Consider the following 72089-nt stretch of genomic DNA (forward strand, 5'->3'; position numbering starts at 1 on the left):
CACTCTATCATTGAAACCTAAACTAGGTTATCTGATGCATGTCACAAATTTGAGCAAACACACTTTAATCACATTGCCATGTCAGCAGTTCAATGGAGCTTCGACACCCTATGCAGCTCAAACTCTTAACTCCAACCAAAAGTAGTCCAATACTTGCACGCGCATATGGCCATAATTTATTTATTTTTATTTGAAGGACAAGAAACAAAAATATCCACTGATAGATACAAACTGTACGGGATGAGACTTTGTATTTAACCAGCAATGGATAACTTTCTAGAAGAAGCCATATCAGACGCACTTCAAAACCAATAAATAATTCTTGCTCTAAAGTACGGGAGACTAAAGCACTGAAACAGAAACCAAACATGGCAACTTGGGAAAGGGGGATACCCAAACAGTTGCTAGAAATTAGCCAGTTATACACAGCACATAACTATAGGATAGAAATTTAAGGTTAGTACATTATTTCACTGTTAACAGGAGAGATACAGTAAAAACCAACGGTAGTCCTACACAAGACGTTTCCAATAAGTTCACTAAAGTTCCCAAAATGGTACACTTCCAAAGTGGGGACCATGATATTTGTGAAATTTCCATGCAAAAGAAGTAAGAGACGAGATTTTTAACCAATTGACTCAAATCACCATGTAAAGATCATGCAGCACTTCCATGCCTGTGAAGAAACAGCGAGGAGAAAGCTAAAATGTGCCAAGATCTCTACTCATTCTCCCTAGAAAAATTATACGTGTAACTAGCTAAGCAAGAAAGGAAGCATTTTCAGGACAAAAAAGAAAGGCAATTCCTTCAACACACCTTTGATATCCCAAGCCTTCATATAACCGAGACAAAAACTCCCAATAGTTCCTTGGCTCAAGATTTGTGATAAAAAATGCCTAAATATGAAATCATGGAGCAAATTTTCAACATCAAGGCCAAATAAAAAATGCACTAAGCAAGATTGCAAAAACATTCAAGACATCATATTACCTTGCCAGCTACAGAAACATTTTGAGAAATAAGAGCTTCTGCAGCACAGATATGAGCATGAGCCACATTCTCAACATAGGTGAAGTCAGACAGATTGTCACCACTGCCTAAAACAAACTGGCAATTGGAGATATGTCCATGAGAAGGAAATAATTTAAAACAAAGAAAATAAAATTTCATTGACTTAGATGCACAACACACATCATTTTAAAGGAAAACTACAAAATGGAGGAGAAAAACAAGTGAAAGATCATTGCATAGAATACAAAATATGAAGAAGCTATGGGCCTATGGCAACTATAGTTGTACTGAATCCTTAACCAAAGACAACTACATCGCATGGGAATGGAAATGGAAAAACTATAAACAGGCAAACAGCAATTTCCAAAATCATAGTCTAGCCCGTTTCCCACCTACCCCACTCCCCTCTTCTAGGTCTACTCCAGCCTTTGTATTCTATGTCATCTGTCAGTCACTCTATATCTCCTCTCTCTCTCCTGCCACGGCCACAAGAATATAACCCTGTGACATAGAGCACTGATCCCACATACCTTCATGAATCATGATTGATTTCTCAATCTAAGATTAATTAAACCATACATCTGCAAAAACAAAGCTGTTTGCCTGTTTTAGCCAGTTGCACAGACAACTTTGTTTTAAATTATTTACCCAAAAAACTTTGTTTTCTCTTTTTATTTTCCAATTTGGAAGATGGAAAGGGATGCATGCATTTTATTTCCTCACCATCCACCCCCACCCCCCAGAAAAAAAGGATACCCATGCATGCTTTGAGGGGCCCTCCCTTTTGTCCAAATGACACCTTTTGCTGGTCCTAGAAATATTTCTGGGATATTTTATATTTCTTTGCATTTTAGCTTGCCAGAATGCACAAAAAGAATAACAACTTCCGCTGAGAAGTTCTGGAAATCTGCAAAATGACATGATATTGCAGATTATACAAAACTAAGTAGCAATCAACTATAGTTCTCAAACTCTTCACTTGATCTTCCCGGACAAGTGTTTAAATAAGGATGATATCAGGGAGAAGAGATCAGACATGAATAATTACCAGACCTTTGCCCAAAAAGAATTTGCTTGATTCACAATACCATGCACAAGATGTGTATCTGATGGTCCAAAGACATTGCTGGGACGCAGAACACATGTCATTAGACCATCGTGATTGTTTGCGTTCAAAACAAGTGCTTCTGCTTGAGCCTTCATCTCTGTTAACATGTCTGTGTACTGTATCAGATACAAAGTCAATTAAAACCCCATATGCTTCAAACAATGTGGACAAAGAATAAGAAAGAAAATTCATCCAAACAATACATACTTTCCATGGATAGGGCATAGATTCATCCCCTTTTCTAATATGATGGGAACCATCAAAAACGACATCCGCAAAACTGTTGTATATAAGTCGTTTAACTTTACACTCTCCGCAAGCATTGATGACATTCTTGGCACCTAATGGACAACATAGAGATAATGTGTATTGTAGTAATTCTACAACAATCATAAACTCAACCTGAATTCAGCATTTCTACTCGAAAAGAAATTACCTTGAACGACGAACTTGTAGCTTTCGTAAAGATTACATTGAGATGCACCAATGGTTTCAGCAACGAAAACAACAGATGAACCATCAACAGCTGCAGTTGAACAATGTAAGAGCTACTCAGTCATCGAATTTCAATCTGCTGAAGGTATATGCAAACTAGAAGAAAACACTGTAAGATAGTGATAGCAAAGAATGACGTATACAGGTAAACAAATAATGAGATCAACTTTTCATTTGAAGACTTGTACTAGCAAAAAGCAATACTGAAAAGCAGTTTCACTAGTGCCGGCTCAGCAGGAGTCCATAATGAGCACAATTAACATGTGTAAGTGATGATATAGCGTAAAGTCAACTAGGGTACTTCATAGGACTGTTTGCTATGGATTTCTGCACATGAAAGAATCCTGATGTGCTAATCAGCTAAAAAGTGTGACCACAAGCCCAATTCATAGCTCAAGAGAGATCATATTGTCAGACAACATTAGGGATGGATGCATGATTAAATTTTGTAAGCTCAGACTTTTGGATGACTACAAAGCCAAATCTTTTCAGCAAATCCCGTAAGAAAAGTCTGTACTCAGATAAGATAAGTAAACAGAAAGAGAGGGAGGGGGGGGGGGGGGGGGGGAGGGATCTCTTGCTGTGGGAAACAGAATATTTAACCCAAAAAAATTAATCATGCAAAGGGTTTAAATGATGCTAGTAACCTTTCTAAATTAATCCAATCATTTTAAACAAAAGCTGGGAAAAATTATGTATTATAAACTTATATTGCAGAGGTTCAGCAATCATCAAGGTTTCCAGCCATCAGAATCCTCTTCCCCTATTATGAATTTAAACACAAACAAAAGCCAAGAATAAAACCTTCATGACCATAGCTTAAAACAAAGAAAAGTAGATCTCAAGCATGACAACTGAAGGAACATTGAAAGATAGATCTATGAGGATAGACACCTGCTATTACAGAATGCTTCCATTTCACAGTTAAGCTATTTCTTCATGGTTAACCCCAGGGCACCACCCTTCCCACCCCCCATAAAATAGAGTAATAAAACAATGTATCCTTCGATTCCTTCCATGATCTTCTCCAGTTCTCTTAAATTTTAAGAGTAGCATCCTTCCATCTTTTACTTTACTTAAGCTAAACCAAAACAGAACACTGACTTTCCTTCTGAAGTGTGAACCATTTTAGTTATCTCAAAACATCAATGTGTTGATTAGTCATTATACATAATACATTATTACATCTACCATCCAATCTAATATTATCCTCCCCCTTTTATAGAAGCCATTTTCTAATTTTACTTTTAAGTATCTTATCATTTAACTTTATTATGTACCGAAGCCTTGGCATCAGGCCCTCAGCAACTCCAAGCTTATCCTACACTTATTTTCCATCTAATTTACTCGAACTTATGGTGGATTTCTCTACTTTAATGCATTTTGAAAAAAAAAACTTGCCAGTTCTACTACACGCTCATTCAGACTCACTAATTAAGTAGTTTTTGAAAGGCTGCATCCAACATCTCAAAGCTATGCCCTACTTCTCAGTGCTTATGCTTGATGCTATTTTACTACATCTACAACACAAGAATGAAAAAAGGGTGGCTTTCTCTCTTTCTACTTTCTAAAACTGGAAATTTCAGCAGCTCCTTTTTCGGAATTACAATTCAAATTTTTATTGAACAGATTCTCTGGAAAAACAAGATTATGGGCAAGGATAGGAAATCCTTACAAGTGACACAAAAGTATCAGTGTTTGTAAAGTGCTGGATAATCCCGTACATAGAAATCTACCCCGTAATATTAAAATATTCATTTACAGCAATAAGCCGGTAGGAAATGCAAGTAAAAAATCTATTTGATCTCCAAATGCTCCTAGAGCAACATAGCACATCAACCAATTCTTTCTTTTTTCCTCCCTGAATCATTAACCACCTAATCTGCATATATTAAGCTAATTCATCATGCACTAAGCCACTAACAGAGTAGCCACTTGAGTGTGATTCAGGGAGGAAAAATCTACACAATGCGCAAAAATCTATTTTCAGCATTTCAGCCTCCAGGCCTGCAATTAACCGCATTACTTTTGATTAAAATGTCAAACCTTTCTGCCAATCTGCATACTTTGGCCCAGAATATCCCAATATGTGAAATCGGGAAGCAGTTGGGATGTGATCACACCATCTCTCTTTTTAAGCAAAAGAAAATAATATGAAATAACATCAAGATGAACAACCTCAATTGTCTCTACATCACAAAAAGGATATCATCACAAAGCTCATTGTGACAAAAAAAATTCTAGCCTAAAATCTGATAAAATGAAGACAAACGAAGGACTCGACTCTTGCCTCTTTGGAGATCTGAAACATAATAATACCACCTTCCCAAATCCTATTATATAAATATAATCTCATCATAGCCTCTTATTTGTACATCATCCACATTTCACTTGTTAACAAAGTCTCATTAAAGCCATTACTATTTCTTCTACTCCAACTATGCGAGGAAGTTGAAAGATAGACCCAATCTCTTCGAAAGAACTCGTCCAAATACCCAAAGGTTTAAGCTCAATGGGCATAAGTTCTCTTAACGCCATGATCCTCAGAGGCAGAATGATGAAACTAGAGTCCGCACGAGTGTATATTCACAGAGAAACATAAACCTAACATGAGAACACCAAACACTCGCTGCAAAATTTCAACACTTTAAAAGATATCACCTCTCGAAATGTGGAGGTCATGATCAGAATTACTGCATAAATTTATAAAACCGACATAATTCGTTTAGCTACATTGCATTGCTCTAATAATGTCTTACCCTATCACACATCTCACGAAGAACAATCTCAACCAAGCCATTCAAATTCACTTTCTATTACACAATTCTCCAGCAACAACACAAATAGATGAAAAAAATCAATCAATTGCAAGACAAACAATATAAAACCGAATGAATTAACAACGTTGAAGTTCAAAGAACCCTAAAAATAAATAAATAATCAAAAGCATTACCTCGAACAAGCTGAGACTGATCACGCACATCAACTTGAAAATGCGAAGCACGACCATCAGAAACAGCGTCAGAAAGGAGAGAATTCTGCTCAATGTGAAGACTCGGCGAAGAATCGGCAATTCGGACGATCCAATTACCGAGTTGCAAAAGTCGGAAGACAAGGAATCGGCCAACGAAGGATTGGCCGCCGATGACAACGCAAGTCGTGCTAGGGTTTTTCGGGGTGTGATCTTCCATGGCTCTCTGTAGCTCCTCACTGAGAAAATGGCGAGGAGAGAGAAGAATGGCGGGGAAAACTGAAACGTGAAGATTCAATTTGATGAGGAGAGAGAGAAAATTAAGTAGTAATTTAGGTGGGGGAAGTGGTGGAGCCACCTGGAGGAGAGAGAACGAGGGAGGATTAAGACAGCGGCACCACCGTTTTTAATTCTAATAACCAGTAACCACTATGCTGCAAAAATATTTGTTAATTCTTCTGACAAAAAAGGACGATTACTTCGAGAAATTCCGAGTTAATCTCAGTGATTAGAAAAAAAATCCAATCAAATGGCATTTTTTGTAAATATTTTGCTTGAAAACTATAGGTGGTATATTGTTAGGTGTTGACTGTATATTTATAATTATTGATTGCATATTACTCGGTGTTGATTGCATACCACTTATCGTTGACTGTATATTTTATGATTATTGATGAATTACTAAAATGCAATATTGTTTATGGTAAGTGATTGACTGTATATTTATAGTTGTGGATTGATTATTAGTAGAAGTTTATTGTATATTACGAGCTGTTGACTGTATATTATATAATTGTTGATGTATTTTGAAAATACAATTATGACCGTACATGTTGCCCATATTTGATGACATGTCACCCACATTTAATGGCATTTTCGTAATAAAATCATCAATTATTTACGAAAATGCCATTTGATTGGAAAAATTTCCCAATCACTGAGATTAACTCGGAACGGCTCCGATTACTTGCCAGATTTATTAGGAGTAGTATTTGTGTTCTTCTTTTTGTATTTAGTGGCTAATAGTTGATGGTTTGGTTCTAATTCATATACGTCAAAGTATATTTTTTTCCTCTTTGGAAATGGCTTGAGCCACTAATTTTCATTAGCAAATAAAAACTTTATCCGTTTTAAAAAAAATTGTAACATTTTTAGTTTTGCCACTATTTATACTAGTTTTATATGCACACGATATGTGCAGGAGTATATTATTAACAAAATTAAAATTATGTATTACAACTAATCACCACAAACAATAGGCAAGAAAAACTATTCACAAAGTTCATCTAAAGTAAAATTAGACATCATCGATCTCAACATGAATCAAATATCTAAATAGTGAAACAATGTACTACTCATGCCCTTACATTAAGAAAAATCAAAATTGTAGTACCAATGTTAAAAAAAAAAAAGTAAACATATAAAATGTTGGAGCGATTTCCCACAATAGTGCTAGAAGATTGATCAATGTGAATCTTGTTTACTTGGCAAAATGACAAAGCGACCTTTCTCAAAAGTAGGAGAAAGAGCAAGCGAACTACTAGGGCTACTACATACGGACGTATGTGGGCCTATGAGTACGAAAGCTAGAGGTGATTTCAGCTATTTCATAACGTTTACGGACGATTTCAGTAGATATGGCTACATTTACTTAATGAAACACAAGAATGAATCGTTTGAAAAATTCCGAGAATTTCAAAATGAAGTAGAGAATCAACATGGCAAGAAAATCAAAGCTCTAAGATCAGATCGAGGAGGTGAATATCTTAGCCGCGAGTTTGATGACCATCTAAAAGAATGTGGTATTCTTTCTGAATTGACTGCTCTAGGGACACCTCAATGGAATGGAGTGTCGGAACGGAGAAACAGGACCTTACTCGATATGGTCAGGTCAATGATGGGTCAAGCCGAACTTCCTTTACAATTTTGGGGATATGCGTTGCAAACAGCAGTACTCACACTGAATCGTGCTCCGTCAAAAGCTGTTGAAAAGACTCCCTACGAATTATGGACTGGGAAACTTCCAAAGTTGTCTTTTCTAAAAGATTTGGGGTTGCGAAGCAAATGTCAAGCGATTAATTTCGGACAAGTTCAAACCAAAATCTGACAAATGTTTCTTCGTTGGGTATCCAAAAGAAACAAAGGGGTATTACTTCTACAACAAGTCAGAGAACAAAGTATTCGTTGCTCGTGACGGTGTCTTTTTGGAAAGAAATCATATTTCCAAATTGACAAGTGGGAGAATAATAAACCTCGATGAGATTGGGGAAGAACAACGAACCAAGAACTCTTTAGAAGAAGTTCAAGATGAAGAACCTCCAAGGCCTTTAGAAGGGCCAGTAGGAGCAGTTCCTCAAGACGTTGTTGCCCCTCGTAGGTCACATAGAACTAAGGTTCAGCCGGACAGATGGACGGGCGTCCTCTTGACTGAAAACTTAGATGTTCTCATATTAGATAGTGATGAACCTATGACTTACAAGCAAGCTATGACGAGCCCAAGCTCCACTAAATGGTTAGAGGCCATGAAATCTGAGATAGACTCCATGTCTGGAAATCAAGTCTGGGATTTGGTAGATTTGCCGGATGGGTTTACACCTATCGGATGCAAATGGGTCTTCAAATTGAAGAAAGACAAAGATGGAATTGTATACATATAGTCATATAATCAAAAATTTAGACCTTTTATATAATCAAAAACCCTGTTTTTATTTCATAAATTCATCGTCCAAACCTTGGGAGTGTCACTGCTACATTTATTCTCCTTAGAAAATAAATGCAAAGCAACAAAACAATTTAAAACCATTAAAGTCAAAATTAACTAAGTGGTCTAAAGGTGGCCACTAAAATATTACAACCAAATCCCGTAAAATAAATAACAAATCCAACTTAGACTGAAATAGAAATTGTCTCTTGACTAGGTGGTTATTCTAAGCGTCTCCTCACTCATAGCCAAGTACCTTTACCAACCTGCAAAAATAAATAGAAAAGAGACAAGAGAGACAAACTCCCAAAATCAGATAAACTGAGTAATTCCAACTCCATCCCGTAAAATAAATAATTTTAGTTTGAAAACGTTTTGAGTATATAAAATAAATAATTAAACAACAAGTATCAATTTAATAATCCATCATTAGTCTTATCACATAAGATCAATATTAATTAAGTGAGGGAAAGAGAACGCTAAGGGTCGCGCGTAACCCTTGAGAATGGCCAAAATAAGACGAGTACAGAATGTCCCTAGTGTGCACACCCCTCACTAATTGACTATGGGTCTCCGCGACCGCGCACCAATAGAATTAGGAGGAAGACTAAGCAGAAAGTTTAATGCAGAATAATAGAAACCTACTAGAAGCCTACCGGGTCTCCACTAAAGTGCACCGATAGAACAACATCTAGAAGGGCAACCTGTTCCTAACCCTTACGGGTTTTCCCCTCTGAGATTACACTTTTCGTAATTAATATTTTAATAAGTTCAACACATAGACAACCAACTCAAGGATCCAAAAACAATACAACTAGCCGTAAGGAACCAGAACCATAATCATAACCACAATTATAAACCAACATTATCCTTCATTACAATAACTTATACCACTGACTCAACCCATATCGGAGAGATTTTGCATACTCCATCAATCCATTACTACTATTTATAAGAATTCATAGTCTATGTCCAAAATCGCAATACTATGTATTACAGTTCAAAGAAATATAAATCGGACACTCACTATTATAAAAGAAATAAGTGTAGTACTTCAAAACAACTTTATAACTTTATATATACTATCATATACCTCCATAAACTCACATTGTATATCTCGTATACACAACATTTAAACTCCCTATCACATAATAACACATAAACACATCCAAAATATTTTTCTTAACGGGACCTAAAGATGATGGACATTGAAAATTACCTTGAACGCTTAAAATCCCAAAACTAGCAGTATCCTTGTGGATTCCTATATAGCGTCCATCTACGAACAAATAAAAGAAAAGGAATTGCATCATTCTACGAAGCATAGATGAGGCTGTGAATGATGAATCTCCATATAATTAATGACATAACTTTTTCAAAACATGTTACGGCTAAAAGGCCAAAACAAATATACCAGTTTATTAGTGAGCCGCCTCCTCTGTTCCTTTCTTTGTTTTTCTTTTACTCTACATTCTTTTCCTTTTATCTTCTTCGGTATGTAATGGGAATGTAGTTTTGTATGTTGCTTTTATGAAACAAAGAAAACAGTTTTGAAGGCTCGATTGTTGTCTTCTAATCCTTTTCACTTACTCTTGGTATTGCTGTAGAATTAATAGAAGCTACTTCTTTTATTTTGGTTTGTTTTATTTTATTATCAAATGATGAAACTAATATTTTATTTCTCTAAAAGATTAGCTTTTGCAGCTTCTTTGATAATAAAATAAAACAAACCAAAATAAAAGAAGTAGCTTCTATTAATTCTACAGCAATACCAAGAGTAAGTGAAAAGGATTAGAAGACAACAATCGAGCCTTCAAAATTGTTTTCTTTGTTTCATAAAAGCAACATACAAAACTACATTCCCATTACATACCGAAGAAGATAAAAGGAAAAGAATGTAGAGTAAAAGAAAAACAAAGAAAGGAACAGAGGAGGCGGCTCACTAATAAACTGGTGGTTCGATTTAGACGAAGGTAATAGTGACGGCGGTGGATGCAGTGGTGCGTGCTACGGAGTCAGAAACAGAACCGATCCATAACGAGAGAGGTTGAAAATGGTGATTACGAGTTGGTGATGATGACGGCAAGGGAGATACCCAGGGATTACTTTGAGAACTCTAATTAGAGTAGGCCATGAATTTGGATTTAATAGGTTATTTATACTTTAGGTCCATATTAGGGTTTCAACAAACTAGAAAACTCAATACTCCTGATTTAGTTTCATATATAAAAAAAACGAGCTACATAAATATAATTTCAAAATCGGTTTTATAATTTACTTAAATAAAATTATTAAAATCTTTATTTTAAATCATTTTGAAATACTAATAATTTTTTTTTTATTATTAGGTATAACCGAAAATTTGGGGTATTACAGCCATAGCACTTACATTGACAAAGTGCTAGCTAGGTTCAATATGATGGAAGCCAAGAGAGGCCATCTACCCATGACACATGGCATATATCTAAGCAAGACTCAGTGTCCCAAGACATCTGATGAGCGTAGAAAGAGGAGTGGAATTCCATACGCTTCGGCTATTGGATCCATCATGTATGTTATGATTTGTACAAGGCCGGATTTTTCGTTCGCACTCAGTGCAACGAGCAGGTACCAGCCAGAACCAGGTAAGGCGCATTGGACTGCTGCCAAGAATATCCTAAAGTACCTGAAAAGTACTAAGGATCGGTTTCTGGTCTATGGTGGTACAGATGAGTTGATCGTTAAGGGCTATACGGATGCAAGCTTTCAAACCGACATAGATGATTTCATATCGCAGTCTGGGTTTGTGTTCTGCCTTAATGGCGGAGCAGTAAGCTGGAAAAGTGCTAAGCAAAGCAATATTGCGGATTCTACAACTGAAGCCGAGTACATTGCTTCCTCAGAAGCAGCAAAGGAAGCTGTTTGGATTCGGAAGTTCATCGAAGAACTTGGGGTTGTCCCCTCCATTAAAGGACCAATGGCGTTGTATTGCGACAATAGCGGAGCCATTGCCCAGGAAAAGGAGTCTATGAGCCACCAGAAGTCCAAGCTCGTACTGCGGAAATTTCACATACTTCGAGAAATCGTTGAACGGAAAGAAATTGAGTTTTGCAAGGTTGAAACTGACGACAACGTCGCGGATCCATTGACTAAATCGTTGCCACAAGTGAAGCACAACGCACAAGTAGCAACCATGGGAATCAAGCATGTTGGAGAATGGCTTTGATTTTCTAAGTTTTGTTTTAGAACATCTGTTAGATCTGTGTTTAAAACAGTTGGTTTAACTATTTCATATTTATGAAATTTCTTATTTCATATTCATTTAATTTGGTTTAGTATTAAATGAAAAGTCCAAGTGATTCAAAACATTCAAATGGGATGTCAAGATGGATTCTTCGACAAGGAAACACCCATAAGTGAACTTGAATATTGAAGTCACAAAGGATCTTTAATCCAGGTCATTGAAAGGTGGACGACCAATGACTAATGAAGATTAGATTGCAAGTAGATTTGTAGTTCGGTTTCTTGAACTAGATTGACTGGATGTCATATATTTTGCATAGATACTTATTGGATCTTGTATCGGATTGACCATGAGAACCCTTTAAGAGATTAAAGTCATGTCATAAGCAGTTCTCATTAATGGTGATTAGAACCATTCCTCATAACATGAGTAATTATGATTGCTCGTTTGAGAATTAGTTCGCTCTAATTCTAGCAAAACGTCGCACCGTAAAAGGAGGCTATAAAAGCAGTTATTGGGCATACTTGTAATACCTCGTATTTTTCTGTATTTATAAATATATTTTATTATATTTATAAAGTATTTTTATGATTATTAGAATTTAAATCGCATTTAAAAATTATTTAAATGTATTTTTAATTAATTAGAATATTTATTATTTTAATTAATTATTCAACGAATTTATTATTTCATTGGGAATTTAATTGGGTTTTAAAAGTAAAACGATTTTAAATTAATCTAGCACAATCCAATTCCAAGTTCAAGTCCAAACAAACTAAGCAAGCCCATCTTATGTTTAATGAAGCCCGAAAGGGAATCCTAAACCCTAGCCCATCTTTGAGTTTCCTAAGCCTATAAATATAAGTTCTCACCCTCAAAATCCCTCACTATTATTCATTAAACCTAAAAGTAAAACCCTAATCCTAAATTCCTCTTTCTTTCATCGAACTTATGTTTGGCCATTTTTCTCCTACTTCAGTTCGTTTTCAGAAAAAGGTTTGAGCTTGGCTCGCCCCTGCCTTTGACGAGTGCTGCCTTGTGCCGCTGCCCACACGCAACACAATTGTGTTGTGTGTGTGTTTTGTTGTTGTTGATCGTTCATACTCCGTATACTTTTAACCTTTTCCAAATTCCCTTTTTAAATTATTAAATTATTATTATTGTTTTGGATTATTTGAATTGTTGGGAACGGTTATGAACACCATATTATGATGTTTTTCGTATTTGAATTAATGAGGTTAATTTTAATTAGAAGAGTTATTATTTTCATATTTTATATAATAATAAAGTGTCAATTTTTATTACCAAAACATAGTTTTTATAATTGTTTATTACTAGGGTTTTAATCCCAACTGTATAGGCAATTGATTTACATAATTTAATGATGATTTAAATTATGGGAACCAATCTTAATTTTCAGATTTATTATAAAGCTTTAAAGTGTTGATTTTTAATGATTTAAGGTCAAAAGTCAATGTTTTTTATACTAGGACTCGAGTCGACTATTTGAGACTATCAATTTAATGAATAACGATTTATTTCTAATTAAAACAAAGGTTTTAGAATCTTAAATAGTTGCTGGAAATTTAGTAAACATGGATAATAATTAAGTTTCTCCATTTTGTTTATAGGAGTTGATTTCTAGCTTTGAGTCGTGATTCGCATAGTGGCCCCGTACTTAGGTGTTCCAGGTACGTACAAGACTAGGGTGACCACCCATCCCTTGAGGACTTTGTGAAGTGTATTGAATGCGAATCATGTGAACTTATACGATGGAAATTCATGTTTGATTGATTGAGAACGAACATGTTATTAATATTATGGAATCAAGTTTGATGTGTGAACAAGCATGTTATTATTATTATTGAATCTATGTGAACGAGCATGTTATGAATTGAATTATGCTTTATAGATTATGTTGAACTATCATGTTATGGACTTTTATAATCCTTGAATTATGTCAAGCATGTTGTTCAAGTTGGTTTGCGTATGAGTAGTGCGCATGCAAGTTATTATTATTATGCTATAGTACGGGATGTCTAGCATATATATTGAGCCTGTCGAATATTGCCGGAGAGCAATATATATTCTACCAAGGGGTAGAATATGTTAGAGAGTCTATGTGAATTGAATTAAGGACAATTCGTGCTAAGGGCACACCCCGCTTGTTAATAGGCAATGTCGGGTTATCTCAAACAGTGTTTTGAGAAGGAACAATGGGAGTAATTTCACTTGAGTCTATGTTTGATCACAAGTCCCAAAGAATTAAAATAATGAAGTGTCATTGTTGAATTGTTTAATTGTTCGATTGTTTGTATGTTGTGTCTTGTGTAGAGTCTTGAGTCGTCTTGAACATAATATACTAATTAACGTATAAAGTGTAACCCAAAAGAGCTTCAAAACTCTTGGAACGTATATACCTTGAGTATGAACAATGGGGGGAGTCTTGCCGGAAAACTTGTACTCCTAGAATGATACAAGACGTTGTTTCATTCTTCTTTTATGCCGTTGTGCATTGGAATTCCTGTCAGTATGGCCCGACTGTCGGTGGTAGCCCGACTTATTTTTGGTGTATGGTTGGCTCCCATCACCCTTTTCTTTCCATTTGAGGATACTTTATTTTACCCGTTCGAAGCTACTTTTTATTAAACTGTGAGTCAAGAGTCGTGTCAAGTGTCGAGTCTTGTCTCCATGTTTATTTGTTTATTATATGGCTTTTGCATGTGGATTATTTAATTTGTCGAGTGAAGCATGTTAGGATAGAATGTTATTCTAGCTTGTTCGTACTCAGCTTTTGCTGACTTCGTGCTTCATGTCTTCTGGTCATGGCCTTCGCCTTAATGACCCTATGATGATCCATCATTGCATTTGCGTTGTTGGGGAGTAGATTTTTAATAAAGCAGGTTTGTAGAGATAACTTGCGGGAGAAGTTATCATGGGATTCGTGTTGAGAGTTTAATCTTCCGTATTTTATAAACTCTACTTTTGTTTAGTCATGACTACTACTATTGCTACTATTTAAAGTTAATGGATTTTTAAATGGTTTAATACTTTGGTTTTGGGCCTCAATGGTTCCAACTTGTTTTAATAACCATTAACTATTTATTTAATATGTTTTGAAAGTTAGTTAATTCCGCTGTGTAATTCTGATAAATAGCCTTAGCCGTTATCACGGTGGCGGTAATATCTTGGTAATTCCTGTGTTTTAAGTCGGAAAATGTTTTATAAAAAGCAAGGAATTATTAGGGTGTTACAATACTATAAATCAAAGTGAGTGTTCATAGATTGCAAAAATGGATTGTCCTCCTATTTTTCATAGGATATGGTGTTGTTGTGTAACAAGGCTTCTCAGAGAGTTAGATACTGTGAAAAATTGAAAATGCATGGCCTTGCTCAGAATGGTTAAGGCTTAACCTTCTGTAAAAGTTTAACAGTTGAACTCAGTAATCCGAGAAACACTTCAGGACCTAATAAGGATGACTTGGATCTTACCTTATGTTCAGCAAGTAACACTAAGCGAAAAAGGAATGTGAATGTACACTTGTCTGAATGACAAGTGGGAGACTGGAGGAAATGTCTACTTCACCCAAGGTGCATTAAGTCTAATACCAAGGTTCAGATTAATTACGAACAATTAATTCAGTGGGATCAAGTGATCGGAACAGCTAGCTGGAGCAATGCTTCCGATCAGTGAGTTCTGATCTATATTAGACTCACAACTTACTCTTGACTGAACCTATAAGGTCACACCAATGGCATGTAGCAGATCACCAAATTAAATTAATCGGAAATTCATTTAATAGCTTTTCGGGAATTAGTTCGGAAAAACATAATATACGATACGACCTCGCATCAGAATCGTATCGCGAATATTCGTAAGCTGGGAGAAACGAATATTCGTATCGTACGACGGTGATATACGATGCAATAAATAATAGCCGTAAGGCGTTAGTCGCGAATACGAGCCGCAACGGAATTGACGGCCGTCGAGCCAAGCGCGCATGCGCGCAAGGCCCAACGAGCCAGCAAGCTTGGGCGCGGCAAGCAAGGCAGCCCGCGGCACGAGTGCGCGCGCACAAGGGGCAGCAGCGCAGCGAGTATAACAAGCCAGGCCCGCGGCCCATTGCTGCTGCTCGGCTGTTGTGGGCTTCGGCCTGCTGCTGGGCTTGCGTGACTATGTGGCTTCGCTGAGTGTGAGTGTGTGGCCGGTTAAGGCCTTGTGCCTTGGCCGGTTACACATAATATAACCTAGGTTATATTCCACACTCTTACGTCAGTTTTTCCAACCCTATACCTAATTCAGAAATTACGTAGTTTCAGTTATGCTCTCTACACAAAATTGTTCTTCCCAAAAAGCAAACACTCTTGAATATTTTCTAAGCTACGATTATCAAGACGGATCTGAACATGTCGGTGAACAAAATAGAGGAACGACAATTGGAGTTCTTTGTTCGTGTTCGTGAATCGTAAACTCGGGAAAACACGCTTCGAATGTAAGTTTGCTTAATCTGTGCTTTATACATGTTTCCTGGCTTTAGGGATTGTTCCGCACATGTTATATGTATTTAACTGTATTCCCCTACAATACTAGGCTCCCAAGAGTTGACATTAATCGTCCCAAACCTACTCTGGATCGTGTAGTGGCTCGAAATATCACGAAACGAGCCTAAAAAGGCCAATTTCTCTTCAAACAACCTGAAACTCAAGGCACACTCCATAACACATATTAGTACTAAAAATGGCTAATAAGAGCTCATTTTACGCACAAAAGTACTAAGGGGCGGGGGGTAAAAAAGCTATAAATAATGCGTATATCAGTGGTCACCCTAGACATGTACGTACCTTGAATACCTAAGTACGGCGGCCACTTTGTGATTCAAGTCTCTAGATTAAAAATCTCCTCCTATCATTAAAATACTGAAATTCAATTATTATTCATGTTCATTAAATTTCCAGCAACTTTATTAACTTTTAAAACACTTGAATTAATTAGAAATTAGTCGTTTATTAATAAAAGAATAGTCTCAATTGAATAACTAAAACCTTTGCATGAAATTCATTTATTTTCATACTAAAACGCATTAAAAATTGACACTTTAGGTCTTTAAAATAATCTGAAAAAGATAATTGATTATCATAATTAAAATCATCATCTAACTATGCTAATCAATTTGTCATTAGGTACGTTAATATTAAAATCCTAACCCGAAATCATCATTAAAACCAATTTAAACCTTTTAAAATCAACACTTTATTCAATAACTAAATATGAAAATTATAGTACTTCAAATCAAAATATCCTTCAATGATCTAAACACATAAATCCTCAAATTTGGTGTTCATAACCAATCCCAACAATATAATCAATCATAATTCAATAATAATAATAAAAATCCGTAATTTAAAAACATAATTTGAAATATAATAAATTAGGAAGAAGAGAATTATACCAAACCGACCTATAGCACGGTACGATCACAAATTAGTGTGACCGGGCGCAAAAGGAACAAAATATACGGAGTATGGTGCGGGTTGGTGCGCGACAACACTTCACGAGGTGTTGTTGCGTGTGGTGCGGGTGTGTGACGAAGGCAGCAGGGGCGCGCACGGCGATGGGCAACAAGAAGCAGTAACGCACAACGACAGGAAGAGGGAGAGAGAGCACGAGTGCTCGGGTGCTGGGCGCGGTATGCGAGGGGAAACAATGACGAGAGGAGAGGAAGTGCGAGTGTGCGAGACACACGAGCAGGGGCATCGATGGCGTCGAGTGAATGAAGGGGCGAGCAAGGGGTGTGCTCGGCTGGGCACGACGCAAGGGAAGAGGAAAAAGAGAGGAAAGAGAGTACGAGTATAAGATGAGAGAGAAAATAATTTGATCGAGGGTTTAATGAAGTGGGGATCTAATTGAAATATAAGGGGTATTTATAGGCTTCTATAATCCTAGTGGGCTAGGACTAGGAAGTTTGAGTATTGGGCTTCCATTACAGAATTGGGTTTGAATTAAAACTTTAGTTGGATTCTTTGATTGGGCTTAATCATAAAAACGAGTTGGACTTTGAATTTAATTCAAACTTTTTTAGAAATACGAAACCCAAATAATTTCCCGACTTTGAATATTAAATTTGTTTCGTAATTAATTAAAATAATAAATATTCTAATTAATAAAAATACATTTAAATAATATTTAAATGAGATTAAATTCTAAAAATCATAAAAATGCTTTGTAAATATGATAAAATATATTTATAATTAATAAAAAATACGAGGTATTACAGGTATATTGTCTTAACTTTCAATACAATTTTCTTCAATTTTACTTGAATAACCTTAACTTTAACAACATATTTATAAACTTTGACAACAATCAATAAAATTAACCTAGCAAAAAACCTAAATCAAAGCATAAAATTGAAAAATTATGCTTTGAAAAGTGTCTCTGCCACATCGAATACAAATCAAAATCAAATCACTTCAACAAACAGCCAGACAACTTTACTAAAACAACCATACAACTGAACTGTGAACAAAGAACAGACTAACAAGCTAGCATATCTATGCTAAGGAACAAAATCGCAGCAAAAACAAACCATCGATAAAACCTAAAAATCGCAATAATCGATAAAAACCTAAATCAAAACACACAAAAACAAAATCGCAACAACACAAACACAAAAAAACAAAATCTCAACATAATTCGCAGAATAAATCCAGTAGAAAACTGACAGGCTTAATCGCACTCCTATCAAAGATAAACCTAACGTTCACCAACTAAAAATATAGCAAGGAAAGCAGGGATCGTATCCACAGGGAAACAATGTTCTTTCTACTATCAAATGACTAATCTAGACTACTGGTAACAAGAATTGGATTGGTTTGTATATTAAACTAAAGCAAATAATCAAATCAAAAAATAACAATATTAAAGGAATCTAGGGCAACGGTTCACCATAAATGCAGGCCGGGATTGGACAACGGACAATGACAATCAATTAACAATCATAATTAGGAAGACATGCATCTCTCGAATCTTATGAATTCCTTAGGATAGAACAACTAGCGGGCTCTCGCTACGTACTAGAAATAATTCCTATCTAATAGCCACAGACCAAAAACATCAGATTTATACCTCTCGGCGCATAATCTAAGATTAATCAAACTCAAATCAAAATAGTCCGGCCGAACAGAATTGACGAGCAATAATAATAAGCTATAGAAATTATAATCAATCAATCAGTAATCAAGTCCACATATAATCCCAATCATGCATTCATGAATCCCCTTAAACCCTAGAAAAGTAACTACTCACACATATTACCAATAAACAAAGCAAACATATTAATTGAGAGCATAATTGAAATTGAATAAAAGAATAAGAAACAAAGTAATACCTAAAACGAAGAACGAAGGATTAACTGAAAGTTTGAATCTTTAATTAATTAAAAGCTGAGTGTTTTGAGAAATAAAAATTGAAGTTTTAAGCTAAGCACAATAATAATACGAAATTCCGGAAGAAGCCCGTACTAAAAAAACACTAAATATATATATATAAGCCTCCCCTTAATCCTACGGAGTAACTAAGCAAAAGAAGACGCAAAGGGACTGAAAACCGGGCACCCCGGTTTCTAGAAACCGGCCGGTTTTCGGCCCAGTCAGGTGTCTCAAAAGTAGCAGGTAGCGAAAACCGGGGCCACAGGTTTCTCCAAACCTGCCGGTTTCGCACTTAAGATAGATTTCCTTCAATTCTCAAAACCTGCCGGTTTCCGAAAACCGGGGCCACAGGTTTTGAGCTCAGTTTGACGCAATTGCCTTGAGTTTGAACTTGAGGCCTAGGCCCAACTCCTTTGGGCCAAGTTTGACGCTCGTGGCCCCTTTGAAGCTAGCTAGATCATCCCGCAATGCTCCAGGATCCGTGTAGTCATCCAAGAGTGATAAGAAACAGGCCTCCAAAGATCAGTTATCATCAAAAACAACACTGCAACTAACAGACACTACACAACACACATTAGCACTAAAATAGGCTCCGAAGAGCTCAAATGAGATGAAAAGTGCATACGGGACGGGGGTAAAAACTATATAAAATATGAGTGTATAATGAAAAACAAGGAATTGATACTAAGAGATGAAAGAGGGAAGGATGAGGATGATTTTGATGTAAGAAACTTGTAATTTGGTGGAGTAATGAAGGTGGTATGAGGATTTGAAGAGTTAGGGTTTTGAGGTTTAATGGAGTTTTGGGGAAAAATTTGAGGAAGAAGATGAATTGAGAAAGTGAGACCTCGTGGGAAACTGCTGCTGCTGCTATTCTGTTTCGGAAATTTTCCCGAAAACCGACCGGTTTCCCAAAACCTGCCGGTTTTCGCGAAATTATAAACTCCCTGACATGCGCGAAACCGGTCGGTTTCCCCAAACCTGCCCCCCAGGTTTTCGCAATTTCTCTGCTTTGGCTTACCCCATGTTTCCGAAAACCGGGCGCCCAGGTTCTCACAAACCTGCCGGTTTTCGGTACTTGCAATTTTTCTTATTCCATGCGAAACCGGCCGGTTTGTGGAAACTTGCCTCCCCGGTTTTCGCGAATTTCTCTTTACTTTCCTTCAACATTTTCCTCGGACGCTGATTCTTGGTTGCATACGGAACCGACCGGTTTTCGCTAAAAATTTCCCCTTACGACCAAGCAACTCAAAAAATTTCTAAGGCATGAATATGATGCTAAGTTCGTAATCGGCAGGTTTCCACGAACCGGCCGGTTTTCCTCGCCTTCTAAAACGCCCATCATCCTTCAAATTTCTCACACTTGGTATAAAAATCAGCACATTACTCAAACGACCAAGTGGTAAAATTCCACTCTCCTCATCTCTCTAAAGCTATAGAATCTAAACTAAAAACACAAGAAAAAATGAAATCAAAAAGTATACTATGGAAAGCAATAAATGGATAATGAAATAATCATCCCCTATTAGATTGATGCAATGTCCCCATTACACAATCTCCGTTTATGCGCAGACAATCGAGAGGAAAGGGATGAGAGCCACGACAGCTCATCGAATGGGGGCACCAAAGATGGTGCCATTTGGTGTCACATCGATTGCCTTGGATGAGCTATATGGTGCGGGGAGTGACAGACCACGACCCCGATCATGAATACGGTGCCCACCATTTACAGAACTTTCGGCCTTTTGGGTCGTAGCATCATCAACCCGTGCCTTCTTTCGAACCCATGTTAAGGGGTTCACACTCCGGTCACCTCCACCTGCAAAACAATTTGAAACACGCGCTTTCTCCGAGGGGTTATTAGAGTTAGTATGAGTCAATTCAGTATTAAAATAATCATCAGAAACATTAACTCCAAAACATGACTCTTCTACCATCGGGCTTCTAGCAACTTGGGTTAAATTGAAAGTGACTTTGTCATCCCCCACATTTAAAGTCAGTTTGCCATTCTTGACATCTATAATTGCCCCCGCAGTGTGTAGGAAGGGTCGACCTAAAATAATAGGAATTTGTCTATCCTCTTCCATGTCTAAAACAACAAAATCAACAGGAATAAAAAATTTACCTACTCTAACAGGCACATCTTCTAAAACACCTAGGGGGTATTTCACAGATCTATCAGCCATTTGCAGAGTTATGTTGGTAACTTTTAAATCACCCATGTTCAACTTAGTACATACAGACAGGGGCATGACACTAACACTGGCACCTAAATCACATAAGGCTTTGTCAATAAAAAGGTTGTCAATATTACACGGGATAGAGAAACTCCCGGGGTCCTTCAACTTGGGTGGAGACTTATTTTGTAGTAAGGCACTGCACTCCTCAGTAAATGCAACAGTCTCCACCTCACTAAATGCTCTCTTCCTAGTCAAGATGTCTTTCATGTATTTAGCATATGCAGGTACTTGAGTAATTAATTCAGTGAAAGGGACTGTTACCTGCAGATTCTTTACCACTTCTAAGAACTTACCAAACTGCTTGTCTAGCTTGTTCTTTAGCTGACGATGAGGGAAGGGAAGTTTGATAGGTGGAACTTGTATCTCAACTTTCTTTTCAACCCCTGGTCAGCTTCCTTATCCTTGACCACCTTCTCACTTTCTCCTGGCACAATACCACTAACAGATACTCCAACCCCTTCCTCTATAGTCATAGGTGGCCCATCATACTCATATCCACTCCGCAAAGTGACAGCATTTACAGACTCTCTGGTCACAGGCTGTGAAGGGAGTTGACCTTTGGGTCTCTCTGCAAGAGCAGTAGCCATTTGCGCCAACTGTTTATCCATGATCTTGTTATGAGCAGTGAGGGCATCGATTTTGGCATCCTTTTCGCTCAGAGACTTCTGCAATTCGAACATCATATTCCGCATCTCAACAAGCATGGGATCAGGTTGTGTGGGTTGAGGTTGTGGAGGAAAACCAGGTGGTCCACTAGGTTGTGGGTTGTAGTTATTCCGCGGTTGGTAAGGTTGTTGTGGTGGTGGAGGGTGTTGAATCCGGTGGGGGTTCTGAACATTGGTACTCCTATATGATAATAGGGGGTTGTTTTTATACCCCTCATTGTATGAGTTGGAGTACGGATTGTTCTGCTTGTAGGCCTGGAATGCATTGCATTGTTCAATAGAGCTCCTACATTCCGGTGCATAATGACCTTGCATCCCACAACTATTACAGACATTAGCCAACTGAGCACTCATTGCGGCAACACTAGCTTGTTGGGTGGCCTGGGAAGATGCGTTTTGCATATTATCCAACTTGTGATGTAGGGCAGTTAGCTGAGCAGTAAGTTGTTCAATAGAGTTCATCTCATGCTTAACACCACGATCGACAAAACCTCTAGGATTCCCATATTGGGCACTATGGATGGCCATCTCCTCAATCACCTCTAAAGCTCTAGGCACCTCCAGTTGCATAAATCTCCCACTGGCAGCAGAATCCAAAAGACACCTAGACTCATTACCCAGACCATTATAGAACTGCTGAACCAGGAACCAGTCCTCCAGACCATGGTGTGGGCACTCTCTTTGTAAGTCCTTGAATATTTCCCAAACCTCGAACAAACTCTCATCTGCTTGTTGAGAGATACCTAATATCTGACCCCTCAGACGGGTTGTCTTCTCAGGTGGGAAATATTTAACATAGAACGCAAGGGCCAAGGAATTCCAGTCGGTGATTTTCATAGCTGCGAGGTTGAGACTGTTAATCCATAGCTTTGCCTTCCCACTCAATGAAAATGGAAAGAGTATCTCCATAGTCTGCTCCGGTGTTAAATTCTTCTGTTTAATGGTGGCACAATACTGAATGAAAGACTGAATATGGAGATTAGGATCTTCACCCTTTTCCCCACCGAATTGGTGTCTCTCGATCATGTTTATCAGTTGGGGTTCAATCTTGAAATTTTCGACCGCAATGGAAGGCATGATTGCCTTAGGAAGCATAGACAGACTTGGTTTAGAGTAGTCTGTAAGCCTTGGCACAAGTGGGGGTGGCGGTGGTGGTGCTTGGTCACCCATCTCTGAATCTGTATGGAATAGATTGCTAATCAGATACTCGGATTCAGAGTCAGAATAGTCTCTCAACTATTTAACGAATCTACGCCGTCTACGAAAGGTCCGTTCAGGTTCAGGATCGAACGAAGTCAGATTGCTGGTATGGACAGTCCTGGGCATAAACAAGCAAAAGCTAGAAAACAGTCGTGAGATCCGGTCTCAAGGAACGGGAGTCCCTTGAGAAGTAACAAACAATAATCTAGAAAAACAATTAATAACAGAAAATAAAACCGTTTCCCCGGCAACGGCGCCAAAATTTGACAGGCTTAATCGCACTCCTATCAAAGATAAACCTAACGTTCACCAACTAAAAATATAGCAAGGGAAGCAGGGATCGTATCCACAGGGAAACAGTGTTCTTTCTACAATTAAATGACTAATCTAGACTACTGGTAACAAGAATTGGATTGGTTTGTATATTAAACTAAAGCAAATAATCAAATCGGAAAATAACAATATTAAAGGAATCTAGGGCAACGGTTCACCATAAATGCAGACCGGGATTGGACAACGGACAATGACAATCAATTAACAATCATAATTAGGAAGACATGCATCTCTCGAATCTTATGAATTCCTTAGGATAGAACAACTACCGGGCTCTCGCTACGTACTAGAAATAATTCCTATCTAATAGCCACAGACCAAAAACATCAGATTTATACCTCTCGGCGCATAATCTAAGATTAATCAAACTCAAATCAAAATAGTCCGGCCGAACAGAATTGACGAGCAATAATAATAAGCTATAGAAATTATAATCAATCAATCAGTAATCAAGTCCACATATAATCCCAATCATGCATTCATGAATCCCCTTAAACCCTAGAAAAGTAACTACTCACACATATTACCAATAAACAAAGCAAACATATTAATTGAGAGCATAATTGAAATTGAATAAAAGAATAAGAAACAAAGTAATACCTAAAACGAAGAACGAAGGATTAACTGAAAGTTTGAATCTTTAATTAATTAAAAGCCGAGTGTTTTGAGAAATAAAAATTGAAGTTTTAAGCTAAGCACAATAATAATACGAAATTCCGGAAGAAGCCCGTACTAAAAAAACACTAAATATATATATATATATAAGCCTCCCCTTAATCCCACGGAGTAACTAAGCAAAAGAAGACGCAAAGGGACCGAAAACCGGGCACCCCGGTTTCCAGAAACCGGCCGGTTTTCGGCCCAGTCAGGTGTCTCAAAAGTAGCAGGTAGCGAAAACCGGGGCCACAGGTTTCTCCAAACCTGCCGGTTTCGCACTTAAGATAGATTTCCTTCAATTCTCAAAACCTGCCGGTTTCCGAAAACCGGGGCCACGGGTTTTGAGCTCAGTTTGACGCAATTGCCTTGAGTTTGAACTTGAGGCCTAGGCCCAACTCCTTTGGGCCAAGTTTGACGCTCGTGGCCCCTTTGAAGCTAGCTAGATCATCCCGCAATGCTCCAGGATCCGTGTAGTCATCCAAGAGTGATAAGAAACAGGCCTCCAAAGATCAATTATCATCAAAAACAACACTGCAACCAGCAGACACTACACAACACACATTAGCACTAAAATAGGCTCCGAAGAGCTCAAATGAGATGAAAAGTGCATACGGGACGGGGGTAAAAACTATATAAAATATGAGTGTATCAAAAACCTAAAATATGAAAACCTAAATATCAAAAAACGAAAAGACGAAAAAAGTATGAAAAAAACTAACCTTGATGAACAATTGAGGTAAACGTAGCCAAATAGTAGAAGAAGTCGCAGAAGAAACGATCGCAAAAGAGAGAGAGGAGAGAGAAAAGAGGGGAACACGGTGAAGAGAGAGAAAGTGCGAGTGATAGAGGAAGCCAAACCCCCTTTCGAAAAAAAAAACAAATGGACTCACACGTGTGAGTTCAATGGACTTGTTTAAAATGGGCTTGGTGTACAATATTGTACATCCATTATAAACAAGATTTTGTGTTTCTTCTATTGCGCTATTGAAATCGATATTCATATCGATTAAATCGACCTCCGTTGTTGAAGCTGCTGGTGGAGAGAGAATCTATTAGAGGAGAGAGAATTCGAATTTCAGGGTTTCGTTCGAAATTTAGGCCGTGCATTTTTTCTGTTTTTTGGGATCACGTGAAATCAATAAATCCCACACTATTAATTTACAAAAATATCCTGATTACACACTCACGCTAATTATAGGGTGGACCAGGTCCATATAAGTAAAGTGTAAGAATTAATATCCAACATACACGAGTTATTGTAACTTTTTTATTACATAATTTTACGTTAATGTTATAATTTACACAACTAAATGCCCGGCATGAAACTGGTCTACGAGTAATTATGTTTTTAGCTATTTATAGGGAAATTGTTCCATAATTCCCGTTAATTTTTCCTCTTGTATTTCCCTTTTCTCCCATTTGTAACTGCTCCATTCTCCAATTGAGCGGGAAAAAAATACCAGAGCCTTTTTTTCCTCCACTCTGTCTCTCTTACCTTCCAGTAGCTCCTTCACAGCACTTCCATCGCCACGCCGCCGTTCAACCTTCCACTTCGCCGCGTCCACTACCGGACTACCACGACACCATAATCTCTCTATTTTCCAAGGTAAAGTACTCTAATTGTTTATAGTTTGTAAACTAAATTAGGTCTTGAAATTTTAAAAATTTATACTCCGTAGTTTAATTGTTCAATTGACAATTTTTGTTACAATTTGGAATTTGGAATTAGGGTTTGGTACGAAACTGGAATTAGGGATTTAGGGGTTGATGTTTTGGTACTTTTGTGCTATAAGTTCTGAAATTCATTAATTGTTAATGACACATACTACGTATATATTAAATCGCTTTTAAAACGTGAAAAACGGTATTTTTTTTAATGTTAATGTAAGTTTGTAACTTCTATGTGCACCCTTGAATTTTAAGTTGTAGTTTAAATTTTGTATTATGATTTTTTTTTATAGTTTAATGATTCCGAATCCATAACAAAAGTTCCTGGAGCCACCACTGTCAGTTATTGTGATAATTTCTAAGTTAAATTTGCCGCAATTTCTTTGAATTTTTGTAAGAATGCAGGGCTTTATTTTACCGCGCCTTACATTTAGTAAATAAGTGGAGATTATTCTCTGGGTGTTGCTCTTCATCTCCTTCCTCCTGCTCTAATTATTATATATCCACTTTGCAGTCGATTTGGCTTTATTTAGAAGGAAGCACGGTAGAAAAGAGCAATAATTTAAGGGCATAATGATTCTGTTAATATTTATAGTATAATTTATTAGCTTGATTGAATAAGAATTTGGACAATTTTTTTTAATAACTAGACTAGAATGCTAGAGTTTTTGGAAAATTTAGGTGGTGGGGGGCGATTTTGTTTATGAGGTCGATGAAGTTTGATGATTAACACGGTCTAAATACCATTGAAATTATGTTGGTGATTCTTCACTTCTCAATTTCTCATGCACTATTGAATGTTAACATGGTAATGTTATTGTTTTAGTATGGATAAATATGAATAGTTGAGTTGTCCTTGATTATTATTGCAATTTTTGCTGTCAAATTGATATTCAGATACACGGTTCCTTTTTTTCATAGAAGTTATATTTACGTTTTCATTTTTGTTTTGTTTTATTAAGTCTAAGAAAGGGTTCTGAAGGAGGATAGAGTTTTCTCACAAACAAGCTCCAAGATATTTTTCATGACTGCTTTTTACCTTGGTCTTTTATGTCTGCTTAAATATATGAACATATTTAATAATAAAATGAAAAAATTTGAGATTGTTTAGCAAATTTTACCAATAATTCAACTAAGAAAAAGATAACTTATGCACCTACTCTTAGATAACACATGTTTAAGTAAATGGTAACTTCTTCGTTTTAGTTTAAGGTTTTATTTAATTTCTGATATGCCCTACTTAATATTTATTTATATGTATAATTTTGGTATCTCTCCTGCAGATAATGGGTATTGCATCCAACTATCACATGATGGAGCCTGTTGGCGAAGGTTCATTTGGGAAGGTCTATAAAGGAAGGAGAAAGTGTACTGGTCAAGTAAACCTCCTTTTTCGCTTAAAATTTCTGTTTAACAGTTATTGTTTCTCATTTAAAAAGTTTGAGTTTATTAATTTCAGGTCGTCGCTATGAAGTTTATTCTGAAGAATGGGAAGACTGAGAAAGATCTTTGCGGTCTTAGGCAAGAGATTGAGGTCATTATCTCTATTTTTAACAATTACCTCGATTTGTTTTTGTGACCGAGGACATATTCAAGTTTAATTGTTAATCGGAAACCAGTTCCCCTGTGGTTAAACAAAAAACTTCCTCAGCGAGTCAACTACCTGTGCTGTGAGAAAGCCTTACCATTACTTGTTAAAATGAACTTAACAAGTGGAGCTTCCCATTACAGTTGAATATTAGTTGTAGCTATGCGTAGCTTACTATGAGTCATCACTAATATTTTTTGCACATCTCAGATCCTCAAAAAGCTGAAACATGAAAATATAATTGAAATGCTTGACTCGTTTGAGACTGCAGAAGAATTTTGTGTAGTCACTGAATTTGCTCAGGTACTTTTTTCTCGCACTTTAGCACTTGCTTTTTAAAGGCAATTTTTAGGTTCATGTTGTTTACATAGATGTTGCTGTTTTCCCTTTCCAAGTCCCAGTAACCTGTATACTTTCTTGTTCTTAGAATTTTGAGATATTCTAACGAAGATATTCTAACGAGGACATCAACCTGTATACTTGATGGTTTTTGTCTGCTGTATGATCACAATATTAACACTGCCCCAATGCCTCTAAGGAGGTTCTTACCCTTGGTGATTGTCTGGGGTTCTACTTTATGCAGTTTACCTTGCTATAACATGAAGGTTGTTTTGTAAATACTCTTTAATACATGACAATGCTATTTTGAACAGGTAATATGATGCACAAGATAATAATTCTTCAATTCACTAATAATTGCACCGTTTCTTTTTTTAAGGCCATCAATGCTCTTATTTGACCATGAATATTTTTGTTATGTATTAGTAAAAATTGTAGAAATGTTAATATTTTGAAAAGAGACATTGAGATGATACTTGACAAGATCTTAGATGCCTATTTTTTTTCTTTTTTTTTTTAATGAGAAATTTGCGGTCAAAGTTTTTGACATCTGACCTTCAAAAGAGAAAGGGTGCAATTATTTGTGAATGGAGGAAGTATTAACAATAGAGCGTATGTTGGTGGTTTTTTCTCAACCATATTTATCTTAATATGAATACAACATCATTAAGTTCCCAATGTCTTGAACAGTGCAGGGGGGGGGGGGTGTTGACAAATACGTACTATTTACCCTAGGCTGTTTATTTCTCTTCCATTTCGCTTAAAATTAGGTTATCATGATTTATTTTAAAATTTATAGAATAGCTGAGATAATCGACTGATTTTGTGTATGATTGCTGTAAATCTTTTGTTTTACAGGGTGAGCTATCTAAGATTCTTGAGGATCATGAGGTTTTACCTGAAGCTCAAGTTCAAGCAATTGCAAAGCAGTTGGTACAATTTCTTTTTACTATTTTATCTTAGATTTATCGGTTGTCTTAAGTTAGCTCTCAAGCTGTGTAATTATGCAAAGCATGTGCGTCTTATTGGCTTTTCCACATGTATAAAATGTCTAATTATTTTCTGTTCAAAAACCCAGGTGAGTGCATTGCATTATTTGCATTCGAACCGAATTGTTCACAGGGACATGAAGCCACAAAATATCCTCATCTGCTCTGGGTCATATGTCAAGGTTAACTTGTTTGTAACCATTTATTTACTCTCATTACTAAAGAACATTTTCTTCCTTGCTGCTTTTAAATGACCTCCTCAAATTCAGCAGGGATTTACTTAACCTGCTTTGGTTTATGCTTTTTTTTTTTACTGTTACCTTTATTGTTGTTCAGCTTTGTGATTTTGGATTTGCACGTGCCATGTCAACAAAGACTGTTGTTCTTCATTCTTTCAAAGGTCAGGCTCATCTGTTTCTATTTCTGTAGTATATCTTACTCTTTTTTTACTATGCTGCCCTCCTCTCCAACTAAAGTTGGGAGTCACTTCTAACTGTTCTAGCTTTTAAAGCTTTTTTATACTAGAATAAAAAGAAATATTTCCATGCATGTGTCAGCTACTTGGGTTGCTGCTTTTCTTTATTTTATTTTCTCAAATTTCCGCCCCCCTTTTTCCTGCATCTGATTTTATTAGGCACTCCATTGTACATGGCTCCTGAGCTTGTCCGCGAGCAACCATACAACCACACAGTTGATTTGTGGTCTCTGGGAGTCATTTTGTATGTTCCTCGATACTATATTGCTATTGTTTTAGTTCAATTTCAATTTTACCTTCATTCTCCAAATAATAATTTATTTTAGCTGTGAAATCAATCTACATAAACTGCATTTGAATATGGATATACTACTTCACCATTTCAATGAACAAGAGTTAACTAATCTATGTATGCAACAGGTATGAACTTTTTGTTGGCCTACCACCATTTTCTGCCGACTCATTTTATTCACTTTTCAGACTTATTGTCAAGGTATCAAGAAACTCATATTAGTATCAGGGTCAATAAAATGGAGTGGAGATATTTAAGCTGATTTTGCCTCCTTTGCAGGACCCAGTTAAGTATCCAGAAAATATGAGCCTGGAATTTAAAACCTTCTTAAAGGGGTTGCTCAATAAGGTTGTAAATCATAATTTTTGTCTTTTTAAAAAACTATTTTAAGGAAATAAATTGCTGATAATGAATTAAAAATTTGGAATCAGATCCCACAGCAGAGACTCACTTGGCCTACTCTTCTTGAGCACCCTTTTATCATAGGATCTCCCCATTTATTGAAGGTTGGTATAGTACAGTTATCTATTGCGTATGATCTTTATTATGTCAATCGTCTTACAGATTCATTGTCGTAACTATTCCCAGGATTTGCCTTCTACTGCAAAAGCTGCTCTGAAAGGCAAAACTCCAGTGATTCCTTTGCATCCTGATACTCAGAATTTTGAAAGTATGGTTTCAAACATGTCTCAACTTGTCAGATTCTGTGTGACTATAGCTTTCTGAAGAACACTGATTGGATCTGACATGGGCATAATTTATCGCTGGTGCTTCAGATGTAAACTATTTTTAAGGCCTTCTTTGTGATAGTCTTGCAAATATCGCTTGACATTCTTATAATCGTATGCATTATTGGTTCCATTAATCTGTATAAATGCGTCAATTTTAAATTTTCATTTCTAATGTATTTTAGGGATCCATTGTTATTGAGGCATTATAGTTACCTTTTCTAAATGTTTTTACTGGATGGAAAGTATATTGGGATTCGACAAATTGAAAGATATAACTTACCTGTTAATCTGTTATATGTCAGGTGGTCAAGCATTGGATAGATTCGAAAACAATTCGTCCACTTTAGAAGGTGCAAAAACTATAGGACAAGAGATGTGTGCCCTTGAACTTATTCTGGAACCAGTTATGATGCTTTCTAAAGGCACTCATAACTGTTGCTGGTAAATGATCCATTCTCTCATCTACTGATTGTTGTTTTTAACTTTTTATTAGTCTACTTGACTCTTGCAAGTTTGCATCATTTTCTTTCTTTCATAATTACTTTTCCTTTCTTTCACCCTTGATGATAACTTATGGATAACCGTTACCTATAATCTTCAAACCTTAAGTAGATTTGATAGTCGATTGGTCTGGACTCTGGAGTAGATTAATATCATAAAATCCTGATAACATTTCTGCATGATTATGAAAAGCTCATTTATTGTTGATGTGATGTTTTGCATTTGATTTTTGGATTCTCTCTCAAGAAGTAACTTTTGTCCTTTGGAACTTCAAAATGTTGGTAAATTTTTAGCTATGTTTCTGTGGCCTGCCACCCCCCGGAGGGTTCGGTGTAATGTATAGTCTGTCTACTTACAAAGTTTGTGATTTGGGGACATGTAATGAATTGTATGTTTATTCTTCTTCTTCTTCTTCTCTCTCTCTCTCTCTCTAAATTTACAGGAAGGGGGCAGTTCGTAATCTAAACCAATCGCTCAGAATACTTTCAAACTTAGTGGCAGCTGAAGCTATTACACATACTTCCCAGGATAAAGTAGTTTTTGAGCTTTTGGGGCTGACTTCTGCTTTTCTTGGCCAGAAAAGTCTTGAAGTTTGTGACTTGATCGCTAAGGTATTATTTTAGCTCCTCTTATTGAAGATATTGTATTTTTTGTAATATATGACATCAGGTTTCAGATGTGCTTCGTTGTTATTTCTATACTAATTTTTTACTTTTTATTTTTGGTGTGTTGTGCTTACGGAGAAAAGGACCGGGGGGGGGGGGGGGGGTTGTTCATTTTTGGCCCTTTCAAGAACTCTGAATTTTGGTGTATGATATTTACTATCTGAGTTGATTTCTTTCCAGACTTTGTCCGTTATTAAAAAATTGATTGGTGGTGGTGGACTCAGCTTTGGTAGCTGATATTTCACTCAATGGGTTGCAGTGGTTGAGGTGTATTCGCAGGTAGTACAATTCCTGTTGGTTTCTACAGTTTTTGGTAGTACAATTCCTGTTGGTTTCTATTTTCAGATAATCCTCAAATCTATCATATATGTGATGAATTCTGTTATTATGTTTTAATAAGCATAGTAGTTTGACAAAGGTCAATCATGAGGTTAGACATATATTTGATTGGACCTCTACATTCTGGCTGGTTTTGCTGTTCCTTAAAATAACGTTTTTGCGCCCCCCCGCCTGTGTTCTTTGTTTTTTTGCTGCCATCGGCATGGCTGTTTTGGCCTCATATTTGCTTGGGTCAACATGTTACGGCTCCAATCTAGGCAGTCGGACATAACTGATTAAGGTGACCACAGTTACTGGCGAAAGAAAAAGAAGGATAGGGAGTAGTGATTATAGATTGGGAAAATCTAAAACTCTTGAACTATTCCATATCACACAAATTTTACCACATCTAGAGTAATAGTAGATATAGGTTTGAGCTTGAAAGCTCTAGATCAACAATTAGGGTATGAATTGGGAAATCAAAATATTAGAGAGGGTTTTTGTTGCTTTGTTTTGGGAAAATCAAAGCTGCCTGAAGACGCAAAAGGCTCATTTCAGGTAGAGAATGAGAGAGAGCTGACATGCGTAAATGGTATATTAGGTCGTGTGGGGTGAAGTGTCTACTTTTGCAATCTCATGAAATGACGGCTGTTCAACTTATCAGTTAGCTTCACCTTTTGACTGATGAGTCCTAAATTTTTTAAATGTTTGACAGGTTGTTAGTAGCTTAAATGATTCAAGTGGACGAGTTCTGTATGAGTCCAACTCTCTCATTGCGGTCCTGTTAAATCAAGTTATGTTGGCTATTAAGAAATTTCCTCTTTCTAGACCGCTGAAAGTTACAGATATCCTGAAGCAAATCCTTGTGCATGCCATGACAAGCAATTTAGTCGATAAGTTGTGCCTTAGCTTAGCAGCCATTGGAACAAGGCACTTAGGTTCTGCTAATTTCTTCTGTGCTGCCTCTGAAGGGTGCAAAGCACTTTGGTGTTTGGTAGATTCTCTAGAGAATCTCTCTTTCAAGGAAAAACATTAGAAGTTCCCACTCACCTTTTTGCGCAGCCATTCGTTGGTTCAAGCTGACATCAGGGATTGTGACGGGCTGCCAGATATTGCGGGTGGTTCCGATAAGGTTGTTGAGACTATAACAAGAGCATTCCTGAATTCTGAACCAGTTCAAGATGCTATGTGGTATTGCCTTTGCCAGTGTAAAGACGAAGTACTCTTAGCTACTATCCAGGTATGATATGCCCCAACTTTGTTACTTCCATCCGTATATATGTAAGAGGAGACTTTGTTGCTGATGCCTGATAGCTAGATATTTCATCATCATCACAACGGTTCTTAGAAGAGGTTTTTGACTTCGATTATGATTAGAAATCTGAATATAAGTATGAGTATCCTATCCAGTTCTCATGTATCCTTCTGAAATTTAACATAAAGTCTTTTTTATTTCAGCTACTACACAGGTGCTGTATGCACAGTGGAATTTTATCTAATGTACTTTGTGGCTTTCCAAGATCTTTGCCTGCTGCAACTGCTATAAGTGGAGAGGGTAAGACATTTGTCTCTGAGATCTTCTCTATAATATCTCAATGTGGGTCATCTCTGAACAAAGACTTACCCACTAGCGAAGCTATTGGCTCGAAGTTCGAATACACTAATATTAGCGGGCTTGCTTTGCATTCGTGTCTGCTGCTTGCAACAATAGCACAGTCTTTCAAATCAGCTGTGGGGAACTCAGCAGCTCTTATTCTAACTACTTCCTCAGAAATACAGCAATCAAGGCTATCATCACTTGCTTGCCTTTTTTCTTTTAATGATGGAGCAGTCACCTCATTACAACCTCATTGTGCATCAGCCATGCTAGCATTTGCATCTATTATATTGATTGAAAGTGGAGCTTCAGTTAATTCTTCAGTAATAAATGCTGCAATGCCTTTTTTCCCTTGTATGTCTTTTCTTTGTGACCTTTTCAAAATGAATAATAAAGATAAGCTGGAGAACACCTGCAACGCTACAAATTATATGCTTTCACATGGGCATGGGCTGAAGGATGGCTGTGTTGGGTTGCTCAAATCTAAATTGAGATGGGAAAGACAAATCGCTTCTAAACAGTTCTGTGCTAGTGGACTTCCAAAACTTTTATGGATTTGCTGGGAAAAGATCTAGTTGAAACCGATTGTTTGCAGAATGTAGTTGGATTGTCTCCCATTGGAGTTGTATGGGCTGTTTCATGTATAAGTCAGTGTGGTTCTGTAACTTTCCAACAGATAATGCTGGAAAGAGTGCATGTCAATTGTATCAACGACTTAATATCTGGTGCTCATCTGAAGCTTCTTAAATCTTGGTGTGGGCCTGGCGGGGGGTTGAATGGAGTGAGGGAAATAATTGATGCAGCAATTGATTTTTTGGCCTTTCCTTTTGTTGCCACTGAAAATTCGCTCGGCTATCCTTCTGTCACTGCATCCATGTATAGTGGGATTCCTCTAAATGTCAGCTCACCTGCTGCAAACTTATACATGGAGGAAGGTGACAATAAAAAAGAAATTAAGGAGAATATGGGAAAGTATGTGGAGATTTTGATTGAGGTTAGATGGTCATTTACCACATCCTATTATATACAAGTATTTTCCCACTTTTTTTATATTTAGACATTTCATTTGATATTCCATAAGACATGAAACATGAGATTCATGAGTCATGCCAGTTGAGAATGAGGGAGAATGTATGATCAATTGATCATGCGTTTGATTGTTCTTGTGTGCTTACTATTATTCACCTAGATGACCTACATTTCTTTAGCAAGCATTTTTTTTTTGTTCCTGTGGAATAGTGATGCATAGTTTGATGACAATTTCTTTTGCATGTTATAAATGATCGAAAAGAGAATAGTTGAACATATCAGTTCAATGCAAGTCCACAAAGTGGTTGTTTATCCTTTGTTTCCTTTCTATGCTGTTCCTACATAATTTTCCCATTATATTTTTCTTCTCTTTCTACTTGCAGTCAGGGGTGCCTTGCCAAATATTACAGTGTGCTGATATCTTGGGGTTGGAGGACACTAGAAAGCCAGTCTTATTGCTTTCAAAAATGATCAGCTATAAAGCATTAGCCAAACATCTTGTGGAAAACGAGATGCTAGAAGCTGCAAGAATGAGAAGATTGCTTGATGGTTCATGTCCTAGAGAGGTTATCCTGGACATGCTCATGATAGTGTCTAACCTTGCTCGTTTACATGTGGTCAGTTCACTTACCATAATTGAAAATTGTTTGCATTTGTATGTTTGCTGAAGAATAGATTCACTTTTGACCCTTGAATATGCTGTCACTTTGCATCTCCCATTCAGCTTTCCAGAAGATTCATGTGACTTTGCATGCAACACATTAGATTCAGCTACTTTATAAATAGTGAAAGGATCTGTACAAGACACCCTCCAAAAAGTAATGCATGTACATGGTCATGCTAGCGAGTAATGTTATATATGCTTGTAACTTACGCTGTTTAGAGTTTTGCAATGGGTTTCATGGATGAGCTCTCCAAATTTCACTTCCAAGGAAAGAATACGGAGAGTTACTTCTATTCCAACAACAAGTTCGTAGATTTAGGTTGAATGGTTATTTAGCTTGACAAGTGGACACGTCTCTCCAACTTTGTGTGCGTGTCACATAGTTAAGAGGAGGTTGGAGAGCTCCTGCACATGCTGTTTGTAGCACTAAGATAAGTTCTTTCCGACCATGTTTCTTCAACTAATGAAAGCTTATGCTAAAGGAATGTATAGCACAATAGCACTTTTTGATAAAGAAACTGATTAATAATTATTCTTCCCGTGCTTCACCCCCACTGTGGGTCTTCGAAACTCATTAATGCCAGAATTTCACCAGATCTTGAGTTTTGTGGATAAAGTGACAGTGAATGATGTTCTTGTTATTGGGGCGCGGGGAAAGATAGTGAGATTGTCTGTTCAACTATGTTATTTTAGGTGAATAGTTTAACAACCGCAGGGCACCATTGTGACTTTACAAACTTCTAACTTCTGTTGAGAGAGGAATGGTTTTTCTGAAACGCACTTTGGTGCTGAGATTAAGGGTCAGTCATTCAATGGATTGTCATTTTAATGGATTACAGTGCGATTTTACTGAGTTAATTTCAAAGTGCACCTGGGTGGGCAGGTCATCGTGGTCTCCATGAACCCTATCGCCTCAGTGTCATGACTTGAGATGTATATTAGGATAGTTAGCATGTCGGTGCATCATTTGAAAAAAAAATTGTTCATGAAGAGGAAAAATTATATTAACTGGTGGAACATCTAATTAAGTTGACAATGCAATCTTTTTTTCCATTTTCCTTATATGTGATTGTCCTAGTCTTTGAAGGATTTGTTGTTACTTGCACAATTTAAGACATTGTCATTAATTTAAGCACCAAGGCATCTGTTTCGAGCCTTCTTTAGTTTCTTAGAGTTGGATCTTAACTAGTGGAGTAGTTTAGAAGGCATGATAGATGAATTCCTGGTCTGATTATTGTCTCTTGTATGTTTTTTAGAATTTGTACAAATACATTGAGAGGGCAGATATACTGCAACGCTTAAAGGAGTTGCTCTGTTCTGATGATTGCGCTATACGTGCTAAAGTTTGCAATGCTGTAGGCAACATGTGCCTCCATAGCTCTTACTTTTATCATTTATTGGTAAGATTTCACTACTTCCCTCTTTGGGCATTATAAGGTTTACAAAGAAACTCAAATTTTGTAGATGTGTTTCTTTGTATTCTTCTATTTTGTCATTTGCATTTCAAGTTCATGTATTTTTTTCCCATAATTTTTTACAGTTAATATATGAATTGTTTACTGATATGTTTTTTCTTATTACTTGATATCTAGGGAAAGTATGGTATTATCAGTCTCCTCATTGACCGATGCACCGACTCAGACCTGCAAACCAGGAACTTCGCCTGTTTTGCTGTAAGATTTATGACGTCAACATCTTATGATGCATTACGGATTGAGTTTCTTTTGTGTTTGGAGAAAGTATATTGAATTGAATAAATATCTGGAAATTTTGTTTCTTGATTTCCACCTTTGAGAAAATACTTTCAGCCCCCGGTTTACTCTCTCCTAGACACCTATACCGACCACTGGGAAAACTTGGTTTTCCCAACTGAAGGCGGCTTTATTTTTTTAGCTGCATCAAACTTACTAATATTATCAAGCCAGCATAGTCAGTAATCTAAAATATGCATGTTTCTCATATCTTGTCTCTCACAGGTAGGAAATGCAGCCTTCCATGATGATTTATTGTACGAAGAACTTAGAAGGTCAATACCCCAGCTAACGAATTTGCTGATTTCAACTGAAAAAGATGACATAAAAGTGAATGCTGCAGGCACATTGTACAGCCTTGTTCGTCATTCAAACAAGCTCGGCGATGAGATAATGTCTAATGGTGCTATTCAGGTTAGCTCTCATTTTGACCGTGGTTATGCTTGTTTAGTTGGTCCACAAAATGATTCTATTAAATTAACAAATAATCTAGCTAGTTGGAAATCCCCAAATATTTGCTTTTCTCAGTTTTAACAAGCTATATGTTTGACTCGATCCTTAATCATGGTTTCTATGTTATATGATGAAGCAGGCGTTACTTAAGGTGGTCTCTGATGAGTGCTCTAAGTTAGCCTTGAATTCTCTGAAAATGGATGCGATTGATGCGTCTCCTCTAAAGAATGCACTTTGTGCTTTGGCAAAGATGTGTACATGCTACCCGCCTTGCAGGAATGTCATTTTTTCGTCGGAGTCATTCCAAGTGATAGCACAACTTCGGCAATCACCTGCACCCAAAATTGCCAAATTTGCTCGTGACATATGCCAGGCAACTGGTAGAGAGCTTGAAGCTTATACTTAGTTAAGACTAGATGCTTGCATCATTGGTGGCCTACAAACAAGTCAAATGCATGTAAATGTGATTATGTTGTGATCGAGGTAGACTCTACTCAGATATACGTAATGTATCTTTACGTATAGTAGCTATTTTTAAACAACTTCCTGTTTTTGTTTACTGTTATTTTATGATTCAAAATACTCAGAAATGACCTCAAATATATAAATGATATTATAAACAAGAACAAAATAATATAAATAAGTCTTTAAGTTCTTGTTTATAATATCATTTGGTGATTGATAACCTTTCTTAATTAAGGATCAAATTTAATTAGATGCCTACACTTTACAAAATGTAGGGTCTACTCTCTCCGTTTCAAAATATTTGTTACACTTTGACTTTTGACACTATTTAGAAATTTTAATTTGGCTAGTATCATGTGGGAGCATACATAATGCACTTGTTTGTTAGATCGAATATGACTCGAATTAGCTTGTTACCTAAGTACAAAACATATGCTAAATCTGTTTCTCGTTGAAATCGATAAAATATTAATCTCCGGTCCTTTGAATGTGAACGTAGCTAATACAATGTTAGTAGAGATGGTCAACGTGGCGGTTAGGTGGGTCGTGGGTGGGTTTGGTTGATCGTGGGTCGGGGATAGTTGACACACGACCCGCCTCAGTTAATTTAGGGTGGTTCGAGCCGTGGGTTGTGCCAGAAAAAATGAACAAAGTACATGATCGTGGGTTACGTGGGTCGTGGTGGGTTGTATGGGTCGAGTGGGTTTGATGGGTTACGACAGGTTTTGGGGCTTGGTATGACTCCGATGGGTTTGGTGGGTTTATATGGGTTTTAGAAGCTTATTTGGGTCAGGTGGGGTTTGACGATTATTTAAGCGTTAAAAAGTAATTTTATATAAACTTAAATTAATTATTTTTTATGTTATAATGTACATCTAAACAATAAAATTACTCTGTAATATTTATTAGCGTTTTAAACATACAAAATAGTTTAAATTAGGAAGGCTGGTATATTGGGTCACAAGGTTAGATGGGTTAATTGGGTTCGTGTGTTGGGTGGGTCAGGTGTGCCATGGTGGGTTGTGTCGGGTCAGACGGGGTGGGTCGAAATGAGTTGTGTTAAAAGAACTCGACCCACGACACATCAAGAAAATTATCCGGATTGGGCGGGTTGTGCCACGGGTCATAAGTGGGTCCAACCCACGTTGCGACGTACGTGACCCATTACGGGTTGTGTCAGGGTGGGTTGGGTCAGACCTGATCCCCTGACCATCTCTAATTGTTAGTGAACCATATTCATGTAAATGTGTGTTTATTTGTTGTTTTATGTTTTCGTTACAACATGTACACATCTTATAGTACAAATTTATAAAGAGTAACTATTGCGTTCAACTGTTTAGCAAATATTTGAATGACAATAGTGTTCTAATTAACATTTTTTTTTCCTATCAAATTAATTCATTGATAAAAAGTCATACGACATATACACAAAGATTTGAATCTAACAAATTCATAACAATCGAATCAAATAAAAACTTCCTTTCAGAATGGGAAATCAGTCGGCGGTTGCGGAGAAGGCAAAACTACCGGAGATAGCGGCGACGGTATCGGTGGCGAAAGCGATGGAGATGGCGGTGGCGGCAACATTACCGGATTAGACCCAAGACTCTGAGGAGGATACGGGGTCGGAGACGAGTTTGGATTCGAATCAGGAGGAGGGTACGAATTGAATTCGTGTTGGGGTTAGTGCTAATCAATGGGCTAGACATATTTTTGTTTTTGAAGCAAAGCAAAATGGCAGGAGTGAGAAAACTGGAGTGAAGAAGATGATGAAGTAGGAAATTGGGATGAAGATGCAATGGGTCTATGAATAGGAGAGGAGAGAAGAGAGATTTTTTTTTTTTTAACTGTAGAATATTGGATGAGTAAGTGCATAAAGGTAAAATAACATTAGCGAAATACTAACGATCGTTAAGTCCAATGGTATTTGGTGCAAATAAGTTTAAACAGGGGTATATTATGTTTTTTGAAACTTACAGGGGTATTTGGTGCGTTTCGTAAAAACTCGGGGTATTTCATGAAAAAAACGATTTTATTTTGTATATAGTTTTACTTATCGATTCACCCGACTATACATAAGAATCACTTGTATTATTCAACATACACGAATTATTATAATGTTTTTCTTACATTTTGCCGTTTGAATCCATAATCTAACACTAATTAGCATACACCATAGTAGGTAGTAGCTTCAAAACTTGAATAAGACAGTGGATGTTCCTCACTTACCTATCACATTCATGTCACCTTCCACTATCATCAAACATCATCACAAGATCAAGACTTTTCTACACCAAACTCTAAATTACGCAAACAATGAAATGTCCTTCTCCAAAAAGAAGATAAAAATGATAAACTATTAAATATGAATCAGAAATATAATGAAAAAAATTGAGAGTTGTATATAACTTGTACTCCCTCTGTCCCTTAATACTCGACCTGTTTTGACTTTTTGCACTATTTACATAATTCACTTTGATCCTATTTTATTTCTAGTATATGAAAACAAATATTAGTATATAATATATTGTTGGCATCCTCTTAATATATATTTTCAAAATATAATATTTTTTTAAGTTTTTATAATATGTAGTTAAAGAAATTGATGGTCAAAGTTGTGCATTGGCAAGCATGTCCGATCAAAATAGGTCGAGTATTAAGGGACGGAGGGAGTAATTAAACTAAAAATATCGGGAAGATATTATTTTGATAAGACTGGTTAATTATTTACCTTTTTTAATTCTTGACTATGAGTTTTTTTTATTGTAACTATTTCATTTAGAAAGATTTTTATTTTTTTATTTTATAATTTCAAAAGAGAAGGAAAAAGGAAAGAAACCGTAATCCAAAGCCCTACAACGTGCCGCATACTTATCCTGCTTCCGCTGAGCTGCAATCGCCACAACCCGACCCGGAACGAAGCCTGACAACCCAGATGGCGTCATAGGGGAAGACCCAGTCAAGTCAACACACACATCCAGACCGCCATCCCATGAGTAAAGCAATATATCTGCAGGACGAAGAGCTCTATCACTCTCACTAGTCAGCCCAACATCAACCTCCTTGCGAGCAGAAATCCCCGACCGATAGCAAATATCCAAAAGGGTATCACGAACAACATTATGTCGATGTTTGATACCCACAATCCCAGCACAAGACACGACATGATCCCCAAAAATGTCCCCGTCGAAAACCCGAGAGCAAGTAGAACACGGTGTCGAATCAGAGAACAACGGAATACCCAACCGATAGCAAAGAACCGAATATTATTATTATTATTATTATTATTATTATTATTATTATTATTATTATTATTATTATTATTATTACTACTGTTACTATTGTTGTATTATTTTTATTATTTTGATTTATTTTTTATTAGTATTTATTATTTAATTTATTCTTTATTTATTATTATTATTTTATTGTTTTACTATTTATTATTTATTGTTTATTATTTATATTTATTATTTATTACTTTTTGTTATTATTTATTATTTATTATTTATTAAACATTAATTATTAATTATTAAATATTATTAATTATTTATTATTTGTTATTAATTGTTAATTATTAATTATTTACTATTTGTTATTTAATATTCATTCAGTTTCATTCAGTTAAATTCAGAAGAACAGGGCCATAAGACTCTACACAACACTTTGTGTTCGTATTGGAGTATTCAGTACATTTATAATACGTAGGGAACCCAAACCTATTTACCCAGAACTCGCCCCGAATCCGATTTAATCCTAAGGGTGAACCGGACGGTAACACCAAAAAAAAAAAAATTAATACGTAGGGAATATTTATTTTTAACTAATTTTATTAGATGAATGAAACATTATCAAACCACCTTTTACAAGAATTTTTATACAGTGAAAAAAAAAACAAAAAAATCAGGATTGACGTGCCAAAAGTGAACATACCCATAATTTTCTTCCCAACTTTCTTCCAATCCCGCGTTTCTCTCTCCTCCGTTGCCCCCTTTCTCTCTCCTTTGGTCAGGGCTAGTCATTAAGTGCGTGGGAGCAGATGTTTTCAAAAGTTCCACATGCTATGGCTTCCCTTCCTTGTTCTAGGGTTCGTCTTCTCTCCCTCTGATTTTTTTAAAAATATTTTTCTATTGATTTATTACATTTTTGTTTTGTAATAAATTGAAAATTCTCTGTTTAATTGTCATTAAAAGGGTTCTTTTTTTAATTATTCCAAGTCATGGGATCTGTTGAATTTAAGATATTTTATTGACCCTTTTTGTCATCAAAATTTTTTTGAAGGATTTTTGTCATCAATACTTAACATTGGGTCAAATTGCTTTAGGAGTATAAAATTGCATGCTGATCACTTTTTTTGGTTTTGTTTTACTGGGTTTACATGAAATTATGACATTTTAGTTTGAAATGGATTCTGAAGAAGTTGCAATTTGATTAAAATGGGTGTGTTTGTAATTCTGTAGAATGATGAATTCCTGAAGTTTGTTTAGCTGATGTTTGATCTTCCTTTGGGGTTTAAGAATGAACTACGAATAGCTGTTTATGGAGAATGAACAATGCTTTTATTTTTATTTTTTATAATGATAATGTGATATGCATATTGAAATCCATTGTTGGGGAAGTCGTGTCTTTTTGGGTTTTAGCGGTATCTCGCTCTTTTTGTAAAATTTAGTATGTTTATCATAAAGATTATGTAATTTTGGGTTGATTAACTAATGTGGGTGGCAATATTTTTGTTGGGAATTCAGTAAAGTGAGGTCATTTGCTGAATTACTATGATTTTTTGTTCTTCTCATTGGGTCAAATCTTCTGTTGGTTGTTTTTATGTCCGTCATGTCTAAGTATCTACTGAAATCTGAAATGTATGATTATGGTTTCATGGAAGGGCTCTTTGGTATTGTCGTGTCTAAGTAGCTAGTGAAATGTATGATTATGGTTTTGATGGAAGTGATGTTTGGTATTGTTGACGGTGAACGAAAGTTAATGTGGTTATACCTTTGTGGCGAATTTTCAGGTCAGAGGTGGGGTTAGTTTATGGCCTGGAGCAAGGCAACTTTGCCTGAGGAAAGGTCTTTTGTATGGACTAATGCGCTGCCTGTCTATTCCGTTTAAGACATTGCATGGAGCTGGTCAGTCCCTTGGAGTCACACGGCTTCTGTGCAATGTTTCTTGTATATCTACTGCACTGCAAATTGAACTGGTGAGATGATCTTGTAATGATAGTTAATGTTCAGTGTAAAACTGCGTAGACAAATTATGATTTTTGATAGTTATGGTCCTCAGTTTGGGTGGTTACATGTTTTTGAATTTTGAGGCTTCATTTTACACCAGTCTTTTGTATAGAGGGTTTGGACTTTTGGTAATGGCCTTCAAACATTTCTTGAGAATGGGGTGATAAGAACAATACAAATTCTACACGTATGACCAGACCCTTGTCTCCAAGAAGGGGCACCCCGTCAAGCTTAGAAATTTTGCGGGACGCCATTCCTTTTTTCTAGCATCTTAAGTTTTAATCTGAATCAAGAATCTTATTCTCCTTCGGAAGGCCGTTCTACTTACACTGATTACGAAAGGAGATTCGCTTGTCAGAAGGCTTTCTACCATAGAGGCCTCTTGTGGGTGGTAGCTAATGCAATTGGAGGATGCCATTTTGCTACCGAGATGGTTCATGGCGTTATAAACTGCCGCAAGATAGGGCTATCTTAAGCCATAATTCGAGGAAGTGTAGAGAAAGGGTTTCACCTCCTCCCTTCCCCCGAAGAAGTGTACAATGATTTTTAGTTGAGAAAGGCTCTGGTGATAAAACGGCTGAAGTTTGGTGAATTTGAGGTTGTATTGTGATAATTTCTTTTTCTAGTGTTGGACAATGCTATCCTGGTCCCCGGAAATTGATTATGGGCAGAGGTCATAGTTAAGGAATCTGTAGCTCCTTTCAAATTACCCTCAAAGTGGTACTTATTACTATTATTTTTATTAGTAATATAAGAAAGCTAACAATGCGTGCTAGGGAGGGGGTTAACAGTGCCTTTTGTTTCTTTTTGGAGATCTCATCCCTGAGCTTAGAAATAATAGTTTGGAACTATAAGAGATATTCGTTGATTGGGTGATGGTGAGTACAATGATCATTTTCTAAGCTGGGCTGCTGCGTATTGGTTTGAAACCAAAGAGAATGTTGGTTAAGATTTTGGTAGCTTGGTGTCAAACAGCATTTCACCGGTGGGCAAATGGTTCTGATGATTCCTTTTGGAACCTAAAAGAAATGACGGATCACTGTTATCAAATAGGCTGAAATGGTTCATCTTTGGCAATGCCGTTTAGACTAATAATGTCGTGAGATGTTTGGTCAATTCCTATAACGAGCGAAACCTTCCTATCAGTTTGGCTCAAAGATTCACCTATCACTAGTTTTAGGGCCCGGGCGATGCCCAGAGTTAATACATTAATAACATCCACATTTAGTTAGATTTGTTTTGCAATGATAACATGAAACATGTCATATCCTAGTGGTAAAAGCTTTATTGTTTAAACTCAAGGTCGGGGGTTCAAACCTTATACAAACCATGTTTAACTTCTTTTTAATGTATATAAAGATTACATAGAGTGAAAAACTCATAAACAGAGCGACACGTGTCACGCAAACTTTCTTTCAAACGCTTTTTAATATATAGTATAGATTAGTCACTACAACGATTTAATGATTCCTTATATGGTTATAATATGGTCATTGGTCAGCATACTCATTTATTTCAATATTTCTGATCCGTTTAAGCCGGGGTATTTATTTATTTTTGGCTGGGGGGAGATGCATGTAGCCTCATTGTTCAGCTCGCACCTATCATCTCAGATATTTCTGGAAGGATTTTTAAAAAAAAAAACCTGTTCACAATGTTAGTGTTCTCCTGTGGGTAATGAGTGTTTAATGCCATTTCACGTTCTTTTTAATCTTTTTTTTATTTTTATTTTTATTTTTTATGGTGAACTCCTTGCAATCCTTTCATTCTAGCAGCTTTGTTCGCAAATGGTATTGGTTTTTCTGCCATTTTGTTGACATGTATGTCCTGTATGAAAGGGGTTGCATATAATTTGTTCAATGTAGTTCCATTTTGCCAGCTTAGTTATCATGTAGAGTCCCCTGTTATATTCAACATTTGTAGTATTTTTTAACCATCTCAATCGACTCAACTTTTATGTGGTTTATGGCTAATACTCTGTATAAACATTATCCTCAGGTTCCATGTCTTAGGGACAACTATGCTTATCTCATACATGATGAGAATACTGGGACTGTTGGGGTTGTTGATCCTTCTGAAGCTGTACCTGTTATTGATGCTCTGAGAAAGAAGAATAGAAACCTGAATTACATACTGAATACTCATCATCACTATGATCACACTGGTGGGAACATTGAGCTGAAAGAAAGGTACGGTGCAAAGGTATGAAATATGACATATGTTTCTATTCATGACGCAGATGAATTGTGATTCATAAATTTAATCAATGATTTGACCAACTAAAAGTGGATCTTTAGTTTCTCAACAACTTTTTTCTTTTCTATAAAGGCCCTAACTAGAGTGGTATAAGGGGATCTTATGCCTCTTAAAATAGTGATTTTTGTTTTTATGGCCTGTATCCGTCCTTTTAGTTTCATCATCTTTTTTCACTGCCTTTTTCTGCATGGAGATTGAAGTAGAGTGAAGAGGTGTGCATATCCGGCATCAAAGCTACGTCTCCTGCAATGTTTGATTTTTAACCTTATAAAGTACTGTAATTTAATTTTAAAATTCAACTAATTATCTAAATCTATCACGGAGTATTTAACTTTTTTAAGTGGTCTTATTTAAAAAGAAGGCCTCTTGTTACTAAACCGTAGTAATATTTTTTGAATTTTATTGTTTATTTATCATTAATCATACGTGGTTAGCAGCTGCTGGTAGCCATTGTGGAATTGAATTTCATGTTATCATTCTCATTCATAAGCACACATATCTGTAGCTAACTGTACTAGTTACTGTAAAGAAAAGCATATGGTGCTAACTTTTCAACAAGTGTTCATTCTTGAGTGGTCTTACCATTAACATAATTTGGACTTTACTATTTGCAAGCATCTGACTGCTTTCAAAAGCATTTGTGTTCTTGTCGTCTTTTTGTTTTAATTTTGGAGCTGTTATTATTGATCTCGATTTTCAGCTACTTGTAGGTGTTGTAGTGTAAAATGTTATCTAGGTAGGAACCAATCAGCTCCAATATTCAATTCCTGTATTTTTGATGCATCAGTCTTCTGTTTTACTTTTAGGTGATCGGCTCAGGGAGAGACAAAGAGAGAATTCCTGGGATTGATATTGCCTTAAATGACGGTGATAGGTGGATGTTTGCAGGCCATGAAGTTCATGTAATTGAAACACCTGGCCATACAAAAGGCATTTTCTTACCTACATCAGTCTTGTTGCTGAAAATTTTCATTTTGGTCATGTGATTAGTCTGCTTACACTTATAGTTCAGTGCATGTGCTTAATACCCTCATCTTATGGTGAATGTATGGAAGTTAACCTGTTGTACACTTGTAGCATTGTTGCTGTTTTAGCAGTTTACCATGGAGGATAATTTTAGTTGCAGTGGTGAGTTTGAGTGAGCTTTTGACAGAGCTTGTTAGTCTTTTACCTTAACTGGATCATGGAGATTTACGGGCTCTTGAAGAAAGTGCATAAGGGATGTTGTTGAGGATCCTGCATCTCAATATTAGAGTCTGTGGTGAATCAAAGTGATGGGGGACTTTGAAGTCCAGTGATGCTTTTCACGTGCATTATGGGATGCGATTTTCACACTCCCTCTTCTTACTTTCTTCAATTGTCCATATCTTTGTAAGGAAGAGAGCTGTAATCAAAACAAGTTGTGCAGTAATCATCAATTCAGCTGTTAATCATATACTAGATAGAGGGGAAAAAAACAAGTTGATGTAGGACCATTACAACAAAAAGACTAAAGGGAATGTAGGAACCATTCAATTCAGAACACCTTGTCCTATTTTGATCAGTTTTAGTGTAAGTTGTATGGTTGAACCGCATGGGGAATTAGGGTTGCATGATGCTGCGGTAGTAGCTTGGTTTCTCTACTAAATGTACAAAAAGATAATTTAGATGCATAATATATATGTATCATTTTCTTGAGAAATGTTGTTGACTTGTATTTTTGGGCAAGTAATTATACTTAACTGTTTTCCTGTGTACAACCCAAATAATAAGTAATGAACTTTTATTCTGGCAGGACACATTAACTTCCATTTTTCTGAATCTGGAGCGATTTTCACTGGAGACACCTTGTTCAGTTTATCTTGTGGGAGGCTTTTTGAAGGAACGCCTGAAGAGGTTATTTTAATGACTTTTCTTTAGGAAATTCCTTGCTATTGATGTGGAAATGGAGGGGGTTGGAACTTGAAGAGGTTCTCTTCTTGCACGGACATTCAATTGTGTCCTATCTTTCCCTTGAAGATTATACACTTACTCTCATAGCTTGTTTAAACTGCAAAATACTTCTCTCTGCTTTATTTAGTTAGTGATTTTATTGTTTGTAACTTGAGAGTCGAGTTTTGAGGGTTAGCTCATCTTCTTTTTCTTTTTACTTGGGGGGATGGGGGTGGGTGGGGGAGTGGGGGAGTCTCATCTTAATCTTGGCACATTCCTTCTCACGTCATTTTTACGTTTTAGTGTCATTTTTTTCTCTCTTTTCCAGATGTTAGCTTCTTTAAAAAAGATAATGACATTACCAGATGAGACGAGCATATTTTGCGGGCATGAATATACCTTGGTAAGTTTCATCACTTTTGTTTTTATATGTTAATTTTTATGTGGTTGGGCTAACAAATGAGACTATCATTTCACAGAGTAACGCGAAATTCGCGTTGTCTATAGAGCCAAATAATGAAGCCCTTCAATCTTACGTTTCACGTGTGACGCAATTGCGCAACAAAGGGTTGCCAACGGTAATGTCTTGAATTCTGGATCTTGTTTGTAAGATTTGACTTCAAGGGATCTTGCCATTTCCTGTTTGATCTACTTATTGATTATCCTATATTGTACAAACCTGAACTTCACTTATCTGTTAGAAGGTTCCTTCAAAATTTGTTTCAAGGGTTTAATCATAGTGCTATTTCTTGTCTTTAAAAATGTATACTACTTCTTTCCACCTGATTTTTACTGTATCCATTGAACTTACTTTTACCTGTTAATTTTTTTTTAAATAACCTACTTTTGCTTACTTAAGTTTAATGGATATAAAGATGTCAACTAATTCACTAGTTTTTTTTGCTATGTGGAGTTGCTGATTTTGGGTCAATTGGAAACAACCTCTCTGCGGGAATGGGGTGATGATGATGATAATGATATATGGAGTTGCTGATTTTTACTGATTTAAATTACCTTTACCAGTTTTTTTTTTTTTTTTTTTTTTTTTTTTTTTTTTTTTTTTTTTGACATCACTTATCCAGCAATATTACTTAACAATGAGTCATTCAAGGTTTGAAAGTGCTAATCAACTTGTATACCCACAACTCACAACATCGCGAATGTGTTTTGGACAGATACCCACAACTCTGAAATTAGAGAAGTCCTGCAATCCTTTCCTTCGGACTTCAAGTACTGAGATCAGGCAATCATTAAACATTCCAGCCACAGCAGGTGACTCCGAAGCTTTGCGTGTCATCCGCCAAGCAAAGGATAATTTCTAGCTTATCATTTGTTCATAGATAAAACAGCGTTTAGATGTCAATTCCATTTTGGGGAATTTGTTGTTGTAACGTACGTGCTGAACAGAGTTTTTACAGTTCGTACTTCTGCTATATGAAAATGGAAATCCATTGATTTGATTTGTATTAGGCTATACAAGGATGGAAATCCATTGGGAATGTTGGGATTGTAAATGTTGATGCTGTTTTGTCTGTAACCATTGGTTTTTCTGAAGAAACAGGCTTGATCATCCTCCCTCCCAAGATTTTGCTGATTTTCAACAGCTTTCAAGTTTGATTAGGTGATGTGTACTGTATCTTGTGAGCAATTTTCTTGAATAATGTTGGAAGATCCATAAATTTGCAAAATATGCCATGTTTTTAGTTATTTCCCACTCTATCGTCCAACCGCCAACTGAAATAGCAGTTCAACTAGGAGACCGCTATTTCAATTGGGTAACCACCATTTGGATGAACGTAACAGTTATTATTTGCAGCAAGTTTTGAAATGGAAGGCATGCAAAACCGTCAACTCAATTGGCGGTTCAAAGTTTAACCGGAAAAAAAAAAAATCTCTATACTCTGCTGAAGTGGACGGTAGGGTGAAAAATAACTAAAAATATGGCGTATTTTAGAAATTTACGAATCTTTAAGCATTATCCGAGGAAATCGCTCGTATCTTGTAGCCTTTTTGGAATGATCCGAATGCAAAAGAGTCTATGATTGCAATGAGATCTGAGTTCAGGTCATGAACTTCTCTAAACATCAAACCAGTTACGTCAGCTGATACGTGATTTTGCTGATGTACTAATTTTAAAACAGCTCATCTATGTACAATCAAAACAACAAGCAAAGCTTAAAGCTCGGAGAAAAATAAACTACAATTAGTTCTGTTCAAGCCAATACCCCAATTGCGGAGCACAATTTGCTCAAATAAGTTGGTCATTGCTCAAAATGTCTAAAGCAGACTCTCATGGCAGCAATAATGATGGAAGGTCACAAATTCAAGACTAAAATGTTTCAAAAGAAGACCATTTCACCAGAGAACCAAGCAAGACTTGAGCATTGTAAACAGCCTCTGTTGTTTTAGGTCTCCGGCGTTGAAAATTATAGGACTGATTTTTCATAGTTCATCCTGCAAATAATAGATGAAATTTAGCATTAGCTTCTCATTCAAATACCTAAAAAGAGGCTATGAATATTACTATATCACATATGAAGTATATTCAAAGTATATAGCTAGTCATTCAGAGTTGATAACAGGCCCAACACTTTTTGTCAAGACAGAAAAGCAAGTTTCACTTACATGGTAATCATCCAAGTAATCACGGGGATCACGCTGCACCAAAAACAAAACAAAAAACTACAGGTTATAAATCAGGTACTTGAGCCTCTCTTGTTGGGAAGGCAATCTTGTACTAAATCTTGAATTGTGGACTATAAGAATTAGATAAATGGTTTTCTAGGTGTGAAGTAGCAGACAAGGAAAAGAGTTCAGAAAAGTGATAACGGAAACAGTTTCTTTGTGATTTAAGAGAGTTAATTTCCTTCTTTTCACTCGAAAACTCCTTCACTTATTCAACCTCATATGGACTTACGCTTAGTTGTAAATTGAACTTGGTAGGCCTAAACAGAAGTCATTTTCACTTATCTTGACTAGCTCAATTCTTAGCTTTATCTGATTTTATCTCTCAAAAACTAACTTAGTTTTTGAAGGTGAGAATAGCCTATTTTCTAGCCAACTTACGTCATTGTTGAATTACATCTAAAACCGAATAAGAGCATATCCATAGCGTTCATGGCAGAACGCCATAAATGAAGTATGACATAGTAACCACTAACCAGCACCTAATGAGCAAGTGAACAAGAAAGGCTTTAAGACAGTATTTCTAATATATATACCCTTTTATGTCGCCTTCTGTCTCCCCTGTGTAGGTCTCTGTCTCTTCTTCTCCTTTCACCTTCTTCCCTTGCTCTTCGAGCTTCCTGTAAACATGACATAATAACCAGCTCAGAAATTACAAGCACAAGCGACCTCCTTGAGTTCTTGCCCAATAAAAAGAAACCATATCCGATATCTTACCTCTTCTTCTCGAGCTTTTTTCTCCTTTTCAGCTTCCTCGAATGCCTCCTTTTCAGCCTGTCATTGTTTCACATTGCAGAAGGTAAGAAACAGATATCAGCGTAGATGTAGAATCCATATTTCCCTGCTGTCTTAATTGTTATCATCTACATTATTTATGGCAGTTTTGTTGCATCAGGTATTGTTGGGTCCTTCAGATATTATACCACTTGATATTTTATCACTGACAACTAGTTGAATTTTCGTATGACTTGATACTACATCAATTATTATCATATATATTGGTGTAATTTGATGGGGTTAATGACTGCTACGACAATGGTAATATCGGGTAATGTAATAGTCTAATTCTTAGGAGAACTATGCACTGGAATATCAGACCTGAAGATTCTAGGAATATGGTTAACACAATAACACGGGAGGGGTTATACGATAAAGTAGAGTTGAAATTGTAAAAATCTGCATCAATTATGTACGTTAATGTTACCCATGAATGCGACGATGCAAGCTATTGTACTACCATGGTAGATTGGTACTTTCAGTACTACCTTATTACAAAGTTCCCAGTTATTCTTGTTTTTGTTGTTGTTGTCATTCAGCTTTATTTCTGACGCCTATTGCATTAAGACAAAGACTTTAACCTATGGAATCAAGGCTAAGTCAAAAGTTCCAAATTTAATAAGAAGCCTTTTCAGCTTAAGTGCCTAAAAACAAATAAGTTGGTTATTGGTCATTTAGGCTTTTAAGAGCTACCAGCCAACAACTGATGTTATCAAACATTTTATATATAGCAAATATTTCCTGTTCACTATACCAGCCAATACAAAAAGCTAACACTAACAGTAGTTAAACTAACCAAGTGAACCAGCGTAAAATCATCTATTGGCTCATTGCCTAACAAACCAATGTAGGGGTGAATCAAGCCACAAGGTAAGCATTATTTGACGTCTAAAACTATATGATTGATATTTCCTGATTCACAGGCAATAAGCTAATAACAGTCTTATAATGCCGCCTAGAAAGCACCAAAACAAGCTACAACTCACCTCCCTGTTATTGACAAAATAGTCCTCAACAATTTGTTTTGCATATTGTGGATCATCAGAAATTAAAATGTTGTCAAATACTGAACCGGCCTTCACCTGCGATTATACTAGATGTCAAAAGCCAAGACATCACAAAAAACTCCATTTCTGTAGACGAGAAAGGAAAGAGAAAAACATTTGCACTCACCCATTTAAGGGTAGTTATGCACAAGAATCGAAGATTTGTTCCCTATCACATTAACATCTAAAGTGACAAGTGAAATAGCATTGGTATTCGAACATGGTGAGTAATATGCATCATTGATTTTCTGAAGTAATTTGTGAAACAAAAACGGATATACGAAGTAATAAGTACTGCTGTACTGTTTTAGAGTGGATGGAGTAACTAACTTCTCTCAGAGACTGAGAGCTTCGGAGGTTAAAGTTGCAAATAACTTTCTTCAGCTTGCAACCACAGTTCATAGATATCTCTCTACCATTTAGCAATCTAAGAGAGTTTGCTAAGACACAGTATTACGAGAACTGAAATCAGCTTAGGTCCACTCTCTCATAGAAGTAGCATCAATAAAAATAAGATCCAAACCTAACCTGCCAAACTTCAAGGCCAACATATTTTACGGGCCTTATCACATAAATATCTGGGTCGTCTTCAAACTCTGCCAGACATACAAAAGTAATTCAATTATCAGTGAACATATCTGGGAGGTTTTGAATAGCATTCTGCTCCTTTAACGATCTACGAATCACAGAAAAAAAATCTCAAAGAATATAACCAAGGATCACATGAAAATTTTGAGAAAAAAGGAAACATACCAGGATTGTCAATCCATGGAATCTTCCATTTTCCTTTGTAGTTGGGGTTCTTGATTTTCTACAGCCAATAAAAAAATTAAATGTAAGATAAGACGACCAATTAAAACCTTCTTAGTTAATCAAAATTTGAGACGCATTTCAATATTTCAATAGTATGATGTATACATGAGATCACCTTAGCCTTCCATGGTCCTTTGTAAGCAGGATTTGGGATCTTCGGGGCTCGCCAAATTCCATCATCATCTTCATCCCAGTCATCAGGCTGCAAAGTAGTACGAAGTCATATAAGTGATAATCTTGATGTTTGATTTTTCCAATGCATAGATAGAACCTTAAAGAAACTCCCCAAGCTCTGAAAGTGCAGAGTAAAACCTTTTTCTAAATTAAAAAATTGGATAAAAGCATCTGTCATTTGTGGATAACTAGGTGCAGAATACCACAATAAATCCTTACAGTGAATACAAAATACAAGGCATGCTAAAGCTGCAAACCTTTTTGGCCTTAGGATCGGGAATCTCGGCTGGAATTGTGTCATAACCCTGCAAGTGCAACATCAACAGAACACCCCTGATTGAATATAGAAAAAAGTCTTAAAAAAGATAACAAATTTATAAATGTAGACAGAATTGTACCTCAGGTTTGACATTGTTAGGATCATCTATGTATTCTTTATCGTCCCAGTCTGCAGGCTGAGCAACAAGAAGAGAGAGGTACGTTAAAGGTCATCCATGTTAGTTTATGAAGGTTCCTGGATAAAATCCAAGATAAGAGAAACACATCACATATAAACACAAGTCCATTTTGGTAGCAAAAAAAGTTTTAAATACCGCTGTGAAACTTTGGTCATTGAGAAAGGGAGGTGACCCCACGGATGTATGAAAGCTTCTAGAAAGATAATATTAAGCCATAAATAGGAAACGTCTCGGACATGCTTCTTAAAACAAGTATTTCAAGTTAATGTACTTTCACCACTCACAAGTCACAAGTGCATACCTTTTTGGCTTTAACATCTTTGATTTTTCTTGGAGGAAGAATATCCCAGTCTGTATACAAGCTTCCTGAATCTCTTTCACGATTATCAACCAGTACACTGTATGTTGCATCTGGCCGAAGGATGAAGGTGTAAAAATGTGTTAGTTTGTCAGTTTCACACTGCAGATCCTTCCTGACGGGATAATTCTGCCCCTGGTAGGAGACTATAAGATGAAGCTTTTTGGTCTGTGTGCCACATAGATCTGGTCCAAACATCAAACTACAACAAGGAAAATGAAACTAAGAAAAACTTATCACATGATCATAACTTAAAGAGACTGCAAATTATACACCAAGAAAGACAGGGAGTCCCAAGTTTTTGTACAAACTGGCTGAAAATCATAGTAGATTTCAAAATTTCACTTAACTGGAACAGTAATTATCTCACAGTAAAGCGTGGAAATATTTGAAAAGGCGATACAAGCCAATGCATCTAAGGTTATCCACACCATCCATATGAAAGAGGAAGCCACCACTTTCCTTCCTCTTTCTTCACTAATGTATCTGCCTACCTATTTCTTTTTTTCTATTGATATTAAGATCCTTAACATCTGGAATACTTTGTACTCATTAACAAGGGGAATATAGTGAAGATTGTTGTATAAAGAACTTCTACAAGATTCTTAATGTTGGTAAGCGTGATGTATGGACATGGAAACCTGAATACTTTTAACTGTGTAAACTTGAAAAGTAATGAACATGTTGGATTGAGGGGACTTTAACAAGAGAAAGAATGAACCTGTCATAAAAAATTGGAGAATAAGAGAGGTCATTCGCTAATAACTAATTACTAAATCCATTTCAAGGTGTTGGCTTTCTGTTTCATTTGTACTTATTATGAATGGTCAACTTTCATCAAATATCACACATTTCATTGGATAAGCTACAATCTTGAACTGTTTCTTTTATAAGCAACATGTCGTGTGCCTTGATATCCCGTGTTTTTCTAAATGGTAATTCCCTGCGACTCACAGGCCTATTCTCATATCTAGTTCAAAATTGCCACTTCCTTTTGTCATCTCTGCAGAAGCCTTTATCTGCTGTACCATAATCATGATTCCGTTTTTGCTATATGATTCCGTACAGGCATGGGCACAGGATCGAAGAAATAAATCGTGACCTCCACATTGGTTTTCTTCACTCCAGTTTAGATTTTTAATGATTTTTCTTTACTCCCTCTTATTATAGATTTTTATTTTAGCAGAAGTCTTGAAAAATGTTATAACATAAAAAAACTAAGTTATTTAAACAAGTAGTTTGATTGACAGCCTGATAAGTCTCAAAAGGTAAAATTAGCCAGCTCAAAAATAGCTACAAAAAGAAAATGACAAACCTGTATGGCGTATCTCCGCCAAATTTCTTTTGATTCACATAACCAGAAAGAAGCTTTATGTAGCCTCCCCCACACTCAATATCCTGTTCAAATTTCACTGAGTACTGAAAAACAAGAGTTTTATTCTTGTTGCTGAATTCAGGAATTTTTGCTGATATAGCAAAATGCTTTGCATCATTATGAGTCTGGATACCTGCAAGATAACAGCACCTTTGCAATGAATACACAACAACTAAAGTATGCATGAGCAGGAGTATCAAATTAAGTTTGTGGATTCCAAATTGCCAACAATCTGAATACCTAGTGTTACGAGCCTGGAGGCAAGTCTCCAGCTGAACAGCTTAAATGTTGTGTTCTTCCAGCATAAATGATTGTGGGGAAATCGTCCAGTTTAAAATTGCATAATTCTGAGCCTTCCCATACCCTAGGTACTTCTAGATCCGTATTGGGGGGTCATTGTTGTCATTTTAGGAGTATACATCATTCATCAATTTAGGAGTATCAATTGGTAAAACATTATACGTCTTGTAGATACATTAAGTTGCTTAGATTCAATCTAGCCAAAGATCATCACAAGATTGACAACTGAACTATTGCAGTGCTTTCAACAAAATGTTGCCACAAAATCACTGGTGTGAATTTGAATTATCCTCTTACAAGAAAAGGGTATAGAAACTTATAATCTAGTCTCTCTTTATTCTGTACAGAGCATAATAAGCCCTCGAGTTATTCTTGCACGCACGCATTTCATAGTCCTCCCAGCTTTTCCATATAGACATTTACTCACCACTCATTCATACAGTGATACCAGTCAATCATTTGCCAAAAAACTAAGGAACTGTACTAGAGGCAAACTGATCATAATTCAAAAGCAGATTACATAAAACCGAGTTTATCACTACACCATCACCATAAAACAGATAACATGAAGTATCTCTCTACTGAAAGAATACTCAAGAGGCAAATTGATCAATACATCCATAAATTTGCAAAAGCAACAAGAGTTACCTTTATCATCAGGATCTCCAGCCCATTTACCAGCAGTATGCTTAAATGTACCAGCCTTTCCTTCACTCCTTTTCCAATCTGATATTACCCAGCGATCCCTCCATCCGTCTTCTCTTTTTCAAAAATTCACAACACCCATGTATTAAATTGAGTAAACACTCATTTTTCAAAATCAAATTGCACACCTAGAGCTAGATGCATCTAAGGGTATTTTATGCTCATTAGCCCATTCTTTTGATCATTTGGAGGGTTTCAATGAGCAGAAATTTGTCCAGTAAACAAAAATTACCCTTGGTTGCACCTAGCCTAGCCGGGTATTTCAACAATAATTTCAAGTAACACAAGCTCAATCTATGTTTAAGTTGTCAGTCACACCCCTACAAAAATTGACACTTGAACAATTGAAAAGAGCACCCAAAACCCACAATCTCCTAAAGAACAGCACAAGTCCCTAGTCCACGCAACAAAAACTAATTTCGGAATTCATGACAAAATCACGCAATCAAAGGAGTGGTAAAAATGTTCAATTTAATTACTTAAAGTTTCGGCTTTTACTGCTTCTGTGAACTAATCGATTTGATCAGTAACATATTTGATATCTAAAACAAGAAATCGCAAAGATTAACACATAAGAAGTGCTGTATATAAAAGTGAAAGAAATTTTAATGGTGGAAAATGAATAAATGAAAAATAAAGTTACCATCAAATCTTTCTTCAAAGAAGATATCAGCTTGAGCAGAGGGTAGCAGCAAGGAAGAATGCAAGCTTAGCAGAAGCAAGATCAAAAGCTGATGCTGAAGCTTTGCCATTTCTGGATTGAAGAGAGAGAGAGCAGTGACCACTGACCACTGACCACTGACCACTGACCACTGACTCAGTGAGTTGGGAAATTGCCTAGGTTCGTTTTGGGAAGTGATAAATGCAAGGAAGAATATCATTTCTTCCAAGGAAATCAACTATGAAAAAATGTGGATTTCCTTGGCAGAAGCAAAATTTTCCTTGGATTTATCATTTCCCGTTCGTTTTAGTTTGTCCAACTTTGTGACATGATTGGTTAAATACTAAAATTTAGTAAAAATGAAGTCATTTCGAATTATCTAGAAACTACTCTCTTTCCCACTTCGGGAGTTTCAAAGTTACAAATGGGGTGATTTGTAGGAAATTTCATTTTATGGGAACTTAGTTAACTTTTTAGGAAGTAGCTTGATGATGTTTGGTTAAATTTGGGCATTTGTAATTTATGGGAAATGGCATGGGAAATGTAACTTATCAAGGGGAGGGTAGTTAAGTTACTTCTCATGTTCCATGTGAATTACAACTTACCAAGGAAGTTTTAATTCCTCCATTAAACTCATTTTATGCCAACCAAACAACTTGATATATATGCAATTCCTAAGAACTCACACTTACTCCTCTATTTACTTGCAACCAAACATCACCATGGAATCTTGAACCAACTTATATATTTACACTAATATAAACCTCTTAGCGTGGATCAGGGCAATGGAATAATTTGGTTGGGCAACATGTGTAACTGTCACGTGACAGTTATTTCATAATTTTAAACAGTAACTACATGTGTATTACAGTAACTATATGTTTTAAAGAGTTACTCCCTCTGTCCCTTAATACTCGCACGGTTTTGACAAGAAACGATTGTCAATGCACAACTTTGACCACCAATACCTTTAACTACATATTATAAAAACTTATGAAAATATTAATATTTGAAAATATATATTAAGACGAAGCCAACAATATATTATATACTAACATTTGTTTTCATATACTAGAAATAAAATAGGTCAAAGTGAATTATGTGAATAGTGCAAAAAGTCAAACGGCTCTAGTATTAAGGGACAAAGGGAGTATTATATGTTTTATAGAGCTTCTATGCGATTTGTGCCTAGCCCACTTTATACAAGTTTTAAATTTCTTTATTTTTCAAAATTCCAGATCCGCGTTATGTTCATTTCTCTCTCTTCATTTTCTCTCTATGCTTTTCAGATTTTTGCACAAATTTATAGGATTTGTTCAATTTTGTTCGATTTTCTTCGTGATTACTTATAGTTCTCATAATTAGATCTATTAGATGAGGAAAAAAATAGAGGAAGTAGCAGATGAAGAAGGAGGTTCTTCGTTACCGAAACTGAATCGAAGAATAGCAGATGTGGTTTTCTATTAGCTTTGATTATAGGTATTCATCAATTTATTATTTATTATTTATTATTTATTATTTATTATTTATTATTTATTATTTATTATTTATTATTTATTATTTATTATTTATTATTTATTTTATTATTTAGTATTTATATTTATTATTTATTATTTATTATTTATTATTTATTATTTATTATTTATTATTTATTATTTATTATTTATTATTTATTATTATTATTTATTATTATTTATTATTTATTATTTATTATTTATTATTTATTATTTATTATTATTATTTATTATTTATTATTTATTATTTATTATTTATTATTTATTATTTATTATTTATTATTTATTATTTATTATTTATTATTATTATTTTATATTATTATTTATTATTATTATTTATTATTTATTATTTATTATTATTATTATTTATTATTTATTATTTATTATTTATTATTTATTATTTATTATTTATTATTATTTATTATTTAGTATTTATTATTTATTATTTATTATTTATTATTTATTATTTATTATTTATTATTTATTATTATTATTTATTATTATTATTTATTATTTATTATTTATTATTATTTATTATTTATTATTTATTATTTATTATTTCTTATTTATTATTTATTATTTATTATTTATTATTTATTATTTATTATTTATTATTTATTATTTATTATTTATTATTTATTATTTATTATTTATTATTTATTATTTATTATTTATTATTTATTATTTATTATTTATTATTTATTATTTATTATTTATTATTTATTATTTATTATTATTATTTATTATTTATTATTTATTATTTATTATTTATTATTTATTATTTATTATTTATTATTTATTATTTATTATTTATTATTTATTATTTATTATTTATTATTTATATTATTATTATTATTTATTATTTATTATTTATTATTTATTATTTATTATTTATTATTTATTATTTATTATTTATTATTTATTATTTATTATTTATTATTTATTATTTATTATTTATTATTTATATTATTATTTATTATTTATTATTTATTATTTATTATTTATTATTTATTATTTATTATTTATTATTTATTATTTATTATTTATTATTTATTATTTATTATTTATTATTTATTATTTATTATTTATTATTTATTATTTATTATTTATTATTTATTATTATTATTTATTATTTATTATTTATTATTTATTATTTATTATTTATTATTTATTATTTATTATTTATTATTTATTATTTATATTTATTATTTATTATTTTATTATTTATTATTTATTATTTATTATTTATTATTTATTATTATTATTATATTATTATTATTTATTATTTATTATTTATTATTTATTATTATTATTTATTATTTATTATTTAGTATATTATTTATTATTTTATTATTTATTATTTATTATTTATTATTTATTATTTATTATTTATTATTTATTATTTATTATTTATTATTTATTATTTATTATTTATTATTTATTATTTATTATTTTATTATTTATTATTATTATTTATTATTTATTATTTATTATTATTTTATTATTTATTATTTATTATTTATTATTATTTATTATTTATTATATGTATTATATTATTATTTATTATTTATTATTATTATTTATTATTTATTATTATTATTTATGTATTATTTATCTATATTATTTATTATTTATTATTTATTATTATTATTTATTATTTATTTATATTATTATTTATTATTTATTATTTATTATTTATATTTATTATTTATTATTTATTATTTTAGTATTTATTATTAATTATTATTATTATTTATATTTATTATTTATTATTTATTATTTATTATGTATTATTTATTATTTATTATTATTATTTATTATTTATTATTTATTATTATTATTTATTATTATATTTATTATTTATTATTTATTATTTATTATTTATTATTTATATTTATTTATTTATTAATTTATTATGATTATTATTTATATTTTATTATTATTTATTATTTATTACTACCTCGTTTCTAAATGATCTTTATGGTTACTATTTGCACGGTAATTAAGGAATTTTGGTGAACATGTGATGGTGGGGTAACAATTGGAAAATGAGTGGCTATAAATTGTCCAACAATGTGAGTGGGTGAAAACTAATATTAAAGTATTGTGAGTGGGTAAGTTATGGTGGGCCAATAAGAGTAAAATTGAATAAAGTAGGAGTGTGTAAAGAACTTTCAGGAACGGACTAAACGGAAAGCGTAAAGCACTTTTAGAAACGGAGGTAGTATTATTATTTATTATTTATATTTATATTTATTATTTATTATTTATTATTTATTATTTATTATTATTATTATTATTATTTATTATTTATTATTTATTATTTATTATTTATTATTTATTATTTATTATTTATTATTTATTATTTATTATTTATTATTTATTATTTATATTTATTATTTATTATTATTATTATTTATTATTTATTATTTATTATTTATTATTTATTATTTATTATTTATATTATTATTTATTATTTATTATTATTATTTATTATTTATTATTATTATTTATATTTATTATTTATTATTATATTATTATTATTTATTATTATATTTATTATTTATTATTTATTATTTATTATTTATTATTTATTATTTATTATTTATTATTTATTATTTATTATTTATATTTATTATTTATATTTATTATTTATTATTTATTATTTATATTTATTATTTATTATTTATTATTATTATTTATTATTTATTATTTATTATTATTATTTATTATTTATTATTATATTATTTATTATTTATTATTTATTATTTATTATTTATTATTTATTATTTATTATTTATTATTATTATTTATTATTTATTATTTATTATTTATTATTTATTATTTATTATTTATTATTTATTATTTATTATTTATTATTTATTATTTATTATTTATTATTTATTATTTATTATTTATTCTTTGTTATTTGTTATTATTTATTTATAATTTATAATTTATAATTTGTTATTTGTTATTATTTATTTATTATTAAGTTACTTAGGAGAGAGAGGGGAGAAAAATGGGAAACCAAACACCATTCTTAAACAAAGGGTTTTCATTCCATTTTCCTTGATTCCCATACTCATTATCTTTCCTTTTCCCCTACTCCAACCCACTTCGACTCATCCCATCGGACCCGACACAACCCACCACGGCACACCCAACCCAACACACGAACCCAACCCACCTAATCCACCAGATCGCCATCCTAATCTATATACTCTACTAAGACACAGGGCGCTCAGTCTGGAGCTGACACGTGTCCTGTGTAAAAAAATTAATAATTTTTTAAAAAACTAAATTATTATTATTTACATTATTATATTAGTCTGGTGGTTCAAATATAGAATAAGAATAACTTCCCCTAATATTTACTTCGTTCAAAATATACCTATTAATATATATTAGTAGATTATTCTTTGAGTTTAGCAAGCACGAGTATTATTAGGAGATATACAATTCCTAATATATACTTTTCTTTCGTTTAGTTTATATAGATAGAAAAATACAGGGCATAATTATGTTTGTCTTTCCTATGCCATATATTATAAACCGTGTACTAGCTAGGAAAAGATTTTGTTAATACTTTTCTTTCGTTTAGTTTATATAGATAGAAAAATACTATACATAATTATGTTTGTCTTACCTATGCCATATATTATAATCCGTGTACTAGCAAAGGATTTTGTGTTTCCTATTCCATATACGTAATCTACAATTCCTAAAGATTTTGCGTGCATTACCTTTGCATCGTATTACATTTCCTAAAATAAGAATATGAAAAGATTTTACATATACTAGGGTTTGCAGCGTATTACGTACTCTCATAAATATATAAGACTTTCTATTAGTTATGGAGTAGCATCAAACACATATTCAAACACTCAAGCAAATGGCATATATCAAGCAAAGCGCCACTTAGGATTACTAATGGTTTCGGCCACTTAGGATATATCAAGCAAAGCGCCACTTAGGATTACTAATGGTTTCGGCCAATGAAAAATAAGATTTCTAATTTATTTTTGAATTAAAAAAATCAAGTGCCACGTAGATAATTAATTAGGTGCCATGTAGATATTTTAATTAATAAATTACTACTCCCTCCGTTTCTTTTTGTTGTATCCGTTTCCAGTTTAAGCGTTTCATATTGTTGTATCCATTTAGAATCTTTTCTATTTTTGGACATACATTTTATCCTAAAATACCCTTACATTTCTATCTAATTACCAAAAAACCTAAAGATTCTACCCATATTCCCACCTAATTTTCCCCACCCATAATATTTACTCCCTCCGTCCCGGAATACTTGACCTGTTTTCCTTATCGGGCCGTCCCTTAATACTTGACATGTTTCTAAAAATGAAAATATTCTAACAATATTATATTATTTCTCACTCCACCCCTATTAACCCACCTACCCCCTACTCCATACAAAAAATAATTAAAAATTCAACCCCTACTCTCCCCCAACCCCACCTCTTAACCCACCTCCAACTAACTACATTAAAATAATACCCCACTATCAACTACTACCTATTAAATTAAATAAGTCAATTCAAATCCCTTAAACTCTGTGCCGGTCAAACCGGGTCGAGTATTCCGGGACGGAGGGAGTATTATTATAGTGTACACTTCTCTATGATTGTGCATTTGTGCACATGCACGAATATTATTTATCCATGCTCATTCTATTTCCATTCAATCATGCTCCATATTCAAGAATTCTAAATGTTAGATTAGGAGAAACTCCTTGAATTGGAGTGTATTCCATTGATTAAATATATAGGAATTACAATATGAATTTTAACAGAATTAGGAATACTAATATAATTAGAAGTCTAATATACACCAAATATCCTAAGAGATTGAACCCTACAATATTTCTATTATTTAGTGTCCAGAAAACTGGTGGAAACTATTCACAATGTTTTATTGCAGCTCAATTGCTTAATGTTAACTTTAACTTTAAGTTGTGATGTACAGTTTACAAAATTTTACTTTAAGTGCGACGTTAAATTTATTTTATAGAAAAATATATAAACGATTTGAAAACTACAACAATTATGTGTTAGCCATATTTTTTATGAGTTATTTTAATTTTTATTATTAACGTTTTAAGAAATATGTAGTTGTTCCGCGCTATTTATTAATTAAATGGAAGCACGTCAATAAAATATGAAAACCATCACCAAATAAATTAACTAATATCTAAAATCTTATGACTTTACGAGTATAGAGTATTCTCCACAAAGTACAATCAATTATATATTTATTATTTTGACCACATATGTAATAAGTTAGTGGAAAAGTATACCCATTAATAGTAATAGAACTTTGCGCAAAGTTTCCTCCAGTGATATGAGTTACCACCCCTTGATCGCTTATACTACCCCAAACATCTGACTGCATTTTTCAACTGAAATGAAATATTACTACCGAAATTGCGTTGTACATCCAGAATAGCCCTAAGAATACATGATCCTACGCGGATACTTGGTGTCACGGTCCGAGTGTTTTGACACCGGATCGTCGCGCTCTTGCCTATGGGGCGGCAAGGGCGCAAGCCTTGTGCGGAAAGTGAATCTCAAGGCTCGGGGCACGAGCGTGTTTGCTTCAGAATGGGCACTCTTGCCTATTGGTGACAAGAGCGAGGGTCGGGGTCGATCGGAGCGCTTGTGTGCGCACAGCAAGCACAAGCTGGACCGACGACGAGAGTGTATATGTTTTGCGAGGGACTTTGATGGTCTTGGAAAGCTTAAAAGCATGCGACAGCACAATATCAATAAAGGCTAGCAACAACACATGAATTAAGCAAAGACAACTTCTGATGAGAGGAATTGGTTCATACCCCTCATAGAGGTTTATTTTGAATTAGCTAAAACTTGCCAGTGAACACTGGAATTACAGTAACATAATAATTCTCCCTAAAGCCTAGAAAACTATTAGAAAGGTCCTACAAAGCAATAGAAAGGAGAAATACAAGTAAAAGGAAGGTTAGATTCTAACACTTGGCATGTTCCCCCTCTTCCAGGTCCATCACAAGGGAAGCGAAACCCAAGATTTGCTTTATCCGGTATCAAACGAGAGCTACGAGCAAATAGAACACCTTTTAGAAGTATTAGTACCGTCACATGAATTGTAAAAGCATGAATGTGGTGGACTAAAAAATCTGCGGTCCCTAATATTTCTATTGTTTAGTGTCCAGAAAGTTGGTGAAAACTATTCACAAAGTTTTGTTGTAGCTCAATTGCTTAATGTTAACTGTAACTTTAAGTGTGACGCACAGTTTATAAAATTTTACTTTAAGTGCGACGCTAAATTTATTTTATTGAAAAATATATAAACGATTTGAAAACTACAACAATTAGGTGTTAGTCATATTTTTTATGAGTTATTTTAATTTTAATTATTAACGTTTTAAGAAATATGTAATTGTTCCGCTATTTATTAATTAAATGGAAACATGTCAATAAAATATGAAAATTATCACCAAATAAGTTAACTAATATCTAAAATCTTATGACTTTACGAGTATAAAGTATTCTCAATTCCATGATATTCTTATCTTCAATATATCCATAAAATATTATAAATCACAATTAAAATAATAAAATCGTCGAATCGGGTTTAATGAACATTCATCTGTTCATCCTATTTAGACAGGAGTATATAAGTAGTGGTTCGATTGGTGATGGACATTTATAGAGATAAAATTGTATTCTCCATGGTAATGTGGTGGGTTTGGTTTTGGTTTTGAGTTATAGCCAACATAATTTCTTTCTTTCATATATACTCCACAAAGTACAATCAATCATATATTTATTATTTTGACCACATATATAATAAGTTAGTGGAAAAAAATGGAGGTGATTATCTCTTCACCTTATTTGAAATAAAGTATATATCTCTTCACCTTATTTGAAATAAATTTTTCGAATTTATCTGAACTTATCTAAACTTACTGGACTTTGACATTATTAAATCTAATAAGGCCCAATTGAAATTTATTGATTTGATCAGACCTAATTTCAAGAGAATAAACTTGAGATGGGGCGAGTAACAACATGGGTATGGGTAACACAATTAAAAATGAGATAGTAATTGAACTTAACATCGGATCTGAAATGGATCGGGTTGAACAAATAGTTGGGTTACATCGGGTTCAAGTTTATATCGGTTCAGATTTTTATCGGTTTGGGTAAATTAATAACGAGATGAAATGGGTAGAGGGTTATACTTCGGGTGAGGTGAATTCGGTTTCCAAATTATAAAATCACAATTTTTAATACTTTTATAAATTCTAATATCGAGGCCTTAATTAGGGGACAAAGGCAATAACTAAATCTTAAAAGTGTTAAGAATTTAAGATCTGCGGCGGGATTAAACGGGTTATGGGTTGTAAACGGTTCAAATTAAACGGGTTACACGTTGTAAACGGTTCGGATTAAGCGGATTATGGGTTAAAATAGTTCGGGTTGTAAACGAGATTTCCTCGGGTTCAAACAGTTTGGATTGAAACGGATTGGGTCATTAACGGGTTTAGGATCCATTGGATTCGGGTTGAAACGGATCGGGTTGTTGCAGAACGGTTTGTTATCGGGTTTTGGATCTTAATCGGGTTAATATTTTCCGATCGATTCGGGTTGAATATATTCGGATCGGGTTTTGGGTTCCAGCTCGCGGGTTATTATCGTTTCGGGTTCCAAACCATCGGGCCAACACAACGGGTTCAACGATTCATGTTGAGAATTGACATCTCTGATAGTATAGGATGATAACTAAGTTTTATACCTAACATGAAATTATGGGTGATACGTGAAAAGGAATAAACAAACTATACGTATTTTTCTATGTTTCTTTTGTAAATTAATCTACTTTACACTTAAAGTTAAAATATGTAAACCGTGCATCGCACAGGTCCTATACTAGTTTAAACTATTTTGCATGTTTAAAATGCTAATAAATTCTAATTTTATTGTTTAAATATATTAACCACATTTATGTGAGTATGTGAATGACATAAAAATTAATTAATTTATGTTCATATAAAATTTGTAACTTTTTAACGTTTAAATAATCTTTCAAACCCACTTGAGCCACATCAACTCTGAAAACCCACATAACTCATCGGAGTGACGGAGTCACACCAGGCCCCAAAACCTGTCATAACCCACCAAATCCATCGCACCCGGCCCATACAACCCACGACCCACGTAACACACGACACATCACGTATTGTGTCCATTTTTTCTGACACAACCCACGACTCGGCCCACCCTAAGTTTATATGAGGCGGAATGTGTGTCAATTATCGCTGACCCACAACCCACCAAGTCCACCCATGATCCACTCAACCCGCCGTGTTGGCCATCTCTGCTGGTGGACCAAAAGAAGAGTTGATCTTATTCTCACTCCTCAGCCTTGGACCACTTTGAACATTTTCAAGGTTAATTATTGGCCGGTGGACTGCTCAGATTTCTATCCTTATTGTACACATTGTTTCAATTTACTCCTCGTATTGTGGAGATAATTTAGGAATATAGTTGACTTAATCTGTACTCCCTCCGTCCCGGAATACTCGACCCGGTTTGACCGGCACAGAGTTTAAGGGACTTGAATTGACTTATTTAATTTAATAGGTAGTAGTTGATAGTGGGGTATTATTTTAACGGATATTTCATGAAATACCCCCGAGGTTTAAGTTAATTCACCAGGTACCCTCGTTGTTTCAGTAATCTACCAGGTACCCCTCAGGTTTCATTTTCTCGCATGACTTAACCCTGCCGTTAAGTGGCCGTTAGAAACTTTTTTTCACCAGGTACCCTCGTAATTTATTTCACCAGGTACCCCTGAGGTTTTTTAGATTTTCACCAGGTGCCCATGTGCTTTATGGTAATTTCACCAGATACCCCTGCTCACCAACGGCTAGTTTTTTTAAAAAAAACTAGCCGTTGGTAAGCCTTCTCTATTTAAAGGGGGAGCCGCTGCAACTCTTCACTACAAATTTCAGTTCTTCCCCTTAACCAACTCATATTTTCCCTAATTCCCAACTCACCTTCAAATGAGCTCATATTCTCAATCCCAATCTTCTTCTACAACGTATGAATCCTCATGCGTTGTAGTTCCAAACAAAACATGCAACATATGTGGGAAAAAATTTGCAATAAGAAGTTCTGAAACAATGAAAAATCCTCAAAGACTATATTACAAGTGTGACTTATGTGACAACTTCAAGTGGTGCAAGGGAAGCATTGAGCAACCACTGCCAATCAGAAACAACAGAGGTAGCACAAAGGAAGGAGAAATTGAAGAAAACAGAAGCTTGGATGAAGAAATTCACCAAATGAAGAAGAAACTCAAGCAGCAAAAGAAATTAATGCATGGAACTATCAAAATTGGCATTGTAATGTTTTTTATTCTAGTATTTGTAATGAGAAAGTGAATGATGACATTTCATCAATAATATGATATTTCATTTCCGAATTAAGTAGCTTTACAAAAGTGTGCCCCCGACACGCAAAAACTTTAAGTGTAGCTCTACAAAAACTTGCTCCCATTGGCAAAAGATATACATGATAAGTTTAGCAAAAAGTTATGCATAAATCACAAAATCAAGTACGCTTCCTTTTTCCCTTACTTGATGCATTACGTTGTTGCTGTGAACTGGAAGCACCTTGATCTCCCCCTTGCTCTGAACCAGCTGCACCAGAACCAGCTGCACCAGCAGAACCAAAAGCACCACCACCACCAGCAGCAGCAGCAGCCTTCTTTTGCTTTGCAGTGGCCCCACCTCTGCATGTCCTTGCATTGTGTCCCACCTCCTTGCACTTACCACACCTCACAGTGCTATTTCTCTTTCCCCTTTTTGGATCATGTTTACCTCTTTTTCTCAGGTTAGGGGGTCTACCTGATGCTCTCTTCATGGGTGGTGGGAGGATAATAGGAAGGTCAAAAGAAGGCCATTGGGTTGGGTCAGGCATGGGGTGTATGTGCTCTGAGTAAGTTAACTTGTATGCTTGCCCTTTGAAGTAGTGAGACACAAAATCAGTAGCCTCAAGTCTTTGGTGGTAAATAACCCTAAGGCCATGTCTGCAAGGTATGCCAGATATTTGTCATACTCCACAACCACAAGTCCTTGCATCAAACTTAATAGGGTATTTGACAGCCCCCTCTTTCACTTCATATTCCCCTCCCCCAGCAACTGTTACAGAACAAAACCTGGTGAAACTAGCCGTTGGTGAGCAGGGGTATCTGGTGAAATTACCATAAAGCACAAGGGCACCTGGTGAAAATCTAAAAAACCTCAGGGGTACCTGGTGAAATAAATTACGAGGGTACCTGGTGAAAAAAAGTTTCTAACGGCTACTTAACGGCAGGGTTAAGTCATGCGAGAAAATGAAACCTGAGGGGTACCTGGTAGATTACTGAAACAACGAGGGTACCTGGTGAATTAACTTAAACCTCGGGGGTATTTCATGAAATATCCGTTATTTTAATGTAGTTAGTGGGAAATGTGTTAAGAGGTGGGGTTGGGAGAGAGTAGGGGTTGAATTTTTAATTAATTTTTGTATGGAGTAGGGGGTAGGTGGGTTAATAGGGGTGGAGTGAGAAATAATATAATATTGTTAGAATATTTCCATTTTTAGAAACAGGTCAAGTATTAAGGGACGGCCCGATAAGGAAAACAGGTCAAGTATTCCGGGACGGAGGGAGTATCAGATTATGTTTTCACTTTTCAGACACTTTTTTTTGGTCAGATTTAAGGATCTCTTAAATATTGTAACAATACTGACTTTTCATTGAACGTTGAATGTTAGAAGCTGATACATATACCCCTGGGTATCAAATAGGAGGTTGGCGTAGCGGGAGTCTATGAGGTATTTCATAATACCTCACAGGGTTATTTTCGTAAATTTACATCCAACATTAAACAAATTAGGAATATGACAAAATGAGTAGGACAATAGGAAAAGGACAAAATTAATAAATAAAAGAGAAGAGAATGACAGAAAAAGAGGAGAGAGAAAGTGACATGAACTACCATTTCTCTTTTACAATGTACCATTCTTTAAAAAACAAGTACCATTATCTTTTAAAATGTATCATTCTTTAAAAAACAAGTACCATTTTTTAACAAAACACCATTTGTTTTTTACAAAATGCCATTCTTACTTAAAAAATACCATTTCATTTCATTTTTTGTACCATTACATCATTTGTTCGATCCATAATCGGTTCAAAAAAATATGACAGTAAGCAGTTTTGTCTTTTCTCTATTTTGTCTCTTTGTTGGTGTTATGTTTTTGGTGATACATCACAGCATGGGATTTTTACTTCCTCATCAAATAGTAACATATGCTGGACTCTCATTGGTTGTTTTCACATAAGCAACCCCACATAGGATTAAAATTTACATCTAAAATACAAACTCCACATGAAATTTAAAATTCTAAACCAATCACAGCCAAAGATAAAGGGGTATATGTAGCCTTTTCGTTTCCAAGACCTGTGATGAAATCCCGTATTTTTGTATACATCACTGTCTTTTGTGGTTTTACGGACGTACGGAGTAGCAGAACCAATACGAGATGCTCGTACTTTTACAGAATTTAAATGATAAAATCAACATATATTCAATCACTTCAATTTTTGCACACTCTGTCTACAATCTAAGGTGATCAAACCAACAATGTACACAACTGCTAAATTATATGCAAGCTCACTGATATAGCAGAACTAATACAGGAGGCTTGAAATTCGGAGAAGCAAGCTTTCTAAGTTTCTCCTTGAAACTATTTCCAGTGTACAATTTCGGGCTACAAATTCCACAAAATAAAGCCCGCAAAAGCCGTGAACCCGACCTAAACTACCCGTTTTCAACCCATAAATGACCACAAACCTCTCGTATACCTTAAATTTTCCAAAGGGGGGATTACTATACAGAAAAAAGAAGGAAAAATTTCTGCACATAACAGATGGCTAATTAAAGGGGGGAATATAAATCTGTATTTCTGCATCTTTGCTGAACTTGGGAACTTTGTTCCATCTGAATCAGACAAAATGGTTATCTTCTTCCTTTAGTTTCTGTAGTTCGAACAGGCGGAAGTGATTGTGAGCCACTCCCAAGTGCAGCAGCAGCTGATTCGACATGTGTAAGAAGATACTCGTATATCTTCTTTCTCAGCCTGTCAACTGTTTCCCCTGACACACGAGCCACTTCTTCTTCCTCTTCTTCCTGCTCCTCGTCTTTGGCCGAGCCTCCACCTATCTCATCTAACCAATCATTGACACTCTTTAGTTGAGTCAGCATACCAGCTATTTGACCGTTATCTGACAATGCAGTCGAATCTACATCAGCATCCAAAAACCGCTCTACAAATCCCAGGAACCAATTCTGTGACTCAAACTGAAGCTTCTCAGCCAAGTCCATATACTCATCAAGCCCATTTCCTCTGTCCCACTCCGGAGGAGGGGGCAGGGGACGTGCCTTTTGGCTACTTAACAACATATCACTAGCTCGGCGTGGGGTCCCACTCCCAGGGGAAGAAGCCTTAGAGCTAACTGATAACCGGGGTTTAGATATGGTTTTCGGAGATGCATTCTTACTCGCATTTTCAAGCACTATAAAGGGTGGACTTCCAGAGTTAAGTTTATGATTATGTGACTGGGAGGAAGTTGGAAGTGAAGTTAATGTTGGTCGATCACTATATACCGAGAATGGTGATAGATCTGTGGCTAAGGCAGCATTCACCCAAGAAGCTGCCTGTTTTCTCCTCTCTGATACCATCTTTTGTGTTTCTTCAGACAAGGCTTCTTGACTATCCGGGGATGAGCCAACAGAAGTCATTTTAGACAGGGAATTGACAGTGACAAGGGCACTCTTCAAACTTGAGTGTAGAGCCAAGAACTGCTCTACTGCCGGTTGCGGATCATCTTCCTTGGCTGATGAGCTTACCTCGGAATACTTACTGCAGGGGGGAAGAAACAAGGAATTACATTAGCAGGCGAAATAATCAGAGTATACCAGAAAGTGTACAGTTGAAACCAGTAAAATGATGTCTCCATTAGTAGCTTAGAACCATGACATCTTGCCATTTACAACCATAACTAAGATGTAACGTCAAATTTTTCACTATCATGTTTTGCACTTGGTGAAAAATTTAAGATGACCACAATCAAAGTGAAAATTAACTGCCTCCAGCAGCTTGGGATGTGTGAACAACTTATCCCAAAAGCAGCACTTTTCTGATCTAATTGGGACATCCATCAGCCGGGGCTAATGTACTCAATCTACAACTAACTCTTGTAGGACTGATGTCCTGTATCAAAGGCAGTACTACTGACAATGTAAATAAAATCCATCAATTGCTTATTTGCTACCCCGTAAATAAATACATTCCCTTACTGTCCATTAAACATTCATTTTTGGCCCAAAACAAGAAAATTTTACATTACAGAGTTTGACAAGTCATTACACACGTACCAGTTTCTCGACACCAATACTCGGTCACGAGTAAACGGAGTAATGTAGCTTTACTATTGTCTATCAGATGCTAGTGGCCTCCTAACTCCTATCAGTCTATGTTAGCAAACAACTTATCACCAAAAGAAAAATACAACAATCAACAGACATCTCTCACATTTACAATGATGAAAAACCAGAATGCAAATTTCATTATTCAAGTCCTTATCTCAGCAGAATCTCTTCAAAGTTTCCTTTCTCATTAAGATCATTCGATTCATTCCCATAAGAAGCTTTAGAGAACTTTAATGACACATTTGTATTATTGTTCTTACAATGAGGATCCTTGAACAAGCATACTTGACTACTACGTGTGAGCTAAAATAAAAGGCAATAGAGATCTTGATTAGTGAAATCCTAATAACTTCTTGGATTCTTAGAAAATGGATCGCAGTTTAATCCTGCTGTGATGCAATACATGAGTATACACCTTATCTCCTTCATCTCACCCAAATGAGGGCAGACAACAATTAAAAGGCTAAAAGATAAATAAGTTATATGCTAATTACCCTCGACCATACCTTGTCATGAACTTGAGACACTAGATTTACAAACCATTCAAAGAGTTTCAGCAGAAACCATAAGCAATTTTGAAAGTACTCCTACATCTATGTACAAAAGAAAGGAATCCTCTCAAAAATTGATTGTCTATAGATGTGTATTTTCATGCTTTCAACATAGAGTCAAAATCATGACAAGTACATTCTTAATGACTACTCTAGCAGGAATTCTGCCAGAAAGTTAGATAG

At 35.1% G+C, this 72089-nt stretch overlaps 4 protein-coding genes, 1 non-coding gene and 1 pseudogene across 8 annotated transcripts in view; 3 read left to right on the plus strand and 3 right to left on the minus strand.

Moving 5' to 3' along the window:
* LOC110802274 (3beta-hydroxysteroid-dehydrogenase/decarboxylase) overlaps window positions 1-5995 on the minus strand; it is an 11492-nt gene extending 5497 nt beyond the window's left edge. Inside the window, exons 1-6 of the mRNA XM_022007724.2 lie at window positions 5568-5995; window positions 2556-2645; window positions 2327-2460; window positions 2065-2235; window positions 991-1107; window positions 817-896 (exon numbers count right to left, since the gene is read on the minus strand). Of these exons, the coding sequence (XP_021863416.2) occupies window positions 817-896; window positions 991-1107; window positions 2065-2235; window positions 2327-2460; window positions 2556-2645; window positions 5568-5805 (830 nt within the window). The 5' untranslated portion in view covers window positions 5806-5995. The remainder of the gene's footprint in view (window positions 1-816; window positions 897-990; window positions 1108-2064; window positions 2236-2326; window positions 2461-2555; window positions 2646-5567) is intronic.
* Window positions 5996-22500: 16505 nt separating this feature from the next.
* Window positions 22501-22607, plus strand: LOC130471054 (small nucleolar RNA R71). Its single transcript, XR_008931743.1, has one exon. It is a non-coding gene; the product is annotated as a small nucleolar RNA R71 (small nucleolar RNA).
* Window positions 22608-25367: 2760 nt separating this feature from the next.
* LOC110802292 (serine/threonine-protein kinase TIO-like) lies at window positions 25368-37634 on the plus strand (annotated as a pseudogene).
* Window positions 37635-41482: 3848 nt separating this feature from the next.
* On the plus strand, window positions 41483-48519 carry LOC110802271 (probable hydroxyacylglutathione hydrolase 2, chloroplastic). Its single transcript, XM_022007719.2, has 8 exons — window positions 41483-41641; window positions 42566-42751; window positions 44781-44984; window positions 45845-45968; window positions 46813-46913; window positions 47278-47352; window positions 47429-47527; window positions 48125-48519. Exons 1-8 carry the CDS (start codon window positions 41594-41596, stop codon window positions 48269-48271), a joined length of 984 nt encoding a protein of 327 aa, XP_021863411.1. The 5' UTR covers window positions 41483-41593; the 3' UTR covers window positions 48272-48519.
* A 528-nt stretch (window positions 48520-49047) lies between these two features.
* Window positions 49048-56536, minus strand: LOC110802268 (calreticulin-3). The gene is made up of 14 exons (XM_022007717.2): window positions 56284-56536; window positions 55584-55691; window positions 54576-54768; window positions 53204-53462; window positions 52843-52899; window positions 52702-52749; window positions 52386-52472; window positions 52211-52268; window positions 51986-52053; window positions 51398-51493; window positions 50352-50408; window positions 50171-50254; window positions 49575-49607; window positions 49048-49403 (listed from the first exon to the last, which is right to left on the minus strand). Exons 1-14 carry the CDS (start codon window positions 56519-56521, stop codon window positions 49392-49394), a joined length of 1398 nt encoding a protein of 465 aa, XP_021863409.2. The 5' UTR covers window positions 56522-56536; the 3' UTR covers window positions 49048-49391.
* Window positions 56537-69426: 12890 nt separating this feature from the next.
* LOC110802267 (uncharacterized) overlaps window positions 69427-72089 on the minus strand; it is a 6261-nt gene continuing 3598 nt past the window's right edge. For all 4 annotated transcript variants that reach the window (XM_056839232.1, XM_022007716.2, XM_056839230.1 and 1 more), the window contains one exon: window positions 69427-70786. In XM_056839232.1, the coding sequence (XP_056695210.1) occupies window positions 69883-70786 (904 nt within the window). In that variant the 3' untranslated portion in view covers window positions 69427-69882. The remainder of the gene's footprint in view (window positions 70787-72089) is intronic.

This window comes from Spinacia oleracea, chromosome 3, assembly GCF_020520425.1.
Source record: "Spinacia oleracea cultivar Varoflay chromosome 3, BTI_SOV_V1, whole genome shotgun sequence".
NCBI lineage: Eukaryota > Viridiplantae > Streptophyta > Magnoliopsida > Caryophyllales > Amaranthaceae > Spinacia > Spinacia oleracea.

Coding starts and splice junctions, on each gene's coding strand:
- LOC110802271 (XM_022007719.2), top strand. CDS start 41,594: ATGTTTTCAAAAGTTCCACATGCTATGGCTTCCCTTCCTTGTTCTAGG. Junction 46,914..47,277: donor TTGAAGGAACGCCTGAAGAG/GTTATTTTAATG, acceptor TCTCTTTTCCAG/ATGTTAGCTTCTTTAAAAAA. Junction 47,528..48,124: donor GCAACAAAGGGTTGCCAACG/GTAATGTCTTGA, acceptor TGTTTTGGACAG/ATACCCACAACTCTGAAATT.
- LOC110802268 (XM_022007717.2), bottom strand. CDS start 56,521: ATGATATTCTTCCTTGCATTTATCACTTCCCAAAACGAACCTAGGCAA. Junction 52,054..52,210: donor TCCATGGATTGACAATCCTG/GTATGTTTCCTT, acceptor TATGTCTGGCAG/AGTTTGAAGACGACCCAGAT. Junction 50,409..51,397: donor ATTTTGTCAATAACAGGGAG/GTGAGTTGTAGC, acceptor AAACAATGACAG/GCTGAAAAGGAGGCATTCGA.